Genomic DNA, 72,089 nt, shown 5'->3' with positions numbered 1-72,089 from the left:
AGCCAGTGATTACAGCATTTAAAATGGACATATAATCCTTTTGAACACATTGCCCTTACCTCACCCCCACAGATGAGCAAACTAACATTTGGAATGTTATTTAATTATATTTCAAATAATCATTGTGCTAAAGAGCTGCATGATGTCTTCTGATGGACAACTTGGGATAGCAAACTGATCGGCCTATCAGCTGTCTAGATCAGTTGTTGTCCATAAGTGGACTAGTACATTTGTTTGTTTATTGTGAAACACTTGATAACCGAAACCTCATTTTTGAAATAGCAATAAATGATAAATATCATTACAGATTTCCTGTCAATACATTAATAACTTTTTTACAAAATAAAAAATTAAATTCCTGGGCTTAGATTTTTGATAAGGCAAGTGGACCTTACGTTTCTAAAGACTGAAAATCTCTACGCTAGAAACTATTTCTAATTTTTTAAAAATGATTTTTAATAGAATAAAATGAGCCAATATTTGTATATCTTATAAAGAATATGCCTAGCTACTTTTCAGCAAATGCAATGAATGTCCTCATTCTTATAGCTTCTGATGCTTCTGCTTGTAGTAACTATTTTGCCTGTAATAAGCATCATCCCAACACACCTTTTGGGGCAAGCGCTAGTTTTAGTAGCTTAAACATATATTAAAGTATTCTCCTATGAAGAGTTCATAACAATATCAGTATATATATATTGATATAAAAATGTTCCATGTTGTCAGTGACATAATTTTAGTGTAGAAGTGTTGATTCATTGATAACTATTTTAAACTAGATATATGTACATTGCAATTACACAACCATCACATGTTAAAACCTAAGTAAGTTCTTGCAAAACAAGTGGCAGAAAATACATTTTTCACATCAGCTATTTAGCACGAACTATTTATTAAAGAAATCTGGAAGCATTTATATTCAAATTCACAATATTTAACCCTTTGAATTAAACAGCTTGCTTACATACAGCAGATGTATAGGATGTATTATGAGAGAGCGCTAGAGAAGAGCTTTTTACATTTTACACTAAGGTCCACTGGTGGCCAATACAGCATATGCAAAATCAGAATTCCATGGTTGGAATGGCTATTAGGAAGTAGGCTCCTGCACTTTTCACGAATGCTTGTTTCTGAGTAATACCAATAGCAATAGCATTAGCATTAAGGCTTACCGGTATATACTGCCTCATAATGCCTTACAGCACTCTCTGGGCAGTTTACAATGTCAGCATATTGCTCCAACCATCTGGTATCTCATTTTACCGACCTCAGAAGAATGGAAGGTTGAGCCAACCTTGAGCCCCACTGGGATCAAACTCCTGGCTGTGGGCAGAGTTAGCCTGCAATACTGCACTGTAAGCACTGCGCCACCAGGACTCTTCAAAGGCAATCCCATGCGCATCCATTGCAGTATCTATTCAAGAGATGGCAAGCAAACGCATGACTCCTGCTACAGGAATGGTCACAACTGGAACTAATGATGTTATATCATGGACAAAGTCAATAGTTGCTTTTTAATTACAGAAGAGTATAACAGCTACCATCCCATTCATTTACTGACTGTTTCGGTAGTGATTTTATTCAGTTTAATAGGCTTGACAATAATAAAAATAAATGTAAAAATGTAGGAGAAACTACAAAGTTGAAATGGAACCAGGAAACAGCTGCGGTCCTTATCAGATGGTGCCAAGTGATTTATGTGTAAGTCTCATCCTGCTTAGCTTTCTTCAAGATTACGCAAGATGTTGACACTTAGGACCGTTTAAATTGTTTATGCTCCTTCTAATATCTTTAAAGGAGTAACTCACGTGTACCTAAAGAAAGTAATCATTTTAAAGGTAAGTTCAAATTCATCTTTAGGTTTGAGGTTTTTAAAAAATGCACTTCAGAATTCTACTCTCAACTTTTAAAAAAAATTTCCCTGCATGTGAATAGCAAGTGATTTTCATAGGTGACATTTGAAATTATTTCCAAAGTGTTGTTAAAGGCTGAAGTGGCTGTTACTTTGGGGAAATGGTGGTCAAGGATCACAAAATAAAATTAAGTCACCAACGTGATGGACATGGATCTCTAGGGGTTGGGGAGAGTTCTTTAGGGTGTTGCAGATGGGTGTTGATTTCTGATGAACTAAACCCAAGCCAAGATTTAAATATTCCCGTTTTTCTGCCAAACCAGCAATTTGCTGCCATAATCCAGTAACTCAGTCCGGAAACTGATAGAAAAAAGGGAGCTGGAAGGCAACAGAATCCAGGAAAAGGGGCAGCTAGATCCAATTCAAACAGCGTGAAAGGATTAAAACACCCTAAAATGAGAAAAGACGATTCTTTATGTGACCTGCAGCAAATTGGTGTCACCAGGAGCAACCATGTGGGAATCTAAGTTGCTAGCGAGAAAAGTTAATTTTTCATGGAGATGCTTGAATGGAATTCTTACGGTTATAGTAATTCCACTTGGAAAGCGAAGTCTGTCCCATGCAAATAGCTTTTCTCTATGTTACCAAACAATAGAGAAGTCCAGAATGCTTTGTTTGGAATGACCTTTTGTTGTAATAACACAGAATCTCCAAATGCCATCAATGAAAAAAAAAGATTGCACAGGCAAAGAAAGGAACCAATTTGCTACAGGTTATAAGCATTGATTTCCTCCTTTATTTCAATATGATCTTTACCCTCATCAGATAAAGTCACCTCCTATTTTTTTATAAATGTCATTTATTCTAAACATTGCTCTCACTGTACATTTAAAAGTTTGTATCCTTTACTTAGAAATATTGGTATGGTTAACTGACATAACACTGTGATCCTATGATCCTTTCTGGCAGCCGTAAGGAACCAATGCAGAGGGTATGCCAACATCTTGAGCACCTTGGATATTGTGAAAATTATCATCAAAAAAGATGTGAGGCTGGATCTTGGAGAGGATAGGACCTTTTGGAGCTCCAGCCATGAAGAAGGCTTCATCAGTCGGCAGTCCCCATTCCCGAAGGGTTTTGATGGCCCGGGTGCCCATATCACGGCCACTGCGGGCAGTCACCAAATAGATGCGGATGGGAGAGTCCTCTTGACTAAACTTTTTACGCATCTTCCCAAGATGCAAAGCAAAGGCTTTCAGAGGGCCCTGGAAAAGATGGCAGGAAGCAAAAAGAAGGGTACTGTATTATTTTACAGACAGCTGCTGAGCAGAAATGAAGACCCACTTGTTATACTCAGAGAAGGACAATTAAGCTCTTTTATAATTTTAATTTACAATGAATAATATGATCAACAGAGGGATCATACTTTAGTCTATTAACAATAAAGGTTGGTCATGAAGGCAATTAAGTAGTTAAGTAGTGAATCTAAATCCATTCATTAGGCAACATGGAAGAACTTTATATTGTACAGGTGAAACTCAAAAAATTAGAATATCGTGCAAAAGTTCATTTATTTCAGTAATGCAACTTAAAAGGTGAAATTAATATATGAGATAGACTCATTACATGCAAAACAAGATAGTTCAAGCCGTGATTTGTCATAATTGTGATGATTATGGATTACAGCTCATGAAAACCCCAAATCCACAATCTCAGAAAATTAGAATATTGTGAAAAGGTGCAATATTCTATGCTCAAAGTGTCCCACTCTAATCAGCTAATTAAGCCATAACACCTGCAAAGGGTTCCTGAGCCTTTAAATGGTGTCTCAGTCTGGTTCAGTAGGAATCACAATCATGGGAAAGACTGCTGATCTGACAGTTGTGCAGAAAACCATCACTGACACCCTCCATAAGAAGGGAAAGCCTCAAAAGGTCATTGCAAAAGAAGTTGGATGTTCCCAAAGTGCTGTATCAAAGCACATTAATATAAAGTTATGTGGAAGGAAAAAGTGTGGAAGAAAAAGGTGCACAAGCAGCAGGGATGACCGCAGCCTGGAGAGGATTGTCAGGAAGGCCATTCAAAAGTGTTGGGGACTTTCACAAGGAGTGGACTGAGGCTGGAGTCAGTGCATCAAGAGCCACCACACACAGACGGATCCTGGACATGGGCTTCAAATATTGTATTCCTTGTCAAGCCGCTCCTGAACAACAATGTCAGAAGCATCTTCCTGGGCTAAAGAAAAACAGACCTGGTCTGTTGCTCAGTGGTCCAAAGTCCTCTATTCTGATGAGACCAACTTTTGCATCTCATTTGGAAACCAAGGACCCAGAGTATGGAGGAAGAATGGAGAGGCACACACTGCAAGATGCTTGAAGTCCAGTGTGAAGTTTCCACAGTCTGTGTTGATTTGGGGAGCCATGTCATCTGCTGGTGTTGGTTCACTGTGCTTCATTAAGTCCAGGGTCAATGCAGCCGTCTACCAGGAGATTTTGGAGCACTTCGTGCTTCCTTCCGCAGATGAGCTTTATGGGGATGCTGACTTCATTTTGCAATCTGACCTGGCACCTGCCCACATGACCAAAAGCACCAAAATCTGGTTCAATGATCGTGGGATTACTGTGCTTGATTGGCCAGCAAACTCGCCTGACCTGAGCCCCATAGAGAATCTATGGGGCATTGCCAAGAGAAAGATGAGAGACATGAGACCGAACAATGCGGAAGAGCTGAAGGCCGCTATTGAAGCATCCTGGTCTTCCATAACACCTCAGCAGTGCCACAGGCTGATAGCTTCCATGCCACATTGCATTGAGGCAGTAATTGCTGCAAAAGGGGCCCAAACCAAGTACTGAGTACATATGCATGCTTATATTTTTCAGAGGTCCGATATTGTTCTAGATATAATCCTTGTTTTATTGATTGTATGTAATATTCAAATTTTCTGAGATTGTGGATTTGGAATTTTCATGAGCTGTAAGCCATAATCATCACAATTATGACAAATCATGGCTTGAACTATCTTGCTTTGCATGTAATGAGTCTATCTCATATATTAGTTTCACCTTTTAAGTTGCATTACTGAAATAAATGAACTTTTGCAAGATATTCTAATTTTTTGAGTTTCACCTGTATTTTCATATCTCAATTCAGTAATATTTTCATAATCATTAATACTTGTGTAACAAACATATAGAGGGGATGTTTTGTAGGCATAAATACCATATTTTTCAGAGTATAAAACGCACTGGAATATAAGATGCACCAAGATTTTGAAGAGGCAAATTAAAAAAAAAAGTTTTTGCACTCTGCAGACCACCCAAAAACGGCCCCTTTATTTTTTTTCAAAAAAAGGGCAACCAAAACAAGCAAAAATGGCCTGTTTTTCATGAAAATGGGCCCATTTTTCATAAAAAAGGGGCATGCATAGCCTTTAGAAGGCTTATAGAGTGCTCCTGGGGGCTGAAGGGGGGGGGAAATTGAGCAAAAAATCGCCCATGTTCTGCTCATTTCTGCCCTCCCTAGCCCCCAGCAGCACTCTGAAAGCCTCCTAAAGGCAACACACGGCTATTTTGGTGAAGGGGGCAGAGTTTCAGGAGGCAAAAAATGCTGCATTCATGTATAAGACACACCCAGATTTTCAGCCTCTTTTTTGAGGGAAAAACTTGCGTCTTATACTCCGAAAAATACGGTAAATACATTAAAGCAAATTTATCATCAGTTAGTCTTTGAACTGAATATACCTGTGAAGGTAAAGCAGAGGTATGCAGACAGCTCACTTTGGCTTAACCAGCTGTGAATTCTTTTTTAAAGTTATATCTCATCCGTTGTCATTCTTTGCTAAATTGAATGAAAAATACCATTTCTACAATTGTTGTAGAACATACAGTGGAAGATGGAAGGAATAAGTTGACATGAAGATTAGTAGCAGGAAGACACTGGAAAGACCAGGGGATGGGCAAGCTGATGGGAAGACATGGGAAAATAGGAGTGAAGTAGCCATTAAGAAGATCAGTAACAGCAGGGGGAAGACACTTGGGTTCAGGCTCAGTAACGGAACACATGTTTTGCACTTAAAAGATGCTAAGGTCAGATCCTTATAGTGAACCTTGAAAACCTTGTCCATCTCAAGAAGAAATAAAGAGAGAAGATAGCAATTGCAATATCACTTAGACATATACTGCTTTACAGTGCTTTACAGCCCCTCTGTAAGCAGTTTACAGAGTCAGCATATTGACCCCCCCCCAACAATCTGGTCCTCATTTTACCCACCTCAGAAAGATGGAAGGCTGAGTCAACCTTGAGGCTGGTGAGATTTGATCTGCCAAATTGCAGGCAGCCGGCAGTCAGCAGAAGTAGCCTGCAATACAGCATTCTAACCACTGGGTCACCATGGCTCTTAGATAGGGGTATCTTCTAGGAACGTAGCAATCTTACCTCTCCCATGGGTACACTTTCCATAATTTTCTCATATTCCACTGCTTCCTCAAGACCTTTCTCATGAAAGATACGATCAGTCTCATCCGAAAAGAGTACAGCATCACCATCAAAGACAACTCGTAATTGGGTTCTAGGAGCCTGTATCTCCTGCTGAAAGATGAGGGCTGCTGAGACTCCTGCACGACAAATAGATTTGTTACGCTGCCTGTTCAGAAGAGACATCTTGGCTCTGGTCCCAAGTTAACAAGGCATTCCTTATCATTCCTGATTTCCTGAAGATGACGTGGATTATTTATTTGCGTGAAGCAGAAATGGTTAAAAATGCTTTATGGCTACATAGACCCCTCAGGAGGAGCTATCAAATCATATGTTTCTGAGATTACAACTGACAACTTTTCTTTATTTGATTTGATTTGTCAATCGTTTACAAGATAATAGGTATAAGAATAAACATGAGTATGAATGAATGGGGATGAATAAATGGGGACAAAAGGACAGGGACAGTAGGCACAATGGTGCACTTATGCATACCCCTTACAGACCTCTTAGGAATGGGGTGAGGTCAATAGTAGATAGTTTAAGGCTAAAGTTTTGGGGATTTGAAGATGTAACAACAGAGTGAGGTAGTGCATTCCAGGCATTGACCACTCTGTTGCTGAAGTCATATTTTCTGCAATAAGGTTTGGAGCGGTTTACATTAAGTTTGTATTTGTTATACTCTTGTATTATTGTAGTTGAAGCTGAAATAGTCATTGGTAAGACATTGTAGCGGATAATTTTGTGTACTAAGCTTAAGTCTGGCCATAGGCGGCATAGTTCTAGGTTGTCCAAGCCCAAAATTTAAAGCCTGGTGGTGAAAGGTATTCTGTTGCGAGCAGAGGAGTGAAATACTTTCTTCTCGTTAAATACTTCTGGACTCGCTCAATTGTATTTTCTTGTCATTAAAATTCTTCTTACGAGGCACCATGGAGTAGGTGGAGAGAGATAGGAAAGCATTCCTTGGTACCAAAATCTATCTCCTCCCCTTCTACAAGACGTACAATTTTCACAATTCTCAACTGGTTGGAAATTCTGGGGGACTGCAGGTTAAATAGGAAACAAAGTTAGAGAAGAATGCACTAGATCAATGTTTCTCAATGTGCTTCTAATAGTTTTACTGAAATACCGGAAGAGCATGACAGAAAATATGTACTCCTTTTTAATGAAAAGTAGAGTTACTTCCCTGATAGCAACCAACTTCAGAAAAACCTGCACTGCTAAACAGTGACACCAACTGGGATTTAGTGTATCTTGCACTACTTGCCGCCCTCAGTGTTTATGCTACAAATAACCTGATATAAGTAATTGACATGAGGGTGTCAAAGTTGAAAAGCCAACAGAGAGGAGATATTGTTCCTTGTTGGTCTGATCTTGGAAGAGCATGAAGGATTTTCTCAGGAGGGCCCTTGCAGAATTTGCGATAGGCTATAATGGAGGAGGAGCATTCATCTCAGGACATAACCAGGGAGATGCCAGAAAAATATAAGAAAAGTAAATATTTCAGATAAAAAGGGAAGGAATAGAAAAGAAGAACAAACCTCTCTGAAGTGCATTACACACATCTTTTGGGTCAGCTGAGAGAAAAAGTTTCACATTGTGGGTTTTCAAATATTGAGTAGAATCTTCATCACTGACAAAGCAAAACTTGGAGATTTCCAAACCTTAAAATCCAGGAACAAATAAGGAGGAATACAAATAGAAGTTGAAGCAGCAAAAAAGGTATATCATGAAATCTCATTCTTGCAATCCAACTATTAAAAACTATGAAGTGCTGAGTTGGCACCTTCAGAGGTTTTCCTTAATGGAGATTGAAATGGAGCAAGATCACATCTGAAACTTTATAGGGAAAGAAGAGAAAGGGCTATTTGGCTTGTATAACTGATAAAAAATGGATTTGGCAGAAGAAGAAGAATTCTCAAGCCCAGTGTTTTCCCTCATATGATGACATTAAAGTTATAAAAGTATGTTTATTAGATCAGATTTATATACCATAGCAGCTCAAGACACATACATAGCCCATCCCCCCATCCTATTTTTCTCAACAACAGTGACACTAAAAGAAAATAACTGATTCAAAGTCACCCATCTTTGGGAGACCAACTCAAAAGGCAACCTACCATATTGTTTCACGCTGTTGATTATTCGCACTCCAGTCTCCGGGCTATTATTGGAGAGAACAATGACATCAAAGAGGCCTTTTTCTTCTGGGTTTCTTTCAAGAAGTTTCTTGTTCACAAACTGCACTGCCTGAAAGGAGCAGGCAGAGATGCATTAGTATATGTCTATGGAGATTCTCAGTCATTTGGGTTGTGCCAAAGGTGCTTTTTCAAAAGGCAGCTGCAATGTCTTTGTTTTTCCTTGAAGACCTTTTGCTTCTCATCCCTGAATTGAAGAAGCTTCCCTTTGGGACATGCATTACTACAGGTTTCTCTGAACGCGAGCCCTGAATGGCCATACATGGATACAATTTGCAAAAATCGCATTTTAAATGTAGCTGCAATTGTTTGAAAGTTCAATACAGTTATGTCCACGTTAATGATCTGGAGTGAATTCTGAAGATGGAAAAACTTGAACAGCAACAGATGGATATATGCAGGAATGTTTCTAGAACGTGGTCAAAAATGTCAAGACTGCAGCCACAACTGTGAGATCAAAGCTTCCCGTCATGTTACATGTGCAACCCACATAAGAAAATGAGCAAGTCACCATTTTGATGGATTTTTTTAAAATCATACCTTGTGGACACCACTGAGCTTTTTTTAATAAATAAAACACAACTATTACAAAATGCCCATAACGCTTCTGTAACCTCTTCATAAACAATTGACAAGTTCTTATTTCTTAGAAAAATGGAGATACAATTATTGGGCAAGAGGAAAAAACTGAACACTGGTCAAAAACTTGATTATCTTCATATACTGTATTTTGTGGCGTATAAGACGCACTGGAGTGTAAGACGCACCAAGGTTTTGAAGAGGCAAATTTGAAAAAAAAAGTTTTTGCACTCTGCAAACTTGCTAAAAATGGCCCGTTTTTTGTAAAAACTGGTCCGTGTTTTTTTTTTTTTCAAAAAAAGGTCATGAATAGCCCTTAGGAGGCTTGTAGAGTGTTCCTGAGGGGGCGGGGAATGACCAAAAAAATGCCAGTTTTTCGCAAAAAAAGGGCATTAGGAAGCTTATAGAGTGCTCCTGGGGGTGGGGGAGGGGGCAAAATTGAGCAAAAAACAGCTCATTTCTGCCCTCCCCAGCCGCCAAGAGCTCTCTGAAAGCTGCCTACAAGCTATGCATGGCCATTTTTGCAAAGGGGGCGGGGTTTCAGGAGGCAAAAAATGCTGTATTCAGTGTATAAGACGCACCCAGATTTTCAGCCTCTTTTTTGAGTGAAAAAAATGTGCGTCTTATACTCTGAAAAATACGGTATATGAATATAAAAATTCCAGTCAAGCCAGAATCATTGCTGGTGAAAAACTTTGGGATTGCTATTACAAATGTCCCATCTGCATTTACTCTATGTTTTAATTTAGTACATGAGGGCTGGATGAGGACTCTCTTTAAAACTTAAAATAAGCACTACTTACAAATATCTTGCTAAAAGAAATCCCGTCCCCTCAATTTCTTTTTACCTGAATGAAAGGGAAAGCTGTTCCCTGCTCCAAGGGGCTATTCTCATTTTCTTGCTGATGTTTCACATATTCCTCTTTGCCCTTTGTCAAGAAGATTTCGTGCTCTCTCTCCAAATTGAAAATGGTCCTGGTTGTCACAGCAATAACCAATGCTTCCTTTGGATCTTTCTGGAGATGTTCAAGAACATTGCCTTAACTAACATTAAAGGGTTGGAAAGGAAGAGAAAGAAGCTTGTACATTCTCATCTTTCATACCTTTCTAATTATCACGCTGCACCATCTCTCCTTGTGAGCTAGCATTGTATTCAGAAAGCTAATTATTAAAAAAAAAAACTCTGCAAAACCTGTATTTACAGCATAATTACTACACAGTATGCAGAAGTTATTCCAGCCTAGAAACCTGGGCCTGACCTTGCACACTGCCAAGGAAAGGGATGGCTAGGAAATCAGTCGTCAAAGTAGGAACTGTAATCAACCAGTGGTCATCATCTCATACATGATTCCCATAATAATGTTCAAGGGAGTCTTGCATGAACGTAATGAGAATCCACATTCTCTGTCAGCAACCATAAATCTTCCTTTTAGTTGTTAAACTTGGACCATACACACTTTTTTTAAATTGGCTGCCAACTCATCATGTGAAGTGTCTTAAGGATACACCAGAGGAAAGGACAAAAGAAAAAAAAAACGCACAAAGAAAAAATTGGAAGGAGCTGGAGTGCCACTCCCTAATTAAATGCATGAATAAATGACAGCAGTGGTCAGCTTGAGGCTTCCAAGAGATCCAGAAGAGAGACATAAAAGCTTTAGAATAGACCTGGGCATTTTCCACCTCAAGGCCAAACCAGCCCTTTGGCTGTTCCTGTCCAGCCTGTATGGATTGCTTTTATTTTGAAAGTGACTCATTTTTAAAAAAAATGTATTTGGGTGTGTGCATGTCTATACACCTTCACAGCCCTATTGCTTTGGCCATCCAAACAGTGTCAGTTTATCATGTGGCCCCTAGGGAAAAATTAATTGTCCACTTGTTTTTTAGAGGGCAGCTGGTTCACACATATACTTTTGCCCATGTTACTGAACATTTCCCCTTTTAGTTCAAAGGCATATTGTTCAAAACTAGTTAATGTAACTATTTTAAAAGTATACAGATCCATTCTAAAATATTTCTGAAATTAAGCTTTAAATTTCATATAAAAAATCAATATAGCAACATGGCCAGAACACATAAAACTGCCAAGGAATACATCATCCAGCTCACAATCAATTTGTAACAATTGGTAAATTTATGATAACAATTAACAACCCAGAGAGAAATCATATAAATGAGATTGAATTGGAAAATTTAAAAATGACACCATTAAAAGCTGCAGAGAAAACAAGTTACAACATATATGCAACCCAGTTAGAGCCTTACCTGGAGTTATATAATGGTGACTGAATGACAAGGTTCTCTACAAACGGATACATTCATTCCAGTAAGACTGAAAGTATAGCATTAACAAGAGCTAAGGTCCCTTATGATGTTTTGCAATATCAAGGTTATATATACTTACTCAGGTGAAAGCTTTTCATAGATTTCCCTTCTCAAAGCAAAAACAGCCCTTAGCATTCTCTCTCTGTAAATCAATATCCATTAGCAATTCTCTTTTAAAACCCAAAGGTTACAAAGCTAAAATAGATAGATCCACAGTTGTGTAGTTTGCCTCTAAGGTCTCCTTCCAAATTGAGTATATTATCTAGAAGAATCAGGGGAGATTAGCCTTCATAACAGAATGTCAGTTTAAGCCAATAAGTGCTCTTTCTTAGCCAGGCTTGCATTTCTGCTGAAATAGATTCTATTTCCAAGCAAAGGGAAGCACTGAGAACTTTCTGAGAGACATCCAAGATAGCCTTCAAAAACCTGAGTTGCCTCCAATAAGGAGAAACATTTCCCATTTGAGATTAGTGAGGGGGATGACCATGGACTCTCAGATTTCTCTAGTGCACCAGTTGGGCCTATTCTTGGATCAAGGAGACTTTCAGATGGACACTTGAGTCCTAAGTCCCGTCATGAATAAACTATGCTATGTGTTCTACATGGGGTTGCTGTTGAAGACTATTCAAAAACTATCCAAAATATCAATCCAGAATTCAGTGGTGAAGGCAATTATGGCTATGCTAATTGTTGGTTAAAATTCAAGGTGCTGGTTATTATTAATAAAGCCCTCAATGGCATAGGATCTGGTTGTTTGACATATTTTTTGTTGTTGTTAGTCGCAAAGTCATGTCCGACCCATCGCGACCCCATGGACAATGTTCTTCCAGGCCTTCCTGTCCTCTACCATCCCCAGGAGTCCATTTAAGCTCATATTGACTGCTTCAGTGACTCCATCCAGCCACCTCATTCTCTGTCGTACCCTTCTTCTTTTGTCCTCAATCATTCCCAGCATTAGACTCTTCTCCAGTGAGTTCTTCCTTCTCATTAGGTTTGAGTTTCATCTTCAGGATCTGGCCTTCTAAAGAGCCGTGATAGTTGATCTCCTCTAGGACTGACTGGTTTGTTCACCTTGAGTCCAAGGAACTCACAGGAGTCTTCTCCAGCACCATAATTCAAAGGCCTCAATTCTATGGCGCTCATCCTTCCTTATGATGTTTGACATATTACCTATCTTCAATAGTTTTTGCTCATCTGGTAAATTTTGGCAGCATGCTATGCTCCAAGTCCCTTTGACTATATAATGCCATCTATAAGGATTTACGAACTTAACCTGAAATATGTTTGTAATTCTTGTGTATCTAGTAGCCTATGCAAAATTTTCAAAAGGGTGTTTCATTTTGCTGAAGGTTTGTGCAAAGCATTTCTTAAAATGTGCTTCCTACAACCATGCAGTCCTCTTGCTTCTAAAGACAGAGTGGGTATATCGGCCCTGCTTTGCACTTTCTTCCAGTATCCAAAGTGCCAATCCTGGTTGCAAAGTCACACAAAATACACTGACAGCGAGATTAATTGTGATTTCCCAACTCTAAAAGAATTGAGTAAATTCTACAAACCACATTTTAGTTTTAACATACAGTAGATTAGCATCTTATGTGACTAGTCAAAAAAAATCCCTCTATTTTTAAAGGGTGGTGGCATCAAGGAAAGAAACAAGGAGCTTGGGACCATATAACACTGTTTTGGGGACCCAGGCTTGCTGCTGGCCCAATATTAGGCAAAATGAAAGTGCTTCTTCCTTCATGATTTGCAGAAGCTGAGCAGCAAAACTTACCCCTTTGCAAAAAGCAGACAGTGGCACAAACCTTTCAAATAGTGCATGTAAAGCATTGTTGTAATTAATCACCTGGTTAATGCTGGAGTTTATGATGGTGCTGTTAGGGTCTGCCATCTTCTGTTCTCACCTTGAAAGGGAGAAAGAAAATAGTTGATGCATCCACTTCATTTAATGGCAAGAGAGCAGATATCAGACTTATGGCATTCTTTACTCTATACCCCAAAGAGGAAGAAAACACTTTCACATGTCTGTGCTGCGATATGCTGTAAGATAGAGTGAAGCAATAAGCTTTCTGAGGTAAAAAAAAAAAAACCCAAGATGGTGTTCCTTCCATGAGCAAAAGCCTTCTGTTAATATTGGCTATGGAGACATCTTCCACTGTTCTTGAAGGCAACAGACTAGCATAGCGGATACGGAGTTGAGGAGAAGGCCCATTTCTACTTTGGGGGAGTGCTATATACAAGCATTGGCTGCCTGAAGTTCATTTTGCCTTACAGCCAGGCCTGCTTTCACTCAACATAAACTTCTCATATAATTGGACAAAATGTTGTTCTATGGAGCCAGTGTCCAACTGTAAATGATGAAATCTAATTCAAATTGAGTTGAGAAATAACAGCTTAGTCATGCAATTTGCTAAAAAAATGAAAACAGAGAACCCCAAATGAGTGAGTATGGATTCAGCTAACATTCTGTTATGACATGTAATTCAGTCCAAAGTAAAAAAATATGGCACTTTTGTATTGATTTACTGATTTGTCTGCTGCTCGGAATGGAAATACATATTTTACATAAAAATAGGTGAATCTTTTATAACCAGATCCTGAAAAAAGGCTTTAACATTTGGGGTCTTTAAAAAAGTGTTATGTTTCTTTTTTAAAAAAATAAACAAGCCTAAAGCCAAATCTTTTTTATTGGGATGTATCAGATTGATAGAACTTTTCATCCAGTAAAGCTTGTCACTGTTATATTCTTTCAATAAAATAACTTTTGTTCATTGGAAGCTATCTAGGGACCAGACTAGATCCAAGCACACTCAAATTTGCACTTGACTAAAGATCTCATGGAATTATTTTGAACCAGTAGTTCCTTCTGCTAATCTTTGCTATAGGATGAAATGAGGGGAACCCCCATGTATGCCTGATGTGAATAAGATAAGACAGGATATAAATACAAGACACACTTTTTAAAATAATGAAAAGTACAGAAGTACATTTTTCTTTATAATGTTAATTTTTAGGAAAAGGGAGTAAAAAGAGATTCTTGAGCATTCTTTGTACCAGTCTGGAGAATAAAATGTCTATTGTATGTGTGCCATGCCAGCCTGATATAGCTCCAATACTGCAGCAAATGTAGGCTTGCTTGTCTTGAAAGATTGCATAAGTATATAAAAGAACTGTATCTGGATAAGGCCAACATCTATCCAGTCCAGTCCAGTCCAGTTCAGCATCTTCCCAACTTCAGCATTAGTCAGCATCTCCAGCATTAGCCAATTAGAGAGTTTCAGGAATGTGACTTGTTTTAATAATTGCTTTTTTATATTACAAAGAATCAGTACCTACCTTAGCCCTGACTCTCCTGCATTGCCCTTTCCTTGCTGTGCAAAATTTTATGGTCAGCCTTGTCTTCCTGACTGCCCCTTGCCCTGCTGTGCCAATCATAGCAATTCAAAGCCCTTGGTTTGTGAATGGGGGATCACTGAGGTTCCTTGACTCCTGTGCTGGATGAAATTTATCTTCTCTGGGTAGATAAATTGAATTAGAATTGACACCACAGAATTTAAAGTGGCTGAAGAAGGGGCCTATGTAAAAATGTAACAAAGGGGCTTGAAAAGAATCATTTGTCTATAGATCTCTTCCAGGAATACCATCCTAAGTACTTACACACTGTAAGTGCCACATATAAAAATTCCTATAAGAGCAATGAATCAACTTGTCATTTTTATCACCAACATTGCTGCAATCAGTCTGGAATCAGGCTTACAGCAAACTGCTGTTTCAATTCTGCAATTTGTTGCATTTAAAGATGGTTTGAAAGCTCCCAGGAAGTGTTATTTCACAACACTCTTTAGCTTATTAGCAATAGCAATAGCACCAGTAGTGGGCTTCAATTTCGTTTACTACCGATTCGCTTGTGTGCGCGCATGATGTTTCTGCACATGCGCAGAAGCGTCCAGGTGAGTGGGCAGAGCCTCCTGCTGCCACCACCGGTTCACCCGATCCAGGGCAAACCGGTAGCAATCCACCACTGAATAGCATTTACACTTATATACCGACCGCTTCATAGCGCTTTTACAGACCTCTCTAAGCGGTTTACAGAGTCAGCCCATTGCACCCAACAATCTGGGTCCTCATTTTACTCACCTCGGAAGGATGGAAGGCTGAGTCAACCTTGATTGTTATTAATTGAAGGTTTAATAGCGAGGGTTCAGCGAGATGCTTATATGTTAGTTTCTAGCTAGTAAATAATTTGGGTCCCTTCAGCTTCATCTATAAAAGTTGGAATACCTGTTTGCAATCAAGAAGTTATAATAAATAGGTAGAGAAAAGGGATAAATTATAGGAACAAACTCAGAGCCAGTGCTCAGAGAATCATAAAAGTTGCCTGTGGATACAATTCAACCTTACCTTGTTTATAGCTAGTCATATTAAGTAGACATGAACAAATGAATTAAGGCAAATATACGAGTCCCAGAATAATGTTGCCAGATCCAAGCTGGGTCGGTCACGGGGACCAGAGTGAAATGAAATGAATAAATCCGAGATTAAGTCTCACTTTCCCCCCTGGTTTCTGGCAAGGAGAGAAGGGCGCACATAAGCGGAGAAACTGAACAGATTGAAAGGAAACAGCATTAGGCAAATATTTCCTTGTAAGGAAGCCGGCACGAATTGGGGAAGCGATAGAAAAGATCGTGATTGTTCGCAAAAAGTTGGATGGTTACGGTTTTTCTAATGACAAAAACAAGCATGCAATTCAATATGTGCAAATATTAAATAGTCAAAATATCCCCAAACTCACCACCTTTCATTCATAGACAGCTCGTTTCAAAACCAGCGGCATTCGAAGAATCAAGTTTACAACTAAGCGCATGCTGCTTCTTTTAGGTATACTTTTTTCTCCCTACGATATAAAAGTCCCTCTGAATGCTGGGAGTTGTAGTCGGCACCTCCGGAAGGTCACATGTCTATTTACGGAGAAAAAGATCAGAATGGACTCCCTTTCCCAGAGCGTCTTGCGCTGGCTAAAACAAATAGGGCGTGGGTAAGGCGTGGTTTTTCAAGTTGATGGATAAATTCTCCTAGTGAGGGCAGTCTGAAGTTTTTCCACAAGGGAAAAGATACAAATAGCGGGAAACCCAGAGTTTCATTTCAAGGTTCCCACAGGCTAGCCTTTCAATTTAGGACAGACTGTGCAGTCATCTTTCATAACCCTGTCAAAGGCATTTTTATTTTCACTGGCAGAGATGGGTTATAATTTTCTTCTAGCCCTCTCATTTCATGAGCAATAAAATGTCACTGTTAAATACAACCCATTAGAGGCATCTGAAAATATAGCTTGGAAATACTAAAGGGGATAAATAAAACATCTTTTTATTAAAGATCCGTCCTTGCTTTTATTTAAAACTTTCTACTTTAGAATTCAAGAACCATCTGCTTTCACCAGTGATGAGATTCAAAAAAATTTACTACAGGTTTTGTGGGCATGGCTTGGTAGGCGTGGCTTGGTAGGCGTGGCAGGCAAAGGGTACTGTAAAATCTCCATTCCCTCCCCAATCCAGGGGAAGGTTACTGCAAAATCCCCATTCCCTCCGGATCAGCTGGGACTCAGGAGGCAGAGAATAGATGTAGGCGGGGCCAGTCAGAGATGCTATTTACCAGTTCTCTGAACTACTCAAAATTTCCGCTACCGGTTCTCCAGAACTGGTCAGAACCTGCTGAATGCCACCTCTGGATTCCACCGATTTCATTTTTGCAGAAACAATACTGAAGTGTACTTCAGTACTTGTTCCCTTTTTACCTACCACTAGTGTTAAAATTTCACGTCCAGAATATTTTTGCCTGCTATGGGCATAATCGATTGGTGCGATATACTTGTTATGATCATGGCATGGGCGTATAAATTCAGAGGCCAAAAGGACAAGACAACTAAAAGAAATGGATATAATTCACTGGTGTGCAAAACTTCCTGGCAGGCAAAATTATTTTGGCAGGCAAAAAAAGAATTGGAGCTTTCCAATTTTCCTTAACAGAATAGCTTTAGAGAAAAGCACCTCTGAGCATAAATAGAATGCCTTTCTCTTTGGAATTGAAACAGCTTCTTAATCTTAAACAGGAAATAATAAAAATGCTTTTCTGGTAGCTGTATGGATGACAAATCTTGATTGACTGGCGATGGCATTTAATCTGTTTACTAAAGGTTGTTCTTAACTCTCACCCTGTTTATATTTCTGATCGGTTAGATTGATATTCACCTTGACCTCCAGAAGCTCAAAGCCTTCATTTTATTCCCTTTGCATATCTGTGTGGTAAGTTGTGAAAGTTAGTCAGTGAGTTACTATGGATTATAGGGCAATTTTATTTCTTGTAAATTCCAGATAAGGATTTTTTTTTTAATTCTGCTGCCATCCAATTGCAACTCCAACTGAGTTGAAAGGGAATAGAGTAATTATTTAACTTGCAGTTCTAGACTCACTTACAGAAGAGTATGCCTCACTGGACTTACCGGGAAGTGCTTTGGAATGAATACATATAAGATTGTGAACGTTAGAATGGAGAATTAGAAGTGGGGTCAGGGTTTTTTTTTCAGTAACTTTGTAGCATAATAGGGATCAGCAGTGAGAAAAAAAAGATGAAGCGCTAAACAGGGGTGTCAAACTGGCAGGCAGTGGGCTGCATTCACCCCAGCTCCAAGAAGTTGTGAATGCCCCAACACTTGAAGTCTTTAAGAAGATGTTGGATAGCCATTTGTCTGAAACAGTATAGCGTTTCCTGCCTAGGCAGGGGGTTGGACTAGAAGACCTCCAAGGTCCCTTCCAACTGTGCTATTGTATTATATTGTAAGGGAAAAAACATCACAAAACATCACATGACAGCAAAGTGATGCTGGGAGTTTGACACCCGTGCTCTATCATGTTACTAAAATTAAGGAAAATTAAAAATGCAAGCCACAAACCAAGAGTTTACAAGTGGATGAGATTTCAGGATGTGAAACAGAATAAGAAAGAAGGTCTCCTATGCCAGTTGGGACTCACACAGAAACCCACACATCCTATTGGCATTGGGTGACAATTCTGTCACAACCTGTAGTCCTCAAATTACAACAGTTCATTTAGTGACTGTTCGAAGATACAGCATCACTGGAAAAAGTGACTCATGACCGTTTTTCACACTTACAATCCCCATGGTCGTGTGATCAAAATTCAGATGCTTGGCAACTGGCTCACATTTGTGACAGTTGCAGTGTCCTGGGATTACCTTTTGCAACCTCCTGACAAGCAAAGTCAATGGGGAAACCAGATTCACCTAAGAACCGTGTTACTAATTTATCAAGTGCACTGATTCACTTAACAACTGTGGCAAGAGAGGTTGTAAAATCAGGCAAAACGTATTTAAAAAATGTCTCACTTAGCAACGGAAATTATGGGCTCGATTGTGGTCGTAAATCAAGGGCTACCTATACGCATAAAACTATCTAGACACAGAGGCAAATTAATTATTATTACTGTTGAATTAATATACTCATTACTACTGTGGATGTTTTACTTGTAGTCTATTCATTACGATGGAAGTTTAAACTGCTGTTTGCAGGTTGTTTTTAATTGTGGATGTAAGCTGTCACAATTCTGTATGAGTAGGTAGCATGTATATCTAACCAGCAATGTCTTGTGGCCTTTGAGAAACTAAATTCCAGATACATTCACAAATCCAAGAGAGACATCAAGAGATTGCAAGGAACAAAATTACCTTGTCCCCAGTAATGGGTTATTTCAGTATAAAGGCTTAGGATATATCATAGGAACAAATTCTCAGAGAGAGAAAATATCTGAGTCCCATGGATCTAATACATATGAAGATGCATAATACATGGCTCTTGTGCATTGTGAATTGTCTGGAAAGACTGGTGATTAATAATACTTCATTAAGGTTTTTTTAATAAAAAAAGAATGTTCTTTGAGTATAAATCACTGATATGTTTCTGTTGTTTTGAGGTTTGGCTTGACCTGTTGTTGCTGCTTTTAGAAAAGAAAAAAAGAAAAAGAAAAAAGAAAGGGAAACGCCAAAATGAGCCTGGAGACCTTTAAACTGAAATATCACTACACCCTGTCTTCATTGCCAAACAGAAACAGGGCAAACCTGCTCTAGAGTTGATGATACACCTTTATGTTTCAGACAAGGCTTTAATGGATTTGGCATTCAGGTGGAAATGCCTATGGAGCCTTTGGTATTTATTACTTCTCCATCACAGAGTGGAATAGAACAAGAGAAACAGCTCAAGTGTGCAAGATGGACACAGGAGGTTACTGTGTTTTCTTATTTTTACAGGTTGCTTTACAGATAGTTCTTGAATTACGACCATAATGGAGGCTGCCCATTACCAACATAAGTGATGACAGTTCTAAAGTGAGTCATCACATGACTGATCAAATTTTACAGCTTTTTTTGTGGCAGTTGTTAAGCGAATCAGTCGTTAAGCCGCGTTCGCTATGAAGTGTTTTGCTGAAAACTGTAAATAAATAAATAAATAAACCCCCAGTTTTCAGCAAAAACTTCATAAATTGTGATCATGTTACCATAGGGCACTGGAAATACAGGCCAGTTGCTAAGCACCTGAAATGTGATCATATGACCGGTACCGTTGGAACTTCAGTGTATACCTTTGGGAGGGGGCATGCATCATAATTTGGTCACTAAGTGACTAGTCATAAATCAAAGACTGCCTGTATTATATCAACATGGAACTGTTCTGGCACAGAACTATTTTAAAAACCGTAGTGTAGGAATTAGGGTGCCACTCTCAGTTTTCAAAACTGATCTGTAAACTAGACAGTCCAACTAATTTTTTTATCATAATTACCCCAGGTATCATGATCTTTACTGTGAATTAAAAAGTCATCTCATAGAACCTGATGAATCCCAATTCATAAAAAAAGGCTCTTAGGAGGAATTGTGAAAGTTTGGGTTTGTGTCTACACACATACACTCCTTATTTCCAGTTTCCTTATCTTGGTATGAGATAGATGGCCATATAAATCCAGCAATTAAAATACATAATTTTAAAAAATATATTTCCTTCATTTCTCATCTTCTCTTCTATCCTCATTTATTGTGAATCACTCTGCATGTTACAGTTATTTTTTTTTAAATTTCAGTGTCAGGCTAGATTGCAGAAAAGACTTGCCTAGAGTTACTGTATCAGAGCTCCATAACTCCAAATGTCCAATAGAAATAGTTGGAATTTTGTATCTTTTTACTGCCATACATTGGTTAGCCTGTCAGGAAGCGGCTGGCAAAGACGCAGCGGCTGGGTCTCGCAATCGCACCAAAAAAGAGAGCTTGCCTTCTGGAGTCTGGACCAGCCACTGGGGGAGGAAGGTAAGCCCAAAGAAAGAAACCGTCATGGGGGAGGAAGCAGGGCTAGGGCCGGGGCCTCTGAAGGAGCGGAAATGGGACTGGCGAAGAGAGGGGGGGCGGCATGCAGGAGGAGGCCTTTGACAGATTAGGCCAGGCCTGGGCAGAAAATAGGTAGATCGGTAGAAATTCAATTTTGTTTCCTACCAGGTTCAGTGCGCCTGGCTTGGTGGAGAGGTTCATGTGACTGAGTAGGCATGGCCATGAGTGATGTCGAGTTGGCCACACCCACTCAGTCACATGATCCCCTCACCAAGCCACTCCCACAGAACCGATAGGAAAAAATTTGAATACAACCCCTGGTCACATGCTGCCGTGACGCCGCGAGGTTGACACCCATGCCGTAGAGAGGAGTACAAATCTACCTGTTTCTCAAACTAAAAGAAAAAAGAGTAAAAAAAGATAAAATTGCCTCTTGAAAAAGCACCTTTGGGACGATAAAGGGAAGTATATTTATAAACATAACTTTTATCCAAATTTATGGTAGTTTCCAAGAAAATGGAGTGATTTCAGGAAAGCTTGAGACCCATTATTTTATTATTTTAGATCTTAAATAATATATTGGGTATCTGATCTACCAAACATTCCAGAAAGTGACACAGTTGTTTTAAGGAGCTGTGGGCAGTTGCTATGTTTGTAGTCTTGTGTCGTCTGAAGAACCTTTCTACAATCAAAATTTTAAAATGTTACATAACCCTACTGTGTTCCACTCCAATATTGTCTTCATTTAACAAGATGTGAAATCATCTCCTTCAAAGGACATCCTTCAATGTGTTTTTTTTAAATTCTAGGATTATTTGTGGAGTTGTCTTGTCTACCATACACTATTATTAAAGGGAATGAAGTGCATCTAGCTTTTCTGAAAACACTTTTTTCCCTGTTGCATTTTGACTTTTGCCTGTCAAGAATTAAAGGACATATTTTATGCAAATACTGTTATATTTAGAAGTTTACAATTACATCTGGGAAGGGGGTGCAAATCATATTCTGTTGAACAGTGCATGAAAAAAAATATTGGAGTGATTTACACAAGAAATCTGAAGAATAAAGAACCTCTGCTTATTGATTTGAGCTGTGATTGAAGATATGACCGGCGCCTCGGTTCAACCAGTTGATTCCATCACTGGCCATAGGGGGCGAACAACTGCCCCTGGTGGAACGGGCGCGCAATTTGGGCGTCCTCCTAGATGCCCAGCTGTCGATGGATGACCATGTGGCAGCCGTGGCAAGGGGGGTGTTCCACCAGGTTCGCCTGGTGCGCCAATTGCGCCCCCTATTGGACCGGGATGCCTTACGCACAGTCACTCATGCGCTGGTGACGTCTCGTCTGGACTACTGCAACGCTCTCTACATGGGGCTCCCCTTGAGATGTACCCGAAGACTACAGCTAGTTCAGAATGCGGCCGCGCGGGCCATCATGGCGAGTACTAGGTACTCCCACATAACACCTTTCCTGCGCGAGCTGCACTGGCTGCCTGTGGTTTTTCGGGTGCGTTTCAAGGTGTTGATTACCATCTTCAAAGCGCTCCATGGCACAGGGCCTAGTTACCTGCGGGATCGCATTCTACCACATACATCCCTGCGACCAATTCGCTCACACAGGGAGGGACTCCTCTGGGTGCCGTCCACCAAGCAGTGCCAATGGGCGGCGCCTAGGAGTAGAGCCTTCTCTGTGATGGGCCCAACCCTCTGGAATGACCTCCCCCCCGATATTAGAACTACCAACTTCTGCTCCTTTCGACAAAAACTTAAGACTCACCTGTTCCGATTAGCCGGCCGGGCCCACTTATAGTTCTACTCTTACCTCCTGGCGGATATTTTATTTGGGATAGCTTTTAAGGTTAATGTTTTTAACTTTTTAAATTTTGTAAAAAATTTTTTAAATCTAACTTAACTAAATTGTACAGGGAACTTTCACTACCTCCTCCAGTCCTATGCTTAATTTATTTATTGCATATTTATAATATGTATATTTACTGTTTAACTTTTTTAATATGACTGTACACCGCCCCGAGTCTCTTTTGAGAGAGGGGCGGTCTAGAAATTCAATAAAGTTAAAGTTAAAAGATGACATAGGTGAGCATGTACATCAGGGGTAGGTTCCTGCCAGTTCTAATCTCTTCTATAGAAGAGGTTCCACATTTAGAACTGGTTCCCCCTGCACCATGCTTGCCCCACCCGCCATTCACTGGTTGGCTGGCTCACCAATCGCCCCTCCTGCCTCTAAGAGTCCTATCTAAACCTTAAAGTCTTAAAGCTGTCAAGTTTGAACATCCCTGGGTTTTTTAATTAAAGGGTTAAGGGTGCAAGGATCTTGTAACTTGACAGCTTTAAGACTTGCACACTTCAATGCCAGAGTTTCTGAGCCAACATGACTGGAGGAGGAATTCTGGGAGTTGAAGTCCACAAGTCTTAAAGCTGTCAAGTTTGAACACCCCTGGGGTTATTTTTTCTAAAGGGTTAGGGGTCTTGTAACTTGGCAGCTTTAAGACTTTCGTGCTTCAAATGGCAGAGTTTCTGAGCCAACATTTTGGTTGCTAAGCAAGAGCGTTGTTGAGTGAGTTTCATCACATTTTATAAGTTGGTCACGCCCACCCAGTCACATGACTGCCAAGCCACTCCCACTCAGTCACATGGCTGGCAAGCCACTCCCACAAAGCAGGCCACACCTACAGAAGAGGTTCCAAAAATTTTTGAAACCCACCACTGAGGTACATGATTGTTTAAGGTTCAGTGAAATGATCTCTTGCATACTTCTTCCTAAATAAAGTAGAATACCATCGAAAGAGTGTTTACATTACATGGCCTTGTCTCTTGAATATAACAAGATGAACATATCCTTTAAAAAACTAGGCTGATTAAACTAATATTAATTTATGCAGTGTCCAAATTAAAGAAGCATTTCAAGTGGACAGTTCCCCAGGAACTTGTTTATTCACATTTAGGAGAAAAAAACAGCTGTAAAGAATTTTTGGGAGATAATAGAATTTGTAACCACATGTTGTGATAATGGTGACTGGTTTATGTTGTCTTAGAAGGGCATTGGTGAAATCATGCTGGCTGGCTGTAATCTACCTGCAGGAGCAGAAGTTATTACCAGTTTCTGCGGAAGAGCAGCAAAAGATGAGAGATATTTCCTTCGTGTGTTCTGAGATCCAGGACTTTAAAATGAATACTTTTCCTTAAAGATAGTAGACCTGACTTTGCCTAGCCTTCTCTAGATTGGCTTGTCTCTTTCTTTGCCCACACCAGAAATAGCTCCAAAGAGGAGAGAGGGAGGCCTTCCTTTGACAATGGACCAAACTAGGTGTGGTGAAGTGGGATTATTAAAACTATCTACTTGCTGCTGATAACCAGATCTCTTATTTTGAAGGCTTCATTGGCTTCTTCCAACTCTATGATTCCAAAAATGTAAAATAGTCTGAATTCAAGTAGTAACAATAAGCATTATGATAGATGGAGCTACTGTAGATAGATAGCCAGATCATAGAATTATAGAGCTTGGAGGTCTTCAAGTCCAAACCGCTGCCCCAGGCAAGAGACTTTATACTATACCATCCTGGACAAATGGTTGTCCAATCTTTTCTTGAAGACCCTCAGTGATAGAGCATGCACAACTCAGTGATAGAGCATGCACAACTCTAGGAGGCAAGCTGTTCCATTGACCAATTGTTCTCAATGTCAGGAAATTTCTCCTTAGAAATATAGGTTATAGATTAAATACAGATTATAGAGAGGGATAGAGTCAAACATAAATTAAAATAAAATCCAGCATCAGATTAAGTGAGGCTGCTTATGGAGGGAAGACTAAAGAATGAATGAACATTTTAAGATTTTTCTTGAAGTGTGGCAAAGTGGAAGTCAACAAAACTGATTGGAGGAGGGAAATCAGGAGGAGGGGGGTGCTGGCAGTGCCACCCAGCTACCAAGAGACCCTGCAGAAAGTTGATTCCAAGTGAGCATCTTTCCTGGTTCCCAAAGAGCTTTTGAGGTGGCACAATTTTGCAGGAGCAAGCTGCTGCCACCATTGCTATCAAGTGCAACTGGGGACAAACCCTATAAGAACTTAGAATCATTCAGCATAATATACTTCAACCCTGCTGGGCAAAACTAGGCATTTCCCTAATTTTCCTAATTTAATTACATATTAAGAATACACTGAAAAAGCACTCTGAAATCTCATAATTACTTTGTTTACAATTAGGGAGACAGATGTATAACCAAATACCATCTGGCAGCCATTTTGCCTGTGCAGATGGCATTTTCCTGTGGAAACAGAGCGATGGATGAAAGCAGAGTATGGATTATTTTGTGTACGTTTTATTAAAAGTTTGAAATGGTGTGTAAAAACTAATACAAATGAAGAAAACGGAATGAAGAAAACAACGAAAGAAAAAGAGAGAAAAGAAAAAAAAGAGAAAACTGCAGAAAGAAGATAAAAAGTAATAAAGGAGCAATTGCCCCCTGTGGAACGGGCGCTCAATTTGGGCGTCCTCCTAGATGCCCGGCTGTCAATGGATGACCATGTGGCAGCCGTGGCAAGGGGGGCGTTCCACCAGGTTCGCCTGGTGCGCCAATTGGGCCCCCTACTGGACCGGGATGCCCTACGCACGGTCACTCATGCACTGGTGACGTCTCACCTAGACTACTGTAATGCTCTCTACATGGGGCTTCCCTTGGGACGCGCCCGGAGACTGCAGCTAGTCCAGAACGCGGCCACACAGGTTGTCATGGGGAGTACCAGATACTCCCACGTAACACCACTCCTGCACGAGCTGCACTGGCTGCCTGTGGTTTTTCGGGTGCGTTTCAAGGTTCTGATCACCATCTTTAAAGTGCTCCATGGCACAGGACCTAGTTACTTGCAGGATCGCATCCTCCCACATACATCCCTGCGGCCAATTCGCTCTCACAGGGAGGGGCTTCTCCAGGTGCCGTCCACTAGGCAATGCCAGCGGGCGGCGCCAAGGAGTAGGGCCTTCTCTGTGATGGGCCCAACCCTTTGGAATGACCTCCCCCCCGATATTAGAACCACCACGGACCTCCGCTCCTTCCGACAAAAATTGAAGACTCACCTGTTCCGATTAGCTGGCCTGGCATAATTATAACTGTTATAACTGTTACCTCCTGGAAATATATTTTTAACTGGTATTTTAAGGGTATTGTTTTAAATTTAATTGATTTTAGGGGTTTTAAAGCCATATTTATATTCTTGCTGTACAGTTCTTTTAATTTTTTAACCTCCTCCATATTTATTTATTTATTCATCTATTTATCTATTTAATGAATTTTACTGTGGATGATGTATTTGCTGTGTGGACTGTACACCGCCCCGAGTCCCTTTTGGGAGAGGGGGCGGTCTAGAAGTGCAAAGAAATAAATAATAAATAAATAAATAAATAATAACTTCCATTTTCCTTTGTGGCAAATATAAGCCTAATTATTTTATTGTATTTTTTATTTGGAAAATTTATATTGCCGCCTACTCGCTCATGGTGAATTAAGGCAGCTTATAGGAAATAAGAACACAATATAAAATAAATAAAAATAATAAAATAATACCCCCCCCCCCCCGGTGACAACACACAATCATACCAGCCATTTAATGGGCTCCATCCCAGTCTGGGTTTTCCAGGCTCACTGGCAAATCTACATTTTGTGGGACTTCCAAAAGAGTGTCAGAGACAATCTAATTTCCAGAGGGATGATGTTCCAGAAGGAAGGAAACCACCACGGAGAAGGTCCTACTTCTGGATCCTTTACGGATGTATCTCCTTAGTGGACAGGACCCGCAATATTGCAATATTCCTTGCCTCCCCACTCCAGTGGGTTGGATGGATGTCTCAACCCACTAGAGTAGATCTCTCAGATAACCTGGTTCCAAACCATGAAGGTTTGAAGGGGTTTAAGGGTGACAACCAACATCTTGAATTGCACCCAGAAGCAAATCGGCATGCAATGCAGCTCCTGCAAGAGGGGTGACACATATGTACACCAAAGTCTGCACAAAACCACGTGGGCTGCTGCATTTTGCACCAACTACAGATTCAGGATACTTTTCAAGGGCAGCCCTGTGTAGAGCGTGTTGCAATAGTCAAGACAGGGCATGAGTGACTGTGAGTAGGGATTGTTGGTCCAGGAAAGGATGTAACTGGTGCACAACCTGCAGTTGTGCAAACATCCTCCTGGCCTTGACTGCCACCTGCTCTTTCAGCAGGAGTCGTAAGTCCAGGAGAACCCCCAGATTACACACTGGGTCTGTTTGGGGAAGTGCCACCCCATCCAGGATCAAAGGTGGCAATTCTCCATGGAGCAAAGAACCTCAAATCCAGAGCCATTCAGTCTTGCCAGGGTTTAGTTTCAGCCTGTTTCTCCCCATCCAGCCTCTAACAGCCTCCAAGCACTGTGAGAGGCAGGTCGCAATGAAAGGCAGGTTACAGCAAAACAACTCATGATGGGCTGAGATATATAGCTGAGCATCATCATCATCATCATACTGATGCTATATCTCTGTCTGTAGTGATGGATGACCTCACCCTACAGCTTCATGTAGATGGTGAATGGGAGCGGAGAGAATACTGACCCTGTGAGCCCTGCACACACACACAGACACACACAGAGAGAGAGAGAGAGAGAGAGAGAGAGAGAGAGAGAGAGAGAGAGAGCATACCTGACAGATGATCTGGAATTAAATATATTATATAAAACATTCTGAGCAATGATATTTGAACAGGACTAAATAGAACAATAGAATGCACTACTGATGAAAAACCATCTAAATGAATAAAAAGAACTTCGGTGTGAAACAAAAGTGAAATGATAAAATTAAAAGAAAAAGAGGGAAAAGAAAGATAGAAAGGGCAGGAGAAAAAAAAGAAAAAACCATAAAAGAGAAAGATGAATAAACAGAATGCGATTAGCAGTTTGATAAAATTTGCTATCACTTGGGAGTGTCCACACTTGTTTTCCTTTCCTATAAATATACATAGATCAACAAATCAGGTGGGGCTAACCAAGACATTCCAATCGACTTTTCTTAGTTGAGAAAAGAAGAATTTCCGGTTTAGTTTCTGCTTTACCTACCCACACCTGTGCACCTTCATCCCACTGGAGATTATATTCAACATGCTTAGCTGGAGGTTGCAGATTTAGCAATGATGTGTTCCCCTTCAGGGAGGGGAATGGCTGAAAATAAGGAAGAAAGTTTCCACTGAGAGACAATGAAGCGAAATGAAAAGAAATAAAGTAAGTGGTCTTGTTTTCATTTTAGCTGTAAGTTAAATGCTTGTTTTTGAAACTGCTAGCTTAACTTTGTTGAAGATTATTGAAACTAGGTATTACCATGTATAATATTTAAGGAAATGCAGACTGTTAATGAGCCTTTAAAGGCAACCCCCCCCCCCCCAAATAGGAAAGTATTAAAATGCAAGCATACAAGTTAAAAATGATACAAGTGGAATTATTATTAGAAATAAAATGTAACAAATTAAATTATTTGTATGAAAACGTAAAGTTGTGATTGCTGAAATGCCACCCCGAGAACCCATCAGAGAAAGTAAATAAGCCAGGGCAACAACGGAAAGGAGGGAGGATGAGGAGGGAAAGGAAGAAAGGGTAAGGAGAGGAAGTAAGGGAGGAGAATTAAGAGTAGGAGAGAGGGTAAGGAGGAGGAGGAGAGAGGAGGAGGGGGGAAAGAGGGGGGAAGAAGAAAGGAGGAAGGAGAGAAGGAAAGAAGAAGGCAGAGAAGGGAGGTTGAGAAGGAGCAAGATTACTGCAAAATAAGATGGAATAGTGAATAGAAAATGTTAAATAGTAACTATAAGAGTGTATATTTGTGAATGAATTTGAAAGAGAACAATAAAAAACTTTTAATAAAAAGGGCAAAGTTTCCCCAAAGAAATGGCTTCTAATATCATCATTATTTTAATAATTTCTGTATATATCCATTTCAGTGATATCCTTTCCGCCTGTGGATCACTCATACATATAACCTCCTGCAGGCTAATTCAGATTTGAAACAGCACTGTCTCTACTTGGAGAGGAAGTGTTGGATACTGACATAACCAATCTTCCATAAGAAAGGAATGAATATGAAAATAATTTCCATGTATTTTGAAACTCAATTTTATTGATATATTTTTACTTGCAGGACCCATAGGGCGTGTTTGGAAATACCATAGCTATCTTTCTGCAGTGAATAGCTTCTGTTTACTTTGAATTTTGTTTAGTATAACAAGTCCCATGGCTTGCATATACGTAGTTATTATAATAATCTCTGATAGTTCCTTTTATAGTTGAAAAGGAGACTTTGTGATCAATCTAACTGATATATAACTGAAATCCGAGGGCACTTAATCACATACTAATTTCACAAGACTCCTACATATTCAGGCATTCAAAACCAATTAGATTCCAGAATATTCAGCCAGCCAGGAATCTCAAACCATTATGCAGGAAATGTTGGCAATTAGAGCTATTGTTATACCTTAATCAGCATTTGGTTATTCAGTTCAGTACTTGGATTCATTTGATGTGTAACATTCATTTGATGCTCACAGTTCACAGTTTGTGCTCTACAACAATGTGAACAGTCTCTTTTATACACAGCCAAGAATGCAATTATAATTTCATTGTTTGATTGCACCACTGCAGGAGCAACGTTTTGATTATCTCATGCAACATAATTTCTGTGTTCTGAAAGCACAGCTTGTCTTGGGATTCACGAGATGAAAGAGAACTGATTTTACTGTGCCCTGGTTTAGATAATAATACAAAATATTACAAGTTGTGTGTTGATCTTTTGTCTGTATCCTATGTCTTTGGAAGGAACTGGTATATCTTTACCAATAGCTTACTTAGATTAATTGATAGCTATTGAGCCCACAGCATACAGTATCAGAAATCAGAAAGAATAAATGCAGGAGGTTAACAGGTTCCTTTACGTTTATTACATAAATTGACATTTTTGTATAAAATATCAAATGCATACCTGACAGGAGATCTGGAATTAAATATATGAAACATCCTAAACACCATTATTTACATGTTTTGAATCCTAAAACCACACACTAAGAAGTGTATTTATGGGTTTAAGGAATTTATAACTCTCAAACTTACTGGTGTGAAACTTGTGGTCTCACGTTGCCGTGACATGTGACGTTTCGTGACGTTTCCCCCCTTTGTGGAGCTGAGGTGGGTGTGGTTCATGAGCTGCCAGTTTGACACCTCTGTTCTAATTGCTGTACTATTGCTCAGGCTGGCTGAGTGCTGTAGTTTCTAGTAAGCCTATGAATAGTCTAGATTTTTGTCTTAAACCCCACTGCAAACTACTGCTGTTCATATTGATTTGTAATATATAATAACTTAATTTTTAAAATTATTTATTTATTAATTATGAAATTTATTTGCCATACTTCTTGTGTCCAACAACTCTGGGTGACTTAGAACATAAAAACATTAAAAAAACATTAACATCCAAAATTATAATATCACAAAGCAGTTAAAAATCATGAACACAAGATGGCAAAGGAGGGAGCCAGATACACCTGGCAGAGAGGTGGGATTAGGTTTTAATTTGTCAACCATCTCTTGTATGAAGCTCCCCCCCCCATTGGAAAGAGCAAGGTCTTAAACATCAGGAGGGTGGGAGCCAGTGGTGGGATTCAGCCAGTTTGACCACTTCTGACGAACCGATGGTTAATTTGCTGAGCAGTTTGGCAAACTAGTTTTTAGAAGAAATCATTAGGGCAGAGAACCGGTCGTTAGATTACTTGAATCCCATCACTGGTAGGAGCCAATCTCACCTCAGAGGGTAGCATGTTCCAGAGGACAGGAGACACAGCATAGAAGACTTTTCTCCTGGATCCCTGGATTTTATTAATCCCCCCTCCCCCCCCCAAAAAACACCCCACCCTCCCAGAAGCAAATAAAGACCGCAAGGTAGAGAGAATGAAATTCCTTCTTAAATGTGCTTGGCATACTGTACATTGCATATGGTTTAGGGTGGCTTTCTGGATTTATAATTTTCTTAATTGCATTTTATATTTTCATCTTGTTTTATTTACCTTGTATGCCACCTAGAGTCATTTTGGACTTGGCTGGCGCAGAAATTAAATGGAGGGCAGGAAGAAACAAAAAAAAAAGGAAAGCAGTTTTAAGGAAATTTGCCAATGGGGAAAAAAGTAAAGACATGCTATTTTGAATTCCAGGGTTGGTGGGAGCATAGCACAGGTATCCCTCTATTTATCTATACTCCTCTTCCTTATTGGTACGAGGTCTGCCACATTGCTTGTATAAGTAAGTTGGTAAACTTTACACCAGTAAGATAATGCAAGACAATGCAAAGGGAAGGGAACCTAAAAACAAGAGCAGAGGGAATGTCCAAGTGAGATTTAATGGTCTAGAAATGGAACTATTAAGAATGATTAAGAAAAGATTCTAGACCCAATGATCCCCAGTACCTGTTAAGATTTAGTCAATAAACAGAAGTCCCGAGAAGTGTGAACAGGAAGAATGTTAAAACAATGTATGCCTGTGGTTAAGTAAAGGTCATTCCTAGCTGGGATCCATCTCAATCTCTTCAGTGGTGGAGGAAAAACATATTGTAATGTATGTATTAGTAGTATAAGAATGGAAAAAGAGGAACAGAAATTCAAGGAGCATGAAGGAAGAAAATAGGAGATTTGTTGTCTTTTTTAAACCCTAAAATGGGTATGAATGAAACAGGTGAAATATAGCTCTTCATAGCTCTTTCATAGAACTACAGAACTATCAAGTTACAGAATGAATAGATAAAATATAGAGTTCTACATTTTAGAGAACCTCCATCCTCCCAGGTCTGTTAATATGGTCAATAGGTATTGTACCACATCTGAGCAATTATAGCAGGCCTTTGAATGTATACTGGCCAAAGGAGAAAGTAAGCAGCTGGATCAGCATGGAGTGCAGGGTTATCAGTATGCTGACAGTACTCAATTTATATCTCTGTCCCACCTATCCTGATGAAGTGGTTAAGGTTCTGTCCCAGTGCCTCGAGGCTTTGGCAGGCTTGGCTTAACCCTGCCAAGACTGAATAGCAGTGGATCTTAGAAGTGGGGACTTTCCATCCTTAATTCTGAGTGAGGTTTCATTGCCTTGCTTGGGCTCCCTCTGCAATTTGGGAATCTTCTTGATCTCACTACTCCTGCATGAAGGGTGGCGGTTATAATCAGGGGGCTTTGCACAATTTTGTCTTGTGTGCCTTATACCTTAGTCAATTGCTGTTTGAATTATTGCAATGTGCTGTATGTGGGACTGCCCTTGAAAACTTCCAGGAAGCTATAATTGGTGCAGAATGTGGTGCTGTAGAATGTGGTGCTGTACATAGTTATGGTTGCTCTTCTCTATGCCCATGTGACACCAATACCCTGCAAGCTGTATTGGCTCTCAGTTGGCTTCTGGGTGCAGTTGAAGGTGCTGGTTATGATATGGCATGAAGGTAAAGGTAAGGTTCTCCACACACATGCATGCTAGTCGTTTCCAGCACTAGGAGCAGTGCTCATCCCCGTTTCTAAGCCAAAGAGCCAGCGCTGTCTGAAGACGTCGCCGTGGTCATGTGGCTGGCATGACTAAATGCTGAAGGTGCATGGAACACTGTTACCTTCCCACCAAAGTGGTTCCTATTTTTCTACTGGCATTTTTTAATGTGCTTTCAAACTGCTAAGCTGGCAGAAGTTGGGACAGAAGCTCACTGCATTATGCAGTGCTAGGGATTTGGACTGCTAAACTGCCACCCTTCTGATTGATAAGCTCAGCATCTTAGCCACTGAGCCATCACATCCCTTTAACCATATGGCACAGGATCAGATTATTTTGGGAACTGCCCTATCCCCAAATTATCTTTCCCCTCATTCACTCTGAAGAGCCTGTTCTGAATACCTTCATTGGAATCATGTGGGATCCAAGAGGAACACCTTCCAGTGTTGCCCTTCCTTCTGACTTAATGAAACACTCAACCCTGCTGGCTTTTAGGAAGACTGTCAAGGCCTGGTTCTTTTCTCAGGCATTTGGGTCGCTATTATCCAATTGGAACATGTTACAGTCCCAGTTGGACAATAGTGTTATTTCACTTTGGATTGGAATTTAATTGTCTTTTTGTTTTATTATTACTTGTAGGTTGTGTACCATGGTTTTATGTTCTTTTCATTAGGCTTTATTTGATGCCTTACTGCTCGTACGTTGCCCAGGGTAATCTTCGTTGATTAGTTGGCCATGGTTTTCAACAAACAAAGACTCTCTGTGGGCAGCTTATAAAAAGACAATAAAAATGTTAAAATCCCATTAATAATAAAGACAAAAATACTAAAAAAACCCTAGTAAAACCACATAAAAAACTAAAATATAGAAAATCTTGGGAGATTTGTTTCATAGCACAGAAAAGAGCTAATTAAGCATTGATGCCAATGAATGATGTAGGAATGCAGAACAATACTCTCCTATTGGGTGATCATATAAGTTCAATGGCCTTATGTTGCATAGTGGCTTTATGCATCATTGAAAATACCTTAAACTGGCACTCTTTGATTGTGGGAAAGACGCCATATCAAGCATATACATGCAAGGGCTTCTATATTCTCAGCTAGTTGCAATTTCTAGGCTATCTTCCATGGCCACCCATGAATCCATGATCCCTGGGAAGGCCTTCTGGCATTGTGAGTGGGACTCAGAAGAGAGGAGCCTGTCTTTTTGCTTCTTTTATTCTGTATAATGTAACAATTAAAATAACTCAAAGAGCAACGGTATTAATTAGAGAAGGATGTTTATGCAGTAGTCACAATCTGTTTTAACAGCTATTTTACATCTTTATTTCCTGGAAGAATAGCTGAGCTTTCTTATTAAGGAATGCTCTGAGAAAAAATAATTCTTATGTAGCTGGGGAAATAGGACTTGCCATTTCCAGCACTGTTCCTTGATTAATTCCAGGTATGTTAACACTCAGCACAAGTGGAAGCTGTTTAGAATCCAAGGTAAAATAATGATGTGGCTACCATCCTCATCTGGTGTGGCACTTGGGTTGTCAGGGAGGACTTTAATCTTCCCATCTGTAGTTTCAGAAATCCATCACAGCAGTGGTGTCCAAAATGTCTGTCTGCCTTACACAGAGTTTATTTGGCTTTAAGCAAAAGTAGGGGTAGCAACAGCATCTTATTGGTACATTTTACTTGTCAATATCTAAGACCATCCCATCCAGAGTAGAGGCTTCACATGTCTAAAGTTTCCTGGTACTACCTGGTTCTAATTCCTATGCACATCTGCCTGGATTACAAATTTGTTAACCTTCATACTAGGAGCACTGCCAGAAGGAAGCACAGTGGCTCCTTGAGGCAAATCCCACAAATTCCTTATGCATTTGGTTAAGTCACATTCACAAGAATAAGCATACCTTAGAAAAATATTCAGCATGTATACCTACATGCATTTCCAGGTTTGAAAGCTCCATTTTCTACACTATGGGAACATGAGAGAGGTTGGGGCTGAACGATAAGAGTACCTGTTCTGCAAGCAAGAGATGCCAATTCAAGCCTGATATTGCCAGCTAGGGCTGAAAAACCTCTTGTTTAAGGAGTTGAAGAGAGGCAGGAAGCCAATTCTGGGTTAGAAGGGCTGTCAGTTGAGCTGACTCTACAGAAAAGAGCAGAAAAGCATGTGTCTATCAAGGAACGATCCTATTAATATCTTAAATTATATTCTGGGTGCTCAGAGGAGCCATTGCCTGGTACTAATTTATAATCTGATTGGCTAGTGCTAATGCAGATACTGAGGTATAATTTAAATTCAGGTTATATGAAAGATGATAGTCATCTATATGGTGACATTGGAACATAATCAGCTTCTTGTAAATAATTATATTATTATTTTTTTCCAGCTTACCTTTCCTGGGCCATGGCTTCTAAAGCATCATCTGGCATCACTGTTGTTGCTCCCAGAGGCTCCAGTAACCTCACTACAAGTGCTGTGCTAACCACTGCCCCACCCAGCTTCATTGAAGGCCTGATCAACAAAATACCATGTGAGTCAATTCAAGGCGTGATGGAACGAACAGTTCGTTCAATGATCTTATTATGTGTAGCTCAGCTGAGAGGTTCCAGAAGGTCCAGTTCATACCTAAGTTGGATTTGTTTTCCACAAGTGATTGGAGGATCACTTGTATAATAATAATCATTATTATTATATACTTTATTCATTAAACATGAAACTCAGCCAACTGAACATTCAAAAATGCATTACAAATACCATTGATTGGTGTTAATGGTTAATACAGTTTGCTGCCAGCATCCTAGGTATTAACCAAGTTCCTTCTTAAAATATAAGATGTTCCAAGTAGCGCAGTTTTTTGCAGTTCTGCTGGTGTTATTGCCGGAAGCTGCAATTTGTTGATGTATCTTGTAAAATTCTAGGACATGGTGCCAAGTGCCCCGATGACAATGGGTATCACTGTTACATGCTTCATCCATAGCTGTGTAGTTATTGTTATTCTTAGTATTTTCTTTCATCCATTCAGTCTTGTCTGGTTCTTGGAGACTGCCTAGACATGTCCTTGCAGCTTTCTTGACAAAGTTTTTCAGAAGTGGTTTGCCATTGTCTCCTTCCTAGGGCTGAGAGAGAGTGACTGGTCCAGTGGTGGGTTCCGGATCCCGGTGCAACCAGTATGGTGCAATGGGGCCAGGAGCCCACCACATGAATGTTACTGCCCACGACGCTCCAACTGCTTGGCGGAGCATTGCACAGGCGCTGTATGCTCAGTGCACCTGCGCGGAAGCCCTGAAAATGTCAAATACCGGTAAGGTGGGCAGATGGGCCCTCCAGAGTACCATACTAGAACGGTACCTGGTGTTCCCGGCAGGCACCGGTATGCCCGTACCAGGGCGTACTGGTCGTAACCCACCACTGGACTGGTCCAAGGCCACTCAGCTGGCTTAATGGCTGAGGCAGGATTAGAATTCACAGTCTCCCAGTTTCTAGTCTGATGCCTTAACCTCTATACCAGATACATTTACTAAAAAACATTTACTGAAAATACATGACTTAAAATACATTTACTAAAAAAAGATGATCATGAATTTAAGACTTCCAAGGAACAGTGTGTATGTGTGTATAATTTCCCTAGCTTCTTCACCTTGTTGATTTAACAGCGATCACCATCACTTGAAACTACTCCCAGAAATTTCCCTACCACTAGCCAATAAGTGGTTGCAGAATGAGTGTGTGTCCTCATTAAAAACCACCTTCCAGAAAAAATAAGGCCTCATTGTCACATTGATGAAAATTACCTAAAATATACATACTCTGTTTCTAAATTTAATCCTTCCTCCCAAATCTAGACATACCAATTTTGTCCTCATGTATACAAACTGCTCAAACACACAAGTACATGCCTGTATTCCTTTCCTTTTTTTACCCATCAGAAACAGCCACAAAGCAGAGGGAATATACATGGAGAAGGATAGTTTATAGGGAAAATGTAGCTGTAGTGAGATGTGAAAGAAGGGATGGAAAAATGGATGGAAATGAGATGAGAACTGAATAAGAAAAAAAAAGGAGGGGAGAACTTAGTTTAGGTATTACAAACATTGGTAAAAAACAACAACCAATATTCCCCTCTAACACAGCAATTATTTTATGCTTTGCAACTGCGATGTCTGCAGCAACTTATTGATCTTCCTTGTTGATCTTTCTAGCTTCTTTTATATTAGAGAAGAAGACACCCTCAATTTTGAATTTTAAGATTGTTTTTACAAATATAAAAGTAGAGCCTAACTGGTGATATACACACCGCTAAACAACTCTAATAAGCAATGAAAGCTTTGATTTAATGTCCACTGCTCCTACATCAGTTCTATATTGGATAGTAAGTTCTGGAGATTGGCATAGAGAGGAAAAAGAGGAGATAAATTGGGCCCATTTTGATAATCTTTCACATGGCCCTGAAGATCTGGTTTTGCCAATGGGACTGGGAAACCCAGTGTGAGATAGAGCCCATCAAGTGGCTTATTGGCTTTACCAATGGTAGTCACAGGTGGGTGGGAGGTTTATTAATTTTTTCATTTATTTTTTTATATTGGGTTTTTGTCTCGTAAGCTGCCTGGAGTCACAAAGAGTGAGTTGGGCAGCCATATAAATTTTCATAAATGTATGTATGTATGTATGTATGTATGTATGTATGTATGTATGTATGAACAAATAGTTGTATATGGCTTTACATTACATTAAATCATTATAGAATGAGGCTTAAAGTGTCAGATGTGGTTCATCAATGTAACACAACCCATGGTTAATGAAACTACAGCCTGATTTGATGTATGAAAGTAGGCAAACTCATTAATGAGATTTTAAAAAAAACCGTTATTTGTAAATCCACTGTGATCAGATCATTTTAGCAACAGAAGAGGAGTCTTCCTTGTATGTTCGTAACATTCTACATAGTTGTTTATTCTAGAACATTATTCTGTTTTGTTATTCAAGAGAAATTAGTTGTCCATTTAATTTTCATGGCAACACATACATAATGCCCGCGAACCTTGCTGAGATTATAAAACGAGTCTTTAAAAGTACTCCTGGACTGAACTCAAACTCCCCATTCTGAAACAATAGGATTGCTGGGAGACCTTCCCCCCTCCCTCCCTCCGTCCCCCCCTCTCTCTAACACAGTGACTGACAGTAAACATATATCACCTCCCTTTTTCGGTTCTAAAAGACAAAAATGTTTTATTAATGTATATGAAAAGAAGAGCATTTAATGTAGTCCCTGTCGTATCCGTTCATCATGGGTCAAGATGTCCAAGCTTAACATCAGCACGTTCTTTGGTTCTGCAATCTTCCTCCTTCATTCTTTACTGTCCCATTTTTGCTTTCATGTTTCAGAGAGGTATTAAAATGCAGGCATTCATTGAGGATGACAATAAGATCTGCCATCTTACAGAGAAATTGAGAAAAGACTGCGGGAAAGAAAAAAGTCACCCCTACCAAATAGAGGTCATGCATCAATAAGCTATTACCACAAACGTGTTTGTGCATGTCCTTTTTAATCCTTTTCTAATTGACTTTGGCATGATAAGATGAAGGAACAAATTATTTAGCATTGGGATGTGGCATTAGATGAATAAATGAAACTCTTCTTTTTTAAAAAAATAAAAGGAACTGACTCAATAATTTACTATACCCTTTTGGCATAGTAATTATAAGAATTAAAATATAGGAAAAGGTCATGGTTCCCCTCGCACCTTGGTGTCCTTCCAGATGTGCTAGATTCTAATTCCTGACATGGTGAACGATGTCAGTCAATAGGCATCTTAGCTGAGGGTAATGGAAATGGGAGTCTAACATGGTCTGCTTCTGAATGCAGTTCTAGGTAAAGCCCTTAATGTCATAGGTCCAAGCTCTCTGATGAACCGCCTCATCCTGCTAGGACAAGCCTGTCCTTCTTGTGCTAGAGAGGGCCTACTTCAGATCCTATCAGTCAAAGAACCCTGATTATCGGGATTCAGAAGAAGAGTAATCTCTGCTTCAGTGTCTGAAGCATCTTACCTTGTAAACTAAGACCTGCTCCCACCCTCCTATCCTTCCACAAAAGACTGGAGACCTGGCTCTGCAGATTGGCCTGGGTACCAAATGGGGGAGTTTCACACTGGAGCTGGCTGCTAAATTGATGGCAGACTCTATTTGGCTATCATATTGATGTATTCTTGTGTTCCTTTTTTGCTGCTTATTTTATTATTCTATATTATCTTACTTCTGTTTACACGCCTTTCATTTTCTTTCTTTTTAATTATTGTAAGCTGCCTTACAAGGCAAGATAGGCAGCAAATAAATTTAACAAATCAATAAATCTTTGGTGGATACTAGGTTAGGCATTAATTGTTGTAAATGCTTAATTCTTTGACCCTGCTGCCCCATCCTCTATTTTGCAGATAATTATTATTAATAAATAATAACTAATAAAAATTATTAATTTGCCTACATTTGGAAGTGAGCTGTGGTCACACAGTGGTTAGAGTACAGTACTGTAGGCTGCTTCTGCTGATCACCGGTTGCCAGCAGTTTGGCAGTTCAATTCTCACCAGGCTCAAGGTTGACTCAGCCTTCCATCCTTCCGAGGTTGGTAAAATGAGGTCCTAGATTGTTGGGAGAAATATGCTGAACTCTGTAAACTGCTTAGAGAGGGCTGTAAACCACTATGAAGTGGTATATAAGTCTAAGTGCTCCTGCTATACTAGAGCAGCATCCCCCAAACTTTTGGGCACCAGGAACCAGTTCCATGGAGAAAGGTTTTTCTGTGGACTGGAAGAGGCATGGTTTTGCATGCTGCCTGCATCCCATGGATGGGACTTCACTTGTTTGCACAGACTGGTTGCTGGCATGCCATTGACCAGTGCTGGTCCATGGACTAGGGGTTGGGGACTCCTGTACTAGAGCCTCCAAGACTTTGTCACTGTCCAGAAACAATTCCCTGATTTGCATTATATGATTTCTTTCCTCTTTCTTGTCTCCTGCTGCTGAAACAGTACCCAGATGGGCTCTCATAGCAATTGCTGTAGCAGCAGGCTTAGTCCTGCTACTTTTCCTTATCTGTATCATCAAGTGCTGCTGCTGCAAGAAGAAACGGAAGAAGAAGGAGAAACTCAACTTAACAAACATTAATGGTGCCTCCACAACAGCCAGCTTGGTGGGTAACCGTGACTTTTAGGATGGAATAGCATTTTGATTTTTTTAAGTTCAAATTTCAAGAGGACTGCAAACCCCAGAGAACTTTCAATGAATTCTCAGTTACAAAACTCTTTCTAGGCTTGAAGTACAAATAGATGGCAAGTGGATAGGAAAACAAGATGGATACAATTCAACTGATCTCAGTAAAGGTTAAGCAAGAACTGGCAACCAGGCAGTCAAAAAAATCAAATAGGTGGCCATGAATGCATAATCAAACTTATGGTACTTGTTAGGAAAGGGGCAGAGCTTCAATTGTGCACTTGTATGCCACCTTGACTTTTTGATAATCTTTGCAGATGTCCCTGGTAGCTAAGTGATTGGGAACTGTTGATTTGACACAGAAGCTCAATCTTGGAGTACATTAATATATTTGATAGATCACTGATGAAATCATATATAGCTCTGATTTTTACTCCTTGGCTCCAAATACCTATTTCTTAGTACAGGTGGTCCACAGTTAATGGCCACTTGTTCAGTGACCATTCAAACGTGATGGCACTGAATGAGGGTACTTATGACTGGTCCTCAGGGGTCTGGCTGACACAGAGGACAAACTGGGTGCTCAGCAACCAGCCAAGATTTCTGGCCAACACAGTGTCCCACAGTCATGTGATTACAATTTGCAATCTCTTCTTCTACCTTCCCACAAGCAAAAATCAATGGGGAATGGCAGAAAATCAGAAGTTGTGGACACATGAGGTCCTCACTTAACAATCCATGAGGATTCACTTAACAATAGTAACCAGGAATTACCAGAACTGCTGTCACTAAGTGGTATCACCAAGCACACTTTACAATTGCATCACTTAGAGATGGAAATTTCTGTCACAATTGCTGTTGTTATGCCAAGGCTACCTGTATCATATTTTCAAAGTGCAATGTTTTCATTGCCATTGATAAGAATTGATAGATTTTGAATTGGTTTTGTGTCTCCAAGAACTGAATATAATACAATAAACACCAGAGGGTTGTTGTTTTAGGGAAAAATAGAAGTGGGGGGGATACACTGACTTCTTGAATGTAAGATGGCATACAGTATAAACAGTCAACCCAAAGTCATTTATACTTCATAGACCATTTATTATATGAATTGCATTGAATGTTTGAATGAAAGGTGCTAATATTTTGATGTAGGTCCAACCTGATTTGGAAGACATTGAATGTGGACTGGAAGATGAGAAACGAGGACGGCTGCAATATTCCCTAGAATATGACTTCCGTGGCCAGGAGGTATATTTCACAAATCCCACAGTGACAAATTTGCACTCTTCTTTTATTATAAAGCAATATTAAATAACAATACTTTTCCTTTCTGCATTTTGCATATTTGGTTTCATGTGGGCAACCTTATATATCTTCCTTTACTCTACACTGATTCTTTCATCCAATGATGATCAATTTTAGAAAAGCTACCGTCCTATTGGTAAATGCTGATAACCTGCACAGCTTCTGGGTTCTTCCTATTCATTACTACTCCAACAACTTTGAGGCAGTGACTAAGGCCTCAGTGCTATCCACCAAAACTTAAGGGAAAAGTTGAAGCATTCACTGATACCAATATGGGTCCAGTATTTTGATTGGTTGTGATTGCTCAACAGGTCTTTCTTTCTTTCTTTCTTTCTTTCTTTCTTTCTTTCTTTCTTTCTTTCTTTCTTTCTTTCTTTCTTTCTTTCTTTCATTTATTTTGTCAAGCATGTATAAGATAACAGATATAAGTATAAACATGATTATGAATGCAGGAAATGGATATGAACAAGTGGGGACAGTAGGATAGGGATGGTAGGCACGTTGATGTGCTCGTACATGCCCCTTACAGACCTCTTAGGAATGGGGTAAGGTCAATCATAGACAGTTTAAGGTTAAAGTTATGGGGGTTTGAGGATGAAACCACAGAGTCAGGTAGTGAATTCCAGGCATTGACCACTCTGTTGCTGAAGTTGTATTTTCCGCAATCAAGTTTGGAGCAGTTTACGTTAAGTTTGTATCTATTGTGAGCTCCTGTATTGTTACAGTTGAAACTGAAGTAGTCATTGACAGGTAGGCCATTGTAGCAGATGATTTTGTGTATTACGCTCAGGTCAGATCAAAGGCAGTGTAGTTCTAAATTGTGTAAGCCCAAAATTTCAAGCCTGGTGGTATAAGGTATTCTGTTGTGAGCAGAGGAGTGTAGTACTCTTCTCGTGAAATATCTCTGGATTCGCACAATTGTATCAATGTCTGAATATGCAGTGCAGGTTCCAGACAGATGAGCTGTATTCAAGAATGGATCTAGCAAAGGTTTTATATGATCTAGTTTGCAATACAACATTACAGAACAAGAAGCTTCGCAAGATTAGATTAACAACTCTTAATGTCTTTTTGGCAATGCTATTACAATGAGCTCTGGGGCTTAGATCATTAGAAATGAGTTCTCCAAGTACCCCATGACGTTTGGGCAACACCAGCAAACAATCAGAGAGTGATCAGATCATAGCAAAGGACTGATGGTAAAGTCTTCTACTAAGCTCCTGTCACAACTGTCTGGGACAAAAAAAAATAGATCTAACACGTAGCTAAGCATGTTTTGGACCTTCAATGACTTAAGTCAATTTCATGACTTAATGCCATCTAGGCAAATTAAAGTTTCTCAAACCCAGTGACAGAATCTAGAAGTTTATTAAAGGATGTTTTTGTGCAGTAGGTAGACCAATACAGCAGAACAATCAAACTGTGTCCTAGAGTCAAATTACATTCAGAGAGCCTATTGTTACAACTTTTAAGAACAATACTTTTCTATTTTGGTTTGCTTGTCTAGTCAAATTCTAGCCCATTCCTACAGATTTGCAAACTTAACACACATCTATTTCAAGACTTTCATATTTTTAAATTGATTTTCTAAGTTAAAGGTTAGAGTGAAGCAGGCAGCAGATCTAAAGGCCATGGACAGTGGTGGTACCTCTGATCCCTACGTGATTGTCTTCCTGACATCTGACATAAGGAAGAAGTATGAAACAAAGGTCCATCGTAAGACACTCAGTCCTGTTTTCAACGAAAGCTTCATTTTTCAGGTAGGCTGCAAGGCCCTCTTTAAATTCATTGACCTGTTTCAATTCAGTTTGATATTGTTAAAATTTAGTTTAGAAGTTTGCAAAAATATCCATTAACAATTTTTTCATTGTTATTTCATGTTCTTGGTTAGCTTAATTGTCTTTAGTATGATTTGTGATGTTGAGTTTACAAACCCTGTCTTCCATTGAAACCACACTGTTGAAAGAAATGTCCATCTGGGTTCAGTTCCAAGTGGGAAGAAAAACACTGGAAACATGGAGGTTGATTGGAAAGATGGTTTAATGGTGGATAGGACCACATGGTTTGAGGTCCTGGGCAATTGAGCACATGGGTGAGAGAGAGAAAGATAGAGAGAGATTTATACCCTCTCTTGGACTTTGAACTTGCTTCCTGTTCCTGTGAAAGAAATTTGGTTCTGATTGGTTGTCAGACTCCTATGAGGCCATGCAGGGGTAACTTTGTAGACTGTCTTGAGTCCCAGGCTTTATTGAATCTTGCTGGGTGATGTAATGAAGGGGCTTTGGGCAATTCCTATTATGGCTTAATGGCTTTGTCCTGGTTTGTATCTTGAGTGAGGGCTAATCCTATCATGTCCTGAGGGTGAAGGTCTTAATCCCATCACCCTAGAGCTGAAGTGGGGGGCAGGGAGCTGCTTTGTCTTTAAAAACATTATTTCTCCTTTTCTCATCCAGGAAAATACCATATTCTGCCTTTTAAATATTCCCTAGAATGTTTCATTCTTCTAGGAGAGGGGTGGGTGCTAACTTTCTACAACACCTTTTTTATTGTGGCACCTGATTTTGATAACCCCATTTCCTCATTTCTCCCCCCCCTCCCCCAGATCCATACAGGTCCTAACCTGTTGGAGAACCAATCTTGAGCAAAATGGATTTTGGATGCACCTTTTTGACACCGTTCTTACTTTGCAGGATGATTGTCCTGTATCTCTCAGATTCACTGCTTCATCATTTCAGAAGGACATGGGATTTCATCCATTGGTAGAAGTGAAATTGCCATTCCCTTTTTTCCTCTTCTCTAGGTCTCCCAAGCAGAGGTGACTGAAGCTATACTGGTCATGCAAGTGTATGATTTCAACCGCTTTTCCAAGCATGACATAATTGGCGAGGTCACTCTGCCTCTTGTGGATGTGGACTTACAGCATGTAATGGAACAATGGCTTGATCTCTCTCCAGCTGGCAAGATAGAGGTACGTATCTCAGAAGTGAGGGTGGCAATTTTATTTAATTTGGGTGATCTGGCATCTTACTCATTCGGGGTAAGGGAAGCAACTCCCAGCTCCATTTTTATGGGTCTAAAGCTTTCTGAAGTTGTATCATATGAACACGGAAACAAATGGTTTGCCTTCAGCAGTATTGGTTGTCACTTCAGACACAACAGCGGTAAACTGAGAGTGATAAACTGAATAATTATTTCATTTCAAATATTCAATGAAAAAATAAGAAGCAAATAATTTAGATGCTTTCCTTATTAATAATCTCACCCTCTCAGTGCCAGACCTCTTTTGGACCCCCAGGCTGAAAAAACCCCCCAAATAACTCTGACCCTGATCACAAAATACCTGTTCAGCTTTGATGCACAGACTGGAATAAATCTCACATAAGTCCACGTGACATCATTATGAAACTCTGGAGCAGGGGAAGGAAAATGCTGACTGGTTCTATTTAAATGAAGAGTTAGATCTTGGTGCTGATTCTCTTGACCATCAAAAGTGCTCTTCCAAGCTTAATTATGCAGATTGTATTACTTAACTGTTAAAGGAGTTTAATTATTTCGGAGTTATTTCCCATGCTGAAGGTTTTGTAAATTCTTCTGCATGTGGGGCATATGTTGCCAAGGAAAGAAGGAAAGATATTTTTTGAGGCAATATAATAGGATGTGTGGAAATTGAGGGGGTTGTGGCCCCCCAGATGTTGCTGAACTTCAATGCTCCGTTGTTGAGCAACCTGGCTGAGATGGCTGAAACTACAAAGTACACAACATCCAGCTGTTTTCCCTCCTTACCTGTAAGGTAAAGTTAGCAGTGAGAGCATTTACTCTGCCTTTGTTTTCAGATTTGGCAGTCCCTGTGAAAAGAGATTAAACTAAATTACTCTGTTATTCTGCTAGTAAAAGACAACAATAAAAAGCTTTTTTTTTTCAGGCAGGCTTTTGAGAACTGGAAAAATGGCTTTGTTGTTTGTTTTGTGTCTAATTTGTGAGCATGTGAACTATTTTATTCTGTGTACTATTAGGTGCCTTGAGCACCATTATTTGGTAGAAAGGCAGGGAATCAATACAATCATAAATCTATTTAGTTCCTGTTGTGTGCAAAATATTGTGTCACCCTGTTCAGATTGTAAGCTTTGATAAATCCCCAAAAGAGCAGATGCTATCACAACATAATACAACTTACATAGTATAATGTTAAGCTCGCCATCTTTCTACAAATTTAAATGCATTCTTAACTTATGCGCAGTTGATTATAGATTCACAATAAGAACATTGTGACTATTGGCAGGTGCAGAAATTAATTTGATTTGATGCTATAGTTTTTACAATAGAGTGGTTAATAAGGCCCCTGAAGGTGATTGAGTCATTAAGCCTACAATTACCGAGATGAAGAAAATTCCATTGGATATATAAACATTCTGAACCTTGAAATCTCTCAGGCTGTGATGTTTGTTTATTTTAATGGTCCTTGACTCTTCTAAAAGAGTTGCCTGAGTATTTGAAAATGGAGATAATTGTGTCTTACAAAGTAGGGGAATGCTAGTAATTTTATAAACAGTGAGAAACATTGTGAGAGTAAAGCTACGTAGAACTACGTGGAAGGCCAGACTAGACCTAAAAAACCAAGAAAAATTTCTGGTGGAACTACTTGAAAAGTTGTCAGATTTGCAAAAGAATATCCTCTGTGAATCACCTACTGAAAAGTTTAGCAACAGATAATATAGCACCTTAATGCAATAATGACTCCTGCAAGGAAAAACAGAAAACATTTCCAAAAATCACAAATAGAAAAGCTTGTACTTTGTTATACAAAACACTTGGACTTCACTCTTATTTCTGTCAAAGAAGATATTGCAAGCTTTGCACCTACCATATTCATTGTTTTCATATTTTGAAGCTATAAAGAACTTCACAATAGATGTCATGTGTTGCAATTGATAGAAAGATGCTGCGTTTAATTTTGTAGTTTTGAGGTTGTGTCGCCTTGTGTTCACTTAGGAAATTAGCCGCATGTACAACTTGACCAGGATGCTGAAATTTTTATATAAAACTGCATCTCCTAAATTCACATTTCAGCTCATCATAGTTTGTTAAACTACTTATGACTTTCTAGATTCAGATATGGCTCACAAACTGCATTAGCTGGATTTGCCTAATACATTAACACAAAGCCAAACAAAGCACATTATAGTTTGAGCCATGGTGGTGCAGTGTTAGAATGCAGTATTGCAGGCTAACTCTGAATTCTATTGCCAGGAGTTCGATCCTGACTGGCTCAAGGTTGGCTCAGCCTTCTATTCTTCTGAGATTGGTAAAATGAGGAACCCAGATTATTGGAGGCAATATGCTGACTCTGTAAACTACTTAGAGATGGCTGTAAGGCACTATGAAGCGGTATATAAGTCTAAGTGCTATTGCTATGCTCCGTGAGCTAAGCAACTTAAAAAGAGTTGCTATCTTATTATTATATTAGGCTAATGGGTATTGCATTCCAGCTTCTAGAGGGCATCATATTAGGAAGATTTAATATTATTAAAATTCCTAAAAATAATTTGGAATATTCTGATAAAATTAGTTCTTACTAGTAAGACATTCAATGCATGTTCTTTTACCTGGGCCATATCCACTGGTTAGGCTAGCTTGGAGTCCCATCTGGGGTGCCAATTGTTGGAAGAAATGTCCTTCTGGGTTTGGCTCCAAGTGGGGAAAAAGACACTGGAGACATGGAAAGATGGTTTTAATGGTGTACAGGACCACATGGCTTGAGTCCTGAACAGAAAAGGTGATCACATGCTTCAATGTTGGGTGGAGAAGAAGAGAGAGCAAAGAAGGGGCTTGCAGGGGTTTTTATAATCTGTTCAGCCCCACCTATCTGTTTCCTGTTCCTGTGTAAGCAATGTATTCTGATTGGTTGTCAGACTCCCATGGGGCAATGCAGGAGCAAATCTCTAGGCTGTATTTTGAATCCAGGTTTGGTTGAGTTCTCAGATGCCATGTGGTGAGTGGGTAAAGGCTAGGTGTTAGATATTAACATATATCGTAGCAAGTCTCCTCTCTGGTCCGCTACTACAGCGGGAAACAGGTATCGTTCTGATTGGTCGAGGGGCGTACCCGATCCCTATAAAAGGGGAACCCTCTGACCACAGAGCAAGCTGGATCACTATTACTACTAATAAAGAGCTGTTAAGTCACTTCGTGTCCGCAGTCTGTTCTCTCGTTGCCCAGATCTAACATTGGCGACGAGGATGGGATCGAGAGACAGATAGGATGAAGAACGCTACTTCAGAATCTCCGGATTCGATCCAGCCCAGGAATTCGGCAGAAATTCCGGCAGCCATCTCAGGACACCGCAGCGCGGCAAAATCAAACGAAAGAAGATGGCGATGCACACTCCGCCCGCTCCATTCGACCCAGCGAACGACGAATGGGAAGCCTTCATGATTCGTTTCGAGTGTTTTCTTGAAGCGAACGAATACACGGGGATAACCGACGCCCGAAAGAAAAACATCTTCCTCGGCTACTGTGGAAAGGAAGTCTTCAATACGGCCAGAGACCTCACCGCGCCTACTCCAATACAAGCGGTATCATGGACGGCGTTGCAACAGGCTCTACAGACTCATTACGCGCCAAAACCTTCCCGCCACGTTTGCCGCCAGGAATTCAACACGCGGAACCAGAAGGCGGGAGAGTCAATCAACCAATATGTTGCAGCCCTGCGTAAAGCAGCAACTCACTGCGAGTTCAGGGATCTGGACGAGCATATCCTAGCACAATTTGTCTGTGGGTTAAGAGACATTTCCCTACAAAAGAAGCTGTTGGCAAACCCAAATTTAACCCTACAGATAGCACTAAACGAAGCAAGGGCATCAGAGTCAGCAGAGAAATCATCAGTAACCATACAACGCGGTTTCAGCGGAAGCCAGCCAGCACCCAGGCAAACCAGAGTTCACTACGAGGACACAAACCCCGATTACGAGGATCCCGAGTTCGAGGACAGTCACCTGATGCGGAGCAGTCACTTGAGGCCAGGGGGGAGACCCGGATCCCGTTTGCCGCCCTGCGCAAGCTGCGGAGGGAATCACCCCCGGTCTACCTGTCGGTTCAGGAACGTTGTTTGTTCAATCTGCAACAAACTTGGGCACATCGCACGAGTGTGCCGGAGCGGAGTCCCTGCCTCATGGCAGCCACCTATGTACCGCCAACAGAAGCCCAACCCAGGGGCTTGGCGAAATCAAAAAGGGCGCCCAGAGAGAAATCCACAAGTGTTTACCCAGAGAGAAAATCCCCAAAGAGCTGAGCGAGCGTATTCCCAGAGAGATTACACACAAGGAGCTGAGCGAGCGTATTCCCAGAGAGATTACACACAAAGAGCTGAGAGAGCGTTCTATCAAGACGCTCAACGAGAGTATTTTCAGGATACAGATGCTGAGATAGAGTTGACCCAGAGAGAGGAATTGCGAATGTATCTCACCACAATAAGTCAGGTCCGCACCAAGCGGCCTAAAAAGCTGAAAGTCACAGTCCTCTTGGAGGGCTCACCTTGCGAGCTAGAAGTTGACACAGGATCGTCCCTGACGATCATTTCATGGGCATCCATGAAACAGGCTATCCCTAGCCTCAAAAAGAGCCAACTACGTGCTCCAGACATCCTGCTACGAGACTACCAGGGGAACCGAGTCCCCATCGTGGGCCAAGGCACGTTCCAGATCCGTTTCAAGGACATCGTAGCACAGCTGCCCGTGACCATCGCCAGCGCACTGTTACAGAACCTTCTAGGACTGGATTGGTTTGAATCCTTGGGGCTAGAAGTCACCGGAATCAACGCCGTGGAGAACAGCAGCGCCGAGCAGATTTTTAAGGAGTTCGAGGATGTGTTCAGCCCCGGTCTTGGTAAGTATGTGGGTAAACCAATCTCATTCAATTTAGACCCCAAAGTGGCGCCAATCCGACTTAAACCGAGACGAGTGCCTTTTGCACTCCGCCCAAAAATAGATAAGGAGATAGATAAGTTAGTGGAGCAGGGAATCCTTGAGCCGGTGGATCACGCGTGCTGGGAAACTCCCATTGTGACCCCAGTCAAGCCAGACAGGTCAGTCCGCATCTGCGCGGACTATAAATGTACAATTAATGTCGCGCTACAACAAAGCGCATATCCTGTGCCAGTAGTACAACACCTATTGCATTCGTTGGGGCCAGGAAAGATATTTGCTAAGTTAGACATGGCACAAGCTTACCAGCAGTTGCCCGTGGATAGCGCCACAGCGGAGGCCCAGACTATAGTGACGCATAGAGGAGCATTCAAATGCAACCGGCTACAATTCGGTGTGAGTATTGCTCCAGGTCTGTTCCAGAGCATCATGGAACGGCTGTTGCAAGGGATACCGGGAGTCATCCCCTATTTCGACGACATCTTGGTATCCGCTGCAAACGAGGAGCAACTATTAAAAAGAGTCAGAACTGTTTTGGCCCGAATCAGAGAGAAGGGCCTCCTCCTTAAAAAGGGAAAATGCCAAATTAACGTGCCTAGCGTAGAATTCCTGGGATATAGAATCGATGGTCAGGGAATACACCCCACTTCAAAGAAAATTAAGGCGATCCAGGACGCCCCCACACCACGAAATCAGACCGAGTTGCAGGCCTTCCTCGGACTACTTAACTTCTACAGCGTTTTTCTGAGACAGAAGGCGACCGTTGCTGAGCCATTACATCGACTACTCCAGAGGAACGCACCATGGAAATGGGGACGATCCGAAGCAGCAGCTTTTGCCGCAGTAAAGCGCCTGCTCACCACTGACTCGCTGTTAGTCCAATACAGCCAGACCCTGCCGCTGGTATTGACCTGCGACGCATCACCCTTTGGAGTTGGCGCAGTCCTTAGCCACAGGATGCCAAACAGAAACGAAGCACCCATCGCCTTCTACTCTAGGACTCTTTCATCGGCCGAGAGGAACTACAGCCAGATGGACAGGGAAGCGTTAGCTGCTGTAGCTGGAGTAAAACGTTTCCATGAATACCTCTACGGCCGCGATTTTGAACTAATTACAGATCACAAACCGCTGTTGGGACTTTTGGCGGGAAACCGCCCCACTCCCATCTCCCTTTCTCCACGCATGACCAGGTGGACTGTTTTCCTGGCTGCGTACTCATACAAGTTAATTCATCGACCGGGCTCCACTTTAGGACACGCAGACGCACTCAGCCGTTGCCCATTACCGGACCTTTTGCCAGACCCCACTCCCGAAGTACCGGTGCTGCTCATTGACTGTTTGGACTCTGGACCGGTTTCTTCCTGCGACGTTGCAAGGTTCTCCTCTAAAGATAATATAATAAAGCAAGTGCAAACTTGGGTTTGGAGGGGGTGGCCGAAGGGAAACGTGGGCCCGGAATTCAAAGTGTTTTGGTCAAAACGGGATGAACTCTCAGTGTTACAAGGTTGTTTATTGTGGGGGGATCGAGTTGTTATTCCTTATGCGTTACGTAGAAATGTGTTAGATGCATTACACGTTGGTCATCCGGGGATTGTTAGGATGAAGGCGTTAGCAAGAAGTTACGTTTGGTGGCCAAACATGGACAAAAAGATAGAGGAATGGGTGGCCACTTGCGATCCATGCCAGGAATCGAGACCAGCACCCCCGGAAGCGCCCGCCACAGAATGGGAAAAGCCTAAAGCACCCTGGTCGAGAATACACATCGATTTCGCAGGGCCAGTTCAAGGTCAGACCTTCCTCATAGTTGTGGATGCATACTCCAAATGGCTAGAAGTAGTCCTAATGACTTCAACCACGGCAGAGGCAGTCATTAAGGTTCTACGGCGACTTTTCGCCACTCATGGCCTGCCCGACCTCCTGGTCTCCGATAACGGGCCCCAGTTCACGGCCATGCAATTCGAAACGTATTTAGCTGGTCAGGGAATTCGGCATGCCCTCGTCGCGCCATTCCATCCGGCATCAAACGGACAGGCGGAAAGAATGGTGCGATCCGCAAAAGAGGCCCTCACTAGGATGGGTCCAGGTGATTGGCAAACACGCATTGACCATTACCTATTAATCCAACACATTACCCCCAGCGCAACGACGGGTAGGAGCCCCGCTGAGCTACTCATGGGCCGCCGGCTATGGTCTCATCTGGACCGTCTTCACCCAAATTACTCTGCCACAGCACCCCCAGACTCCACAAGCAAAATTCGGAGTTTTAGCATAGGGGATTCGGTATACGCCCACAACTATGCAGGGGGGACATTGTGGATGCCGGCAAAGGTCATTGGCATCACGGGTCCACGATCGTATCTGTTAGAACTGGAAGATGGGCGGAACTGGAAAAGGCACATCGATCAACTTCGGGGTCGCCTGGCGCACTCAGATCTACGAACCGAGAACGAGAGCTACCTGCCAATGCAAAGTCAGCCACTCGAGAGCCCCAACACAGAGAACTACGACAACTACGAGCCCAGAACAGAACAAGAGGCCGAGCGCAAAACGGAACAACCCCCACGAAACGAAAGCGAGCAGATTCCCGAACGCCAAAGCAACGAGAGCCTGCAAACGCTCGGAAACGAAACACAGAAAGCAACCGATCCTGCAACTACTTCTAACCAACCCGAACTGCATCCTGCAACTACTTCTAACCAACCCGAACTGCGACGCTCCACCCGAGTAAGGCAAACACCAACGTATCTTAAGGACTATATTACTAACCGCAACGTTCCGTCTAGGAGGGGGGGGGGTGTTAGATATTAACATATATCGTAGCAAGTCTCCTCTCTGGTCCGCTGCTACAGCGGGAAACAGGTATCGTTCTGATTGGTCGAGGGGCGTACCCAATCCCTATAAAAGGGGAACCCTCCGACCACAGAGCAAGCTGGATCACTATTACTACTAATAAAGAGCTGTTAAGTCACTTCGTGTCCGCAGTCTGTTCTCTCGTTGCCCAGATCTAACACTAATCATGCCTTAATCACCCTGGAGCTGAAGGGAAGAACTCTTTATTATGTAAAGGGACTGGCTTGGGCATCTTAACGGCCCATTGACAAAGGGGGTGGGCAGGAAGCTGCAGGGAGCTACTTTGTCTTTAAAACAATGTTTCTCCCTTTTCACATCCAGGGAAATGTAATATTCTGCCTTTTCAATATTTCCTAGGATATTTCATTTTTCTGGGAGAGGGATGGGTTTTAAGTTCAAACAACCGCTTTTCTTTGCAAAAGTCTCTTACTCCAAATTTGCTTTTTGAAGTAATCAAATTCTTCCAAGAGAGAAGAGGTTAGAGTAAGTTGAGGTCATTAGGAGGATCACTAATTATTATTTATGTTAACTATATGTCATATTAATTTATTAATCAATATTCTAGATTTTATTGTTATTATTTGCTAAATGTTCATCTTTGGTAATAAAGTAGGCTATAATTCCAATAACTATATAAATAATAGGGCTACATAAACAATGTAGTGGCAAGAAATTTACCCATTTTGTATCACTGGAGCAAAGTCAATCCATCATTTAATATCAGGCTACTTATGTGATAAAGACTAAGAGGAGAAACATAAGCCATTTTTTTCAAAGTAAAGATCTGCTTGCAATATGTACTTCTTTGTTTTTTTGTCAATTATAAAACCAATTACAAAATGCTGTGACTGGCAAGTGTACCATACAGGTAGACCTCCTTACTGACTGCCTTGTTCATCAACTATTTGAAATTGCGATAGTGTTGAAAACATAGATTTATGACTGGTCCTCAAACTTGCTGCCATTGTGGTGTCCCTGTGGTTGCACAGTTGTAATCTGAGCTCTTTGCAACTGGCATCTATTTATAAGTTATGGTGCTCCACAGTCATGTGAATTCCACTTGCAAGCTTAACAGCTGGGAAGCAAAATTTATGGGGAGCAGGAAGTCACAAGTCTCAGTCACATGATGTCATGCTTAACAACCCATAGTGATTTGCTTAATGACTGCAGGAGAACTGACTGGCATGGTCACACAACATCTCAATGATTGCATTGCTTAGTGACAGAATTGCTAGTCCCAATTCGAGGTCAGTACGTGAGAACTATGTGTATTTTTGTGTCTTAGGAATGAAGCCAAGGAGTCAGTTCTAATAGCATAACCTGGATTAATCTTTTGGAGCTGCATGTACAATTAGGATTCATCCAATCTCCTTGTTTCAGTTTGGCATAGTTAAACACTGCAGCTTACTGCACCAGTTGTAGGCTAAACTGAATGTATGAAGCTTACTGAAAAAGATCTTTAAGGTCACTTCCAAAGCTTTCCAACCAACTCTGGGTCTCAGTGATCCTATGATATTGGTTGTGCTCAGAAGCTGAGCAGATTTCTTCCAATTCAGCTATGGGGTAACTGAAACCATAAGGCTGGGGAAATATATGAGAAATGTTGTGGATCTGTAAACAGTCTCTTTTCCCATTTGCAGAAACTTCTGGCTTCTCCTAGGCTTCATTTAAATAAAAAAAAATGAGAAAGATGCCTTGGTGTCATTTCTATTCTCCCTGTATAAGTCTCCCCCCCCCCTGCACCCATATGTCTAACTGACATACGGTATGCAACTTCAAGTAAGACACAGAGGAAAGTATATAATCAATTTGTTTTATTTCTATTTTGTTTGGAATGAGGGTGAGGATAAGTTTGTTTCTCCAGGATATAGTGGGATGGTGATTTTTTGCTCCATGTTCTGAAAGGTCAGAGAAGAAAATATTGCTTCTTGGCTAGTGGGCTGATCCAGTGTTCTTATTGTGTACCGCCTTCAGACTGAGGGATTGGGACATGTATGCAGTAGCAGGGTGGAAGTGCCTTGAATCAAAGAAACACAATGTCCTCTGTTAAAATCTATATCAATAAGCCATCCCGTGCAGCATTTTCAGTGAGGCCATCAAGGGAAATTGTTTCAACCTCCCGCCCAGCCTCTCATGTTTCTTTTAGCGGTTGAAACACTCTGCAGGAGAGTGTAAGAGAATGAAATAGGGATGAGGGATTTGAATGCAATGAAGAGTAGGATGGAACATCAAGGTTGATTTCCCCAGGTTTATGGTCCTGGGGGATTTCAATCTGCCTTCCATTGGCGAGACATCCGAGTTAGTTCGGGAGTTCATGGCTTCCATGATGGCTATGGACCTAACTCAGTTAATTCAAGACCCCACTCATAACGGGGGACATACGCTCGACCTTATTTTCATCTCTGGACAGTGGATGAATGATCTAGATCTAGAATGATCTAGATTTGGGGGATATTTCTATTCAACCCTTATCATGAATATTTCTATTCAACCCTTATCATGGTTGGATCATTTCCTCCTTAGGCTTGACTTCCATATTGCCACCCCTCGCCACAGGGAGGCGGAACTGATTAGATGGTTCTGCCCCAAGCGTCTCATGGACCCTGAAAGGTTCCTGATGGAGCTTGGGACTTTTCCAGAATCCCTTGCTCACAGTTGGACTGAAGCCCTAGCGGAAGCCTGGGATAGGGCGGCCCCTAGGGCCTTGGACTGTGTTGTGCCTTTGCGGCCTCTTTGTGCCTTGGTCGATCCTGGGTAGCTCCCTGGTTTATCGAGGAGCTCCGGGAGATAAAACACCAGAAAAGACGCCTAGAGATTGGTTGGAGGGCTAGCCAACTGAACACTAGTAAAAATTCATTTTTACTGAACACTAGTAAAAATTACTGAACACTAGTAAAAATTCATATTAAATCCTACTTAGTGGTGATAAAAGTGGCAAAACGGCAACATTTTTCCGCTCTTATCGCGTCTGTAGATAACTGCCCAGCCGCCCTGTTTAGGGTGACCCGCTCCTTACTTAATCAAGGAACTGGGGAAGACCCCTTGCAGGGTAGGGCTGTTCAGTATCTGCAGGATAAAATCGCTCAGATTTGGACAGGCTTGGACTCTGACTGGGTAGATTAGGGCAAGTCGATGGGGATGAATCTTGTGGAAACTATCTGGGATGAGTTTGACCCTGTGACCACCGAGGGCATGGACAGGATTATGGCGAGACTCAGTGCTGCCACTTGTGTGCTGGACCTGTGTCCCTCTTGGTTAATTTTGGCTTCCCAGAAGGTGACACGAGGCTGGCTCCAGGAGATTATCAATGCTTCATTGAGAGAGGGGTTCTTTCCCACCACCTTGAAGGAGGTGGTGGTGAGGCCCCTCCTTAAGAAGACTTCCCTGGACCCAACCTCTTTAGCCAACAATCATCCGGTCCCCAACCTTTGCTTTGCTTTGTAGCGAAGGTTGTTGAGAGCGTGGTAGCACATCAGCTTCACCAGTACCTGGACAAAGCTGCCTATCTGGATCCATTTCAGTCAGGTTTCAGGCCCGGGTACAGCACGTAGACAGCATTGGTTGCGTTGGTTGATGATCTCTGGCGAGCCCAGGACAGGGGTTGTTCCTCTATCCTAGTCCTATTAGACCTCTCGGCGGCTTTCGATACTATCGACCATGGTATCCTACTGCAACGACTCGGAGGGTTGGGAGTGGGGGGCACCATTTTGCGGTGGTTCTCCTCCTACCTGTCAGATCGATCACAGTTCATGTTGACTGGAGGGCAAAGATCGACCCCGAGGCACCTCACTTGTGGGGTGCCCCAGGGGTCGGTTCTCTCACCCCTCCTGTTCAACATATACATGAAACCACTGGGCGAGATCATCTGTGGTTTTGGGGTACGGAATCATCAATACACTGATGATACCCAACTTTTCATCTCTACCCCAAACCACCCAAACAATGCCCTCAATGTGATGTTCTGATGCCTGGAGGCTGTACGGATCTGGATGGGGACGAATAGGTTCAAGCTCAATCCCTCCAAGACTGAGTGGCTGTGGTTCCCCTCATCCCGATTGTACCATCTTTGATGATAGGGGGAGAAATTTTAGCCCCCACAGAGAGGGCCCACAATCTGGCAGTCCTCCTGGATATGCGGCTTAGTTTAGAAGAACACCTGACGGCCGTGACCAGGGAGGCCTTTTACCAGGTTTGCCTGGTATGCCAGTTGCACCCCTTCCTGGATCGGGATGGCCTGTGCAGTCACTCACGCCCTCATCCTTTCCCGCCTGGACTACTATAATGCTCTCTACATGGGGCTGCCCTTGAAGAGCACCTAGAGGCATAAGCCTGTCCAGAATGCAGCCGTGCGGGTTGTCATGGGGGTACCTAGGTGCTCCCATGTTACACCCCTTTTAGGCGGCCTGGACTGGTTGCTGATTGTTTTCTGGGCGAGATTCAAGGTGTTAATTATGATCTTTAAAGCGCTCCATGGCTTAGGCCCAGGGTACTTGCGAGACCACCTACTGCCACTGGTAGCCTCCCACCATCCAGTACGATCCCACAGAGGGTGCCGTCAGCCAGGCAGTGTCTGCTGGCGACCCCCAGGGAGAGAGCCTTCTCTGTGGGAGCGCCTTCCCTTTGGAATGAGCTGCCCCGGGAGCTTCGCATAATTCCCGACCTCCGGTCCTTCTGGCGGGCCCTAAAAAGTTGGCTTTTTCAGCAAGTTGGCCTGGCCTGAATAAAATAAATTATTAATTTCAATTGTTAATTTTAATTTAATTTCTAAATCTCATTGTAAATGTCTATTGGGTTTTTTGGATATTCTATTCTTTTAACTTTTGTAATATGTGTTTTTATGTTGTATGCCGCCCTGAGTCCTTTGGGAGAAGGGCGGCATATAAGTCCAAAAAACCTAAACCTAAACCTAAACGTAAGGAAACCCATCAGTCAATGGATCTGGAATATCTGCAAGCACACATTGGGTAAAATCCTCCCGGTTCAGCCTGGTTTGGCTGAACCAGTAGGGACGATTGTCCTTGGTTCTGCAAACCGGTAGTTTAAAAAAAGCTTCAGCTTTTTTTCCGCTTTTTAAACCATTTTTTCCCTGCTGGTTCAGGCGAACTGTCAGGGAAAAAATGCTTTAAAAAGCTTTTCTAAAAGCTTCTGACGACCGCGCAGCTCAATTGTCCGAAGCTATTTTTTTAGATTTTTAAAGCATTTTTTCCCTGCCGGTTTGTCTGAACTGGCAGAGAAAAAATGCTTTAAAAAGTGGGGGAAAAGTTGGCCACGCCCACCTAGTCACATGATTCCCCCACAAGCCACACCCAAAGAACCGGGGTGGGGGTGGGGATTAGATTTCACCACTGCCTTGGATACCACATATTTATATCTTGGGCAGCTGCTGCTCCCCTTCATACTTCAATCATCTTGATTAGGCATAGAAATGTAGTTAAATTTTAACCTGTGATGAAAGAGCATTCTTACTGCTGGAGAAAAGGATTATCCCACCCATCCATGAATCAGCTCAAAACAATGCTGGCATAAAATTGGCTGCCCCTGTGGCTGGGTCTGAGTGTTCTGTTCTGAGTCATTGACAAAAGGTGGTGTCTTGATTTCTGAAAATGACCTTTCATATAACTATGAATAGTTTTCTGCACCTACTTTGCTGTTACAGTATGTCAGCAGCTACAGGGGGGAAAAATGACTCGGGAGTCTGCAGGGTTGGCCTAGGTAGGGACTCTAGCACACAAAGTTTGTCTGGTTTTTAATGTCCCATTTTGGCATCTCTTATTCATATTTATCTTCACTTGCAATAAAAACACATTAAGAATGAATAAAACAAATGTTAAAAATTAAAGTACATGCAACCAAGAGACAATCTAATTAATTGATAAGTTATAATAGCGCAGGAGACCAAAGATATGTTGTAATATCATTCAACAAAGAAACGAAAAGGGACACAACCAAATCATATAATTATTGTACCTTTACATCATTAACACACTACGTCCATCCTTTCTGATACATTCTTTAAGTGTCCAAAGAATTCAGAATCAACCCCAGGACCAAAGTAATATTTTAAACACTTTTAAAAGATTGGCATCTACTGATGTTCCATTATTGGTTAGGCCAATTGTTTATTCCGTAAGTCATAAGGTCAGTTAATTTCAACTTCAAAAATATTTTTAAATTTCTGCTTTAGATGCAAAATCAAAAAATGATAGCATCCTGGGGCTCTTTGGGGTGGCTTAGATCAGGGGTGGATTGCTGCCGGTTTTACTACCAGTTTGCAACCCGCACAGAACAATTTTCAGTGAACTCTGCATGCACAGTCACTAAAATCCAAAATGGTGGTGGCCCAGCGGTAGCGAGGGAACCAGTTTGGGGGCATGGCAGGCCTGGGTTGCTGCTGGTTCTGCGACCCAGGCCTGAATACCAGTTCGGCCGAACTGGCCTGAACTGGGAGCAACCCACCTCTGGCTTAGATATTTGCTTCATATTGAGGAAGCAAAACATTTAAATTGGTTTATATTGCCAGCTATAGGCAAAGAAAATTCTGTCTGAAGTTGTTGACATTCCTTTAAATAATTGTTACAGTAATTAATTCAAAGTAAATATTCCAGAGCCTTCTTATATTTTCCAATAGAAAGCCTTACCTCTTAGGTTTACAGTAGACATCTTCCATAAAACAAATATTCATGAGATTAGTGGGTGGCCCCAAATATAGCCACTTGCTTGTAAAACAAGAAATGAAAGACTATTTTTGCTCTGTGATACTGATTTAAATCATTGCTGAGATCTTAACAGAAATACATAGCAACTTTCCAATAAAACTTATAAAAGTTGGTATTCAAATATAAACGATAACATAAATGTCTAGTGATATTTTTGAGAAATTATCAAAGATAATTTCAGCTTAGCCAGTAAAATTCCTGGTAGTCTATTTTCCCGTATGACTTTCCTTGATAGTCTCTTGATCTGAATAAAATAACTTTTTGGAATGAACAACAGTACATATTTTAAAATATGCATCAATTAGGTAATAATATTCATTTTAATAACATTAAATTTAATAGATTTTAAAAGGATGCATTAGCCATCGGAATCTTACTTTTAACATTCAATATACTAATTTCCACATATTTTGAGATGTTTTTAAAATTATATAAACCAAAATATTTAATACATTTTGTACAAATTACAAAGCCCAATAACTTATATTGACCTGTTTATAAATTAGATTCCAAAGAAAGTAAATTAGATTGTCCCAGTTAATCTGATAACTTGAATATTTACCATTAATCAAATGAGGCAATGTTGGAATATTGATACAATATTGTCCAAATAGCAGCAACATGTAAAATAATTAAATTCTGAATCTAAATAGTATGGCATATGCCAGTGTAATAACAGTAATATTATAAGATTGCCTGAGAATAATTGTTAATGGCTCAAGAATTAAGTCATAAACCAATGGAGCAATTGGGCAACCATGACAGCTGCCATACTATAACTCATCTGATAACTCAACTGGTCTAAAAATTTTAAAAAATATTATTATACTTGCTGTTGGTTTCAAATAATAAATTTCAATCCATCTAATAAAAGAAGTTGTGAATCCTTACCTACACACGTCTCGCTTAAAAAAATAAAGCTTACCCGTGTCTAAAGCTTTTTCAACATCCAAAAACATTAATACATCAGAATCCAATTTATCTTGAGGTATACCCTACCTATTTATGAGTGTAAATGATCTGATACTGTCTGGTTTTGAAAAATCCAGATCGAGTTAGATGAATTATGCATGGTGACGCTCTCTGAAATCATCTAGACAAAAAGCAATAAATATTCTTGCATCTACCGTATGGATATATAAATTGTACAAAACTCAAAATCTTTACCTGCCTTTAAAATCAGGGTTGTTGTAGAAGCATCATAAAAATACAAAGACAATTTACTGGATTTAAGTAATTCATTATAGACCTCTGACAATAATGGCTCAGCAAATCTACAAAACATTTATACCATTGGACACTGGAACTTTCACATTTTATCTCCAATATGTCTTTCAGTTTCAAAGATACCTTCCAAGAATCCTGTGATAATGGTTGGATAGCAATCTCTTCAAGTTATCCTATTTTTATGTTTACCGTAAATAATGTTGTTAGACTGGGTCTTGAGAAGGCAGACACAGGCTTAACGTAACAACAGCTCTTTATTACAGAAGAACAAGTATGTACAATCCAGCAACTGCTTGGTCTGACAGCAACCCTTTTATAGGGAGCTGTCAGACCTCTTAGCCAATAGGATTAAACCTCTGTTTCTGCCGGAACAGAGGACCAGAGTGGAAACTCTGGTAGCTAAAGTGAATATCTAACACCCCTCCCCTCTTGATTGGGATGTTCCTATTGGTTACAAAGTCCTGTAGGTAGGTGGGTCTTTGTCTTACTGTACCAGACCTGCACAGTTCATTTGGAACCGGGTCTTCAGAGAGGTCGGATGGACCTGTCTGCTCTCCAGCTCCGCTCTGTGGAACTTGCTGGAACTTTTCCCATGCTGCGGCTGGAGCTTCTAGGATTTGCTCACTTTGAGCTCGCTGTGGGCCTGCAAAAATTCAGATAAGTTTTCCGGTACCCTCGGGTTTGAGCTGGCTGTAGAAGGAGTAAGCGTTTGCTCCTTTGGGGTAGGGCTTTGGCTGATTTGTTCAGGAGTTTCGTCTGGTGTTCTAAGATTGGAGTGGGAGAGGCGACCATGGAGTTGGTCAACATGCCTCCTCCAATTTCTACCATCCTCTAGCTCTAACAGATAAGAGCGAGGCCCGGTGATGCCTATCACCATGGCAGGGATCCACAGAGTCCCCCCGGCGTAGTTGTGGGCGTATACTGAGTCCCCTACGCTAAAGTTTCGAATCTTGCTTGTGGAGTCAGGGGGCGATGTGGCAGAATAGTTTGGCTGTAGCCGGTTTAAGTGGGACCTTAGCCGGCAACCCATGAGAAGCTCAGAGGGGCTTCTCCAATAGTGGCACTTGGTGTGATGTGTTGGATTAACAAATAGTGATCAACCCGTGTTTGCTAATCCCCCAGGCCCATCCTAGCGAGGGCCTCTTTTGCAGATCGCACCATTCTCTCCACCTGACCATTGGAAGCCAGATGGAATGGAGCGACCAGGGCATGCCTGATTCCATGACTTGCTAGGTCTCGAATTGCATGGCCGTGAATTGGGGCCCGTTGTCAGAGACCAAAACGTCGGGCAGGCCGTACATGGAGAAAAGTCTCCCTAGCACCTTGATGACCGCCTCTGCCATGGTGGAGGTCATCAGGGCTACCTCTAACCACTTTGAGTATGTGTCCACAACTACAAGGAACGTTTGGCCATGAATGGGGCCAGCAAAGTCAATGTGCACCCTAGACCAGGGTGCTTGAGGGAGCTCCCAGTCCTTAGCGGCAGCCTCTGGGGGAGCTGGTCTGGATTCCTGGCAGGGAGTGCAAGTAGCCACCCATTCTTCTATCTCCCTGTCCATGTTAGGCCACCACACGTAACTCCTAGCCAAAGACTTCATCCTGACAATGTTAGGATGACCCACATGTAAAGCCTCCAATACTGCCCTGCTCAGTTTGCTTGGAATAACCACTCGGTCCCCCCACAGTAAACAGCCTTTGATTACCGACAACTCATCACGTTTTGTAAAAAAACATTTTAAATTCAGCCCCAACAGGCCCCATGGGCCACCCCCTCCACACCTAGTTCAAGATTTGTTTGATGGTGGAGTCCTTCGCAGAATGATGGGCAACGTCATTGGACGAGACAAGTCCAGTGTCCATGCAGTCAATAAGTAGGACCGGTGTCTCAGGAGTGGGGTCAGTGAGCAGCTCAGGTAGGGGACAGTAGCTTAAAGCGTCTGCATGTCCCAACGTGGAACCAGAGTGGTGGTTCAGTTTGTAGGAGTAAGCAGCCAGGAAAACAGTCCACCTGGTCATGCGAGGTGACAGCGACACCGGGGTAGGACGGTCTCCAGCCAGTAGTCCCAACAATGGCTTGTGGTCCGTCACAAGTTCGAAATCCCAGCCGTAAAGGTACTCGTGGAACCTTTTAACTCCCGCTGCTGCAGCCAAAGCCTCTTGGTCCATTTGCCTGTAGTTTCTTTCCGCGGAGGACAAGGTTCTCGAGTAGAAAACAATGGGGGCTTCTGTGCTGCTGGGCATGCGGTGGCTAAGGACAGGGCCAACGCTGAAAGGGGTTGCGTCGCAGGTTAACACCAACGGCAGGGTCTGGCTGTACTGGACCAGCAGGGAGTCAGCAGTCAGAAGGCGCTTGACTGCGGTGAATGCGGTGGCCTCGGCTCGGCCCCAGGACCACTTGGCGTTCTTAGCCAGGAGACAATGCAATGGTTCAGCGATGGTGGCCTTCTGTTTGAAAAAGACGCTGTAGAAATTAAGGAGCCTGAGGAATGCCTGCAGCTCAGCTTGAGTGCGGGGTGTGGGGGCTTCCTGAATGGCTTTTACTTTTTGTGATGTCGGGTGAATCCCAGAGCCATCGATCATGTCCCCAGGAATTCAACCCTTGGCACATTAATTTTACATTTTTCTTTTTTGAGCCGGAGGCCTTTTTCATGAATTCTGGTCAAAACTTTTCTTACTTGTTTTAAAAGTTGCACCTCGTTTGCAGCCGATACCAAGATGTCGTCGAAATAGGGGACGACTCCTGGTATCCCCTGCAAAAGCCGTTCCATGACAGTTTGGAACAGTCCAGGGGCGATGCTAACTCCAAATTGTAGGTGGTGGCATCTGAATGCACCCCTGTGCGTCACAATGGTTTGAGCCTCCGCTGTGGCGCCATCTACAGACAACTATTGGTATGCCTGCGCCATGTCCAATTTAGCAAAGATTTTTCCTGGGCCTAACGAATGTAGTAAGTGCTGTACAATCCAGCAACTGCTTGGTCTGACAGCAGCCCTTTTATAGGGAGCTGTCAGACCTCTTAGTCAATAGGATTAAACCTCTGTTCCCGCCAGAACCGAGGACCGGAGTGGAAACTCTGGTAGCTAGAGTGAATATCTAACAAATGCAATATAGAGACTCAGGGTTTTAGAGATTTGAAAGTTTAGATTCTATAAGGTGGGAGAACTGAAACTGTCTACTTGATTTTGGAAGGAACAAGGTCTGAGACCAATCAGTACAGGAAAGAGCAAATGAACATAAACTCACCCCCACACGTTTTTCTCAGTGAAATAGTGGGTGCCTTCTTCTCTACATTGTTTAAAGCTTGGATAGATATAAAAGGAAGTCAGGAATTAAAGAAGACATTTATAAAAGCTGAGGGAGAAATAACTGAGGTGCAGTCATTCATGATCATAAGGGGAATTATGAGATGTCTATGCTTCCAACCCTCCCAAACTGCACCATTTCTAGGTACCTCTAGCCTCCTGACTTACCTTTCATGATGAAACCGTATCAAAGCTGTTCATGAATGGTGTTAGATTAAAGGAAAAAGTCTACTATTATACCAATGCAATTAATAATGGCTGATACCTATCTCCTCCATTAGTGAGGGAGAAGATAAGGGCAACACCGTGGAGACAAGGCCCAAACTACATCATTGCCCATGTACTTTATAATAAGGGATACTAAACAGTCAAATCCAAAATAGTGGAAAACGAAGCATTTGGAAAGGGTTCAATAAATAATGGATTTTTTTTGTCTATTGCAGTATACATCAAACCAAGTATGGTCTCTCTTGATCATCAACCTAGGCTTTTTGAAGACATTTCTCATTTGAATTCAGCATATGTTGATAGCAGATGTTATTCTATCTTTAGAGACAGATAGTTTTTCTTTCTCTTGAAAATTGAAATCCATTTTAATCAAAAGATGGTGAACATCAATTTTCCAAGTTAGAAAGAAGCACAATTCATTCCCTAAGCTCATTAAAAGAATTGGGTTGCTGCTGTTGATCATCAGTGGGATTATGAAAGTGTACAAATCTCAGAAATGAATAAATAAAAATAAGTATGCTTGGCTTGTGAGCATGCTAGCTTGATAGCACCTTGTGAGACAATTCTAATAATTTTATTACTGATGTAGAAATGGAATATCCCCTAGAGGGCGCTATTAGCAATTATATTACCAGGGAACTGGTAATATCTCAGGCTGAATATGAATGGTTAATGAAGTTTGTGTGTTGAGGCCATTGAGCAGTAATGTTACATTTTGTTCAAGAAAACCATATTCACTTTGGGATCAATTGCCCAGAGCATGGATTTTATTGATGTGCAACACAGGGAGCTTGCTCACGGTGATGAATGGTTGAAGCTTGTGATATTACAAATTGAGAACTTTGTATGGGGTGTGTTTATTTCTGTGTCTACACCAGGGATGGGCTCCTGCCAGTTCTAACCTCTTCTATAGAAGAGGTTCCACAAATCTACAGTGCCGTTTAGAACCAGTTCCAGCTCCCTCCCCCCGCCAGTCCGCACATCATCAAGATGAAGAGCGAGAGGAGGAATTCTGGGAGTTGAAGTCCACAAGTCTTAAAGCTGTCAAGTTTGAACACCCTTGAGTTTTTTTCCTAAAGGGTTAGGGGTGCAAGGGTCTTGTAACTTGACAGCTTTAAGACTTGAACACTTCAATGCCAGAGTTCCTGAGCCAACATGACTGGAGGAGGAATTCTGGGAGTTGAAGTCCACAAGTCTTAAAGCTGTCAAGTTTTAACACCCCTGGGATTTTTTTTCTAAAGGGTTAGAGGTGCAAAGGTCTTGTAACTTGACAGCTTACGACTTGCACACTTCAATGCCAGAGTTCCTGAGCCAACATGACTGGAGGAGGAATTCTGGGAGTTGAAGTCCACAAGTCTTAAAGCTGTCAAGTTTGAACACCCCTGGAGTTTTTTTTCCCTAAAGGGTTAGGGGTACAATCGTCTTGTAACTTGACAGCTTTAAGACTTGCATGCTTCAATGCCAGAGTTCCTGAGCCAACATGACTGGAGGAAGAATTCTGGGAGTTGAAGTCCACAAGTCTTAAAGCTGTCAAGTTTGAACACCCCTGGAGTTTTTTTTTCCTAAAGGGTTAGGGGTACAATCATCTTGTAACTTGACAGCTTTAAGACTTGCATGCTTCAATGCCAGAGTTCCTGAGCCAACATGACTGGAGGAGGAATTCTGGGAAATGCCAGTTGCTAGTGATGTTAATAACATCCATACAAGGATGGGACCTAGGGATGGTTCAAGGATAGGTTTAAACCTCCCCTTCCCTGCACTATTGCTTCACTTTGAGGGTGGAGCCCCCTGCTGGACATTTGAAATCAGCAGAAGGCTGTTTGGAAGGATTTGCCTATGAACTTAAGCAGAGTACTGAAACAATATCAAGTGATTTAAGCAGGAGGACATCCCATTTAAAACACTGCTCCTAACCAAAAGAGACTATCATTGATGTGGATGCAGAAGATGAGTGCAAACAGGCATGCATTGCATTTGATTTAAAACCTAGATTTGAGGAGTCCTTGGTACCCTCTGAACTGATGGTGTTGCTAGTTAGGGTAATGAAATATTTGCAAGAAAATAAGCAAGCTCAGAGAGCACCACAGACACCTCATTTCAACCCTGAGCTACAAATATTCTCCTTTATTGAAGCATAGATTTGTTAAGAACTACAAAAACTACCTACAGAGAGGGAAACCCAAGAGGAGGAGGAGAACATTCCGTTTGACTCTTAAGCACAGAGACTTGTTTCAGTATCAACAAGGCATCTGAGAGAGAGACACACATACATAGGGGCTGCATTTGGAAGCCCTCCACTTCATATTTCTGGCCATTTGTCCTAGGTGTCCAAATAAACCATGGGTGCAAATAAATGATGTCAACATCTTTGTTGTTGTTGTTGTTGTTAGTTGTGAAGTCGTGTCCAACCCATTGTGACCCCATGGACAATGTTCCTCCAGGCCTTCCTGTCCTCTACCATCCCCCGGAATCCATTTAAGCTCACGCAGACTGCATCAGTGATTCCATCCATCCACCTCATTCTCTGTTGTCTCCTTCTTCTTTTGCCCTCAATCTTCCCCAGCATTAGGCTCTTCTCCAGTGAGTCTTTCCTTCTCATTAGGTGGCCAAAGTATTTGAGTTTCATCTTCAGGATTTGGCCTTTTAAAGAGCAATCAGTCACCTTTATTAAAGTCATCTTTATTAAATACTTAAAATCTGATCATAGACATCATCCATCATACGTCGCTTGGCTGAAGTTGAATTTGCCTACGTTTAAACAAAAACCAATGGTTTCTTTAAAAAAAAAAGAATTAGGGTTGTTACAGCAGAAAATAGTTTGGTGCATATTAAGTTGGTGCATATTAAGAATACATTCACCTCTGTGGTGTCAATAGTTCTCCATTTTTCTGAGCTTAGAAAAATGATTTCTGTAGCAACAATAATTGTTTTGAAGTATTCCTCAGAGTGTTCCTATTTTAGCACTATGTTAGAAGGACTTTTGGCTTCATCCCTTTATCTTTTCTCACTATATCAGTCTGGCTTCTCCTGTGTATTTTGTTTCTCACAGCAAGAGCACCTTGGAGAAATCTGCTTCTCACTGCGATATGTCCCCACTACCAGCAAATTAACAGTAGTTATCTTGGAAGCCAAAAAGCTCAAGGTTATGGATGCAGATGGATTATCAGGTATGAAGGACAGATCCCTAAGGCTCATTGTGGAGAGCAGAGGAATGTCATGCTTATTTAGAGCCCGTTAATGCATGTTGCTGAAATATGCATCCCAGAGTCCCACTTTATTTTGAATCCTTTTTGTCTAAACTTGCACAGGTGTCAAATTCACCATATCACGTTGCCATCCTGTGATGTTTCGTGACATTTTCCCCATTTGTGGAGCTGGGGTGGGCGTGGCCTGTGTGTGACACATCCGGCCCGTGGGCCGCCAGTTTGACACACGTGAAGGCCCCTATTAGCTCTCTTGATCTGAATTACTGCTGATCTTGGCAGCAGAGACGATGCAACATGGCACGGATCTCTGTTGTAAGAACTATAATCCTCTCTTGCATTATGAAAGAGAGCTTGTCACAGCTGTTGTTGTGGGTATCACAGTGCTCTGGAAAAGAGATAGGAGAACTGTATTAGTCCATGGTAACCAAAAATCAGAAGGAATCTGACTTTCTGACAAACACATTTTACTAAAAGATAAAAGCTTTTATGAGCTGTAGTTCATTTCATCAAAGGCATAAGTGGATCTACGTGGCTGAGGAAAGGAGCTATAGGTTAGAACAGCTGATGTCTTCTCATAAAACGTGTTAGCCGAAAAGAAGGGCTATTGGATTCCTCCTGATCATTGGAACAAAAGGAGATTACTGTTATTTTTGTAAGAGCCACGGTGGTGCAGTGGTTAGAATGCAGTATTGCAGGATAAATCTGCCAACTGCCAGCAGTTCATTTCTTACCTGCTCAAGGTTGACTCAGCCTTCCATCCTTCCGAGGTGGGTAAAATGAGGACCCAGATTGTTGGGGACAAGAGGCTGACTCTGTAAACTGGCTGTAAAAGCACTGTGAAGCAGTATATAAGTCTAAGTGCTATTGCTATTATTATTTTTTAGGAAAGGGGAACCATGCAACTTTTGAGTAATATGATTTGTGTAATATGGTTGTGAAAGCTGGTGGAGATGAATTGCATTTTTCTCTCAAAAACTCACAACAGCATTACAATCTCACAGTGACCTTTACAGGAAGATCAACTGTTGTTTTTTTCCTCAAAATACCTAGTCAACCTACAAGGCTGCTGGCAGAACCACCAAGTTTTATAGTAAGACAGCTTATATTTGAGTTAGGAGTTTTTCATGGAGGCCGCAATATGGTTTTCAGAAACACTTTGATGTCTGGGGAAACTTCTTTTTGGATTAAATTGCCTCAACTGTTCTTTGCTTTACTTTCCATGCCAGACCCATATGTCAAAGTGCAACTTATTCTGAACAAAAAGAAATGGAAGAAAAAGAAGACAACTGTGAAGAAAAACACATTAAGCCCCTATTTCAACGAGGCCTTTGTTTTTGAAGTGCCTTTCAACTTGATCCAGGTAGGCCCAGTAGAAGCCATTTCATAGCAGAACCAGGTTACTGGAGGACGAAATAATCTCTAGAAGCATCATTGCTTTTGCAGATGTTTTGAGCTCGCCTTACTAAGGCTTGCTGTAAAAAATGTATCTTCTTATACATGTAATCCTTGTTTAATGGCTGCCCTGTATTGTTTGAAGTTACAATGGAAAAGTAACTTTATGACTTTACGGTCCTTGCATTTATAACCATTGCACTTTCCCGCAGTCATGTGATCACCATTTGCCCGATTCACAGATGGCTTCCATCAAGCAGAGTCGATGGAGAACCAGCAGTAAAATTTCAAGTCACGAACACGTGGTATCTTGCTTAGCTATTATGGGTGCTTTGCTTAGCAGCCATGATGGAAGTGAGATCATATCTCAGTTGCAATCATATGATGTCTTGCTTAATGATCACATGACTAAGCAATAGAAATTCTGATCCCAATTATGATTATTAAATGAGGAATACTTGTACTGAAGTCGGTTTTGCTTCTTATCATGACTTATTTCCTGTTACTTTGCTTCTCTTGCTACAAGAAGCTATTAGAATATAGAATAACAGACTTGGAAGGGACCGTGAGGTCTTCTAGTCCAACCTCCTGCCTAGGCAGGAAACCCTACACCACTTCAGACAAATAGTTATCCAACATCTTCTTAAAAACTTCCAGTGTTGAAGCATTCACAACTTCTGTATTATTTTTCTGGGGCTAAACTAAACAAACATAACAACTAAGATTTTTTTAAAAAAATCAACACCATATTTAATGCCTACCAAAATGGTGTCAAACAGGGTTAGAGGAGTTTGCTCTTTTGACATCTTGCAGTAACATTATAAGCGTTATTTTGCCAGGGGGCATCGCAAAGCATCGTGGAAAGTGGAAAGTCCTTACGCATGCATCTTTATTATGCATCTCGTTTAAGCAGATTGGGCTGACATTTGAGAAATAATAATATACCTGAGTACAAAAGAGGGACAGAAAGTAACTAAAGCTGTAATGGTAAAAAGACATGAACTCTCCCAAATGCTCCCCATGCACAGAGCACCTTGTAAGGAGATAGGAGATTTCTCTCTTTGCATTGTAAAACCATCTTTGTGTTCCCTTCCTTTTCCTCCTCTCATCTCTCTGCTTTATAATTTTCATTCTAGAATGTGGACCTGGTGATCTCAGTCTGGGATCACGACAAAGTGACCAAGGATGACCAGATCGGAAAGTTGTTTCTCAGCTGCCGAGCTACGGGAAACCAGTTGCGCCACTGGTCAGATATGCTGGCTAATCCTCGCAGGCCTATCGCACAGTGGCATAGCCTGCAGCCCGTGGAAGTCATTGACAAAACTCTGGCACTGAAGACGCGCTTCAAATTGCCACTACCCACTAGCTAACCCACCCACCCCAAACAGTTCTCTCTATGCCTCTCCACTCCAGAAGGAAACCCACAGCTTATTATTTATGAAGGAAAACCTGATAGCACACATCACCACATCCGGTTCAGTTAAAGACATAGTTGTAATTATTCTAGGCAAAGGAAGGGAAGGCAAGACATTATGCCACTGAATCCCACATTTAGGTAACCATAGTTATCTCAAAGGGACGTGGTGGCTCATTGGTTAAGACACTGAGCTTGTCGATCAGAAAGATTGGCAGTTTGGCAGTTCGAATCCCTAGCCTAAAAGGAGTGAGCTCCCGTTACTTGTCCCAGCTTCTGTCAACCTAGCAGTTTGAAAGCACGTAAAAAATGCAAGTAGAAAAATAGGAACCCCCTTTGGTGGGAAGGTAACAGCGTTCCATGTGCCTTCAGCGTTTAGTCATGCCGGCCACATCACCACAGAGATGTCTTCAGACAGCGCTAGCTCTTTGGCTTTGAAACAGAGATGAGCACCGCCCCCTAGAGTCAGGAACGACTAGCACACATGTGGAAGGGAAACCTTTACCTTTAAGTTATGTCAAGGCATCCTGCCATCAGGATCATTCTTCTGAAGAGAATTTGAACAACTGCACAAGGTCTCTTTATTGGTGTTCTCTGGGATTGGAGAAGATAAGGAAGCAAGAGAATGACAAGTTGGCCGAAGTGGGAGATGAAAAACCAGTGCACCAACCTGCTTATTTCCCTTTTAATGTCTTAACATGGAGACATTTCACATGGAGGCTGAAAAAACCTACTGCCTGTGTAAATTGAGATGGTTGAGTGGGAAGGAATGGCAAAGCCCTACTGCACTTTAGGAAGAAGGGGGGATCAGGGTGGGATGGAAAACTGTCTGACCCATAGTGGCAGAGAAAACATAGCAAAAAAGCAGAAGAGGAAGTTAACCAACTCATCAGCTGATGACTTCCCTAAGTCTAAAGGTTCTGAAGACACAGAGATGTGGGACCAATCTTAGATACAATCTTGTGAATCCAACAAAAATTGACATGTTCAACAATGTTATGTACCGCCATGGATCGAATCTATTGCTTTACTTTGATGGGGGAAAAACATGTATCACTTCAAAATCAAACTGTTAACATACCAGCATATGGACTTGTGTGGGTCAGGTTTTCCCCTCTAGATTTAAGGGGAAAACAAAACGTGAAAATAACCATGGTTAGAGTTGTACTTATTAAATCTGTCCTTATTAAATATTTTAAAAATAATTTACTTTGCCATTCAAGATATGTGTGCAGTCATTTGTAAATGTTTCCTTTGGCATTGCTAGCAGCCTTTTGCTTTTGTGTGTGTGTGGAGGGGGTAGCTTAAAAAAGGATTCAGATGAAACAAATGCAAATACTGATTGTATATATGAAATGAATAATTTAAATGGTGGATTCTTTGTTTTCAAGGATCAAAGAAAGGCTACCATTCTATCTCTTTAGAGATGTATCAATGCTCCCTTGCCTGATGGGATGCTTCAAGATATGGACTATTAATTGGATGGCACGAATACTAATTTCTCCATTATGCTTGCACCTGAGATAAAGTCGCAATTTCTCTGGGTTACCCTCATTGTGCAATTCCACGACATATATCTTTTCTTCTTCTTGGAGTGAGCAATAATTAAAAATCATAGCAAACCCAGTAAAACAAACTAATCGATTCTTTTTAAGAATAGCTATACATTATTTTGTCATGCCCCTTATCTGATACTTCTTCTCAAGGATCCCTCCTGGGTTTATTGTTTCCCTATTGATATTTGCAACAGCCTCTTTGTATCTATTGGTGCAATACAATTGCAAAGAAGTTCTTTTTCTGTCTTTCAATATCTGGTTGCTGCTGTGGGATGCAGTAAGTTTCTGTCACATACTCTATGACTGGTCGACTCAGCAGTCCGAAGGCTGGAGATCACGAGTAGATAGATGGGTACCATTTTGATGGGCAATTTAATGGGGTCATGAAAGGGGCTGCCAATTGGATGTCCTCTGGACAATGGTGATGCCACTGTTCAATCCTTTCAACCTAGAAGCACTTTGGTGATCCCGACATAAATGTAGTACTAGTGGCATCATATAGATATGAGATATGGGACACGATACATCTGATGGGGCATCACATCGCAAACACTATATTAGACAGCAAAAATCAGCCACCTTAGCCAATTCTGTGGAAGAAGTGTTCCTTTATCTACTCTTTATTAGCTGAGGTTATCTATCTTTATCCTTTATTAGTTGAGGTTGCTTGATTTAACCAGGCAGTCTAGGAATAGCAACAGGAAGCAAAGCAAAAGCAAAACAGCTAAACATAGTGCTTTTAAAACTAGGTGACATTTGGATTATTGCAAGCAATTCATGCTTAAGAATTCTAAGAAAAAGTATTTGCCTGACTATAATATGCAGACATCTCCCGCTTCATTAAGCAATCAAACTTCTTTGGAAAGCTAGTCTGCAAACAGACAGGCATTCAAGAATACAAGGATTTCTGATAAAGAGGTTTCTTGTAGAAAAATTAATGAAGCCATTACAAAACAATTCCAGGGACGGCAGGTTATCAAAAGGAAGTCCTATTGATAAAAAAAAAACAATTTCACATCCTTGTGCCTCTTTCCATCTTCAGAATGTAAAGAGCTAGAAGCCATTTCTTTGGGAGGTAGAGTGATGATTTCCACAAGCACATAAAAGACAGACATTCCTTCATGATATTTGGCTCCTGTTCCCACAAGTGCCATTTGTGACCAAATGACAACTTGTTGCAAAATATAGCAATAGCATTTACACTTATATCCTGCTTTACAGTGCTTTGCAGCCCTCTCTAAGCGGTTTTACAGAGTCAGCTCATTGCCCCCAACAATCTGGCTCCTCATTTTACCCATCTCGGAAGGATGGAAGGCTGAGTCAACTTTGAGCCTGGTGGGATTTGAACTGCTAAATTGCAGGCAGCAAATAGTTAGCAGAAGTAACCTGCAATACGGCACTCTAACCACGGCGCCACCATGGCTC

General features: G+C 41.3%; 2 protein-coding genes across 4 annotated transcripts; one reads left to right on the top strand and one right to left on the bottom strand.

Annotated features, from left to right (window-relative positions):
* Positions 1–2,625: 2,625 nt before the first annotated feature.
* Positions 2,626–16,354, bottom strand: LOC309388559 (cytosolic 5'-nucleotidase 1A-like). 3 transcript variants are annotated; one of them, XM_081945967.1, is made up of 7 exons: positions 16,217–16,354; positions 13,271–13,328; positions 9,951–10,118; positions 8,446–8,575; positions 7,867–7,989; positions 6,287–6,465; positions 2,626–3,117 (listed from the first exon to the last, which is right to left on the bottom strand). In XM_081945967.1, the coding sequence occupies exons 2-7, from the start codon at positions 13,313–13,315 to the stop codon at positions 2,803–2,805; spliced, it is 960 nt and encodes a 319-aa protein (XP_081802093.1). In that variant the 5' UTR covers positions 13,316–13,328; positions 16,217–16,354; the 3' UTR covers positions 2,626–2,802. The 3 variants fall into 3 exon arrangements, with proteins under 3 accessions (XP_081802093.1, XP_081802094.1, XP_081802095.1); XM_081945968.1 differs by having other exon boundaries at positions 16,220–16,337; XM_081945969.1 differs by lacking the exon at positions 7,867–7,989.
* Positions 16,355–27,907: 11,553 nt separating this feature from the next.
* On the top strand, positions 27,908–70,313 carry SYT8 (synaptotagmin 8). The gene is made up of 9 exons (XM_081939271.1): positions 27,908–28,071; positions 34,730–34,873; positions 39,366–39,526; positions 40,702–40,797; positions 42,447–42,614; positions 43,655–43,822; positions 66,146–66,263; positions 67,529–67,662; positions 68,831–70,313. The coding sequence occupies exons 2-9, from the start codon at positions 34,747–34,749 to the stop codon at positions 69,062–69,064; spliced, it is 1,206 nt and encodes a 401-aa protein (XP_081795397.1). The 5' UTR covers positions 27,908–28,071; positions 34,730–34,746; the 3' UTR covers positions 69,065–70,313.
* Positions 70,314–72,089: the final 1,776 nt, after the last annotated feature.

Source organism: Natrix helvetica (genome assembly GCF_964273705.1).
Source record: "Natrix helvetica genome assembly, chromosome: 1".
In the NCBI taxonomy this organism is placed as follows: Eukaryota; Metazoa; Chordata; class Lepidosauria; order Squamata; family Natricidae; genus Natrix; species Natrix helvetica.
Note: the sequence above shows the minus strand (reverse complement) of the source record. Positions and strands in the feature narration are given on the sequence as shown.

Coding starts and splice junctions, on each gene's coding strand:
- LOC309388559 (XM_081945967.1), bottom strand. CDS start 13,315: ATGGCAGACCCTAACAGCACCATCATAAACTCCAGCATTAACCAG. Junction 8,576..9,950: donor CAGCTTTCCCTTTCATTCAG/GTAAAAAGAAAT, acceptor TGCTCCTTTCAG/GCAGTGCAGTTTGTGAACAA. Junction 7,990..8,445: donor CAACAGCGTGAAACAATATG/GTAGGTTGCCTT, acceptor CTGGATTTTAAG/GTTTGGAAATCTCCAAGTTT.
- SYT8 (XM_081939271.1), top strand. CDS start 34,747: ATGGCTTCTAAAGCATCATCTGGCATCACTGTTGTTGCTCCCAGAGGC. Junction 34,874..39,365: donor CCTGATCAACAAAATACCAT/GTGAGTCAATTC, acceptor CTGCTGAAACAG/TACCCAGATGGGCTCTCATA. Junction 42,615..43,654: donor ACGAAAGCTTCATTTTTCAG/GTAGGCTGCAAG, acceptor CCTCTTCTCTAG/GTCTCCCAAGCAGAGGTGAC.